This window comes from Littorina saxatilis, linkage group LG6, assembly GCF_037325665.1.
Source record: "Littorina saxatilis isolate snail1 linkage group LG6, US_GU_Lsax_2.0, whole genome shotgun sequence".
NCBI lineage: Eukaryota > Metazoa > Mollusca > Gastropoda > Littorinimorpha > Littorinidae > Littorina > Littorina saxatilis.
In genome coordinates, this window is record NC_090250.1 from 17,470,378 (window position 1) to 17,542,466 (window position 72,089).

Here is a 72,089-nt window from a genome sequence, read left to right on the forward strand (position 1 = left end):
GGATCTGTGGTGACTGTGTTTGTTTCTGCACGTGCCGGTAATGTGAAAGGACATTTAGTGGAACGTATCGACGGCCAATGGTGAGTGGAATTTTTAAATATCTTCCACAGAGGAACAGTGGCTGATGCGGAACAGGCGTCCTGATACCGTGTACGTTCTGTATATCTGCTTTATCATGTCTTGCTACTGACCCGGTAGTGACATTTTGTTGAATTCGTGGACTTGTGGGTCTAGTGAGCATTACTGCATATTTGCCTCATTTGTGTGCTGTGTTTATGTTCAAGCATTTTGTATACATTTGAGCAGAATAGTGTCACTTGTGTGATAATGTTGTTTTATTGTTCACCATGAGCGACGGTGAGATGGAAGATGCAGTGGGGGGTAGTTCCATGAGCAACCCCACAGTGTCTTCTCACCGGGATCGCCCTGAGCGACGGTGAGATGGAAGATGCAGTGGGGGGTAGTCCCATGAGCAACCCCACAGTGTCTTCTCACCGGGATCGCCCTGAAACGTTAACCATGCGAAGTCTGGGGCTTGGGTTATGCGTTGCTAGTTAATTTGTTTTAAGCAAACATGGTGAGCAACATTTAATTGTTGAAATACCAAATATTGAACATATTGGGAGGGAAGGATATATCTACATATTATTACATTTTATATACTAACTTGTACAAGGAACCCCGCACAGTGCATTCGCGTGCAGTTGACGTACTTCCTCGGTTCCTTCGGATCATGGAAACATTATTGGATTCTTAGGGAGTGGGTTCAAGTAAAGTTGGGAAGCAGCTGTTCTGTGTTGCCTATTGTTTAGAGCAGGTTAGGCATGTAAATATGTTCTAAGGTTACTTTGTTGTGGAAAAAAAATTTGGCGTCCTTGACAGTACGTTGTTCTCTGTCCTCGGGATCATTTTCTTTTATTATTCAATGAGAATCCCCCCCCCTCCCACCTCCTGATCTGTATCATCAGCATGTCGAAGTCTTTGTTAGCAATAATTTCGGTACAGTCAATGCATCTTTAAATAGTGGTTGACATGTAGGTTCGAAATGTGTTAATAGTTTCGGTACAGTCAATGCATCTTTAAATAGTGGTTGACGTGTAGGTTCGAAATGTGTTAATAGTTTCGGTACAGTCAATGCATCTTTAAATAGTGGTTGACGTGTAGGTTCGAAATGTGTTAATAGTTTCGGTACAGTCAATGCATCTTTAAATAGTGGTTGACATGTAGGTTCGAAATGTGTTAATAGTTTCGGTACAGTCAATGCATCTTTAAATAGTGGTTGACATGTAGGTTCGAAATGTGGTAATAGTTTCGGTACAGTCAATGCATCTTTAAATAGTGGTTGACGTGTAGGTTCGAAATGTGTTACTCAGGATTAGCTTTTGTGACTGAGACTTGCGACGGCTGAGGATATAGGTTAGCACAATTTTAGTTTTGATTGGTTGTTGAAACTTCTTCGGTGGTTAGGGTTTAACATCATGTTTTTGTTTCCAAGACATGCCTTCAGGAGAAGTCATGCTAAGTTGGGGAGAATGTGGTGAGTGAGAGAAATCTGTATTGACATTGTGTGACTGTGTCAATAGAATTATAATTTCTAGCGCCTGTATTTCGTCGTAGGCTGTTATCGTAGGTATGACGTAGGTTTCAGGGTTTCGTCATTTCACAGACAGGGGTGTCAGCTTGTGTATATTGGTTATGTCTGCGTGTTCGGTTTGAATGAAAACACATAGACTATGCATTTGTTTGAATATTCCTGAATGGGGAATGCTTAGTTTTGTTCTTAATAAGTTAAATTAGTTTAGATCGTATTGATAAAAGAATGTTTGGGGTGGCGACGCATAATCAAGCAGCGTCATATAGGACCCTCTTCCCCCTTCCCCTTTTCCCGACTAAAATGAGTAAAAGTTGTAATGAACTCGGCCAAAGTTGAAACAAACGCGCACTTGTGGCCTGGACTGGCAGAGAAAGAACATGTCAAGCCTTGCCGGCCTTTGGATGAATTATGCATTTGTGATGCATTTGTGAAGTGAAAAAGTGTGTGTTGGTGTGTACCAATTGGAGTGATGGAGTGTGTGTTGGCTGTATGTCCTGGAACCGAATGCTGTTGTGAACCAGGGAGTGTTTCGTGTCCAGAGATGATGTAGACCAGGTGAGAATAGACCTTTTGTTATCAGTACATCTTCTTTGGAATTGGCACAATAATTTGATTGTTCTTTAGTCATGTGAATGTGTGGAATTAGATCTCAGCAAGCACAGAAAGTTGGTCCCCTCTCGGACCAATATTGGATTTGGCTAAATGGTCTGTTGTTTTGTCTGGAAATTGACAGCTGTAATAAAATGATGTGTAACTAACAACAGAAGAGAAGGCCAACGATAAGATTGAGAAAACCAAACATGCATGATGTAATACTGGAACTTGAATGATTGTAATTGTGGTGTTGATGACTGTGTGAGATGATACTTTGATATGAATTGTCGCTTCGGTAATTACTGACTTTGCTTTTACTTTTTGTTTTCCCAGCCGAGCGGACTCTTGGTGGGATAGCGTGTTAGTTCTAGGTAGTGTTTTACTACCGTGTTTAATAGCGTGTTTTAGAGCACACGTTACACCAGTGACTTTATAGTGTTGTGGCAACAGAACTTTTTTCGTAGTAGAAATTTGCCTCAAGCTACTTCTGAGTTGAGTGCGAGTATGTGTTTCCACCTTTTTCAGACTAAGTGTTGAAAATGTTTATTGAAAAGTAGCATTAGTCTGACGAACCTTATGTTTAACTTTTATTTTAAATGCTTGGTGATTGTGTGCGTGAGTGTTATGCAATAAAGAGGACAGAGAACATCATTCAATGTATTCAAACTTTTTATTGTTTGTGTACTCTCTCCCTCTCGCTTTTTTGTAATTGCAACACCCGCATGCGCTCCACCACAAAGAGTTCAGTGATTCTGTCACTTCCAATTGAAAATATTGATTTGGAGTTGTTCAGTTCAGTGTATAGTTCAGCTTTTGTAGAACCCGGTTTTGAGACGCACCTGGCGGCGTTTCACTCCCACATTCTTCGTCATTCTTCTTTCCCGAAAAACGTCACGTCTGTCAGAGGCGTTCTTTTCTCTTCCAGCGTCAAACTGATGAGTTTTTGTGTTGTCGCTGGTAATAGGAATGACTGAATATTAGAATTATTTCACACACATAAACACCAACGAAGCTTAAGAATGTTAGAATTATGTGGTATTTGGCCCCACAATGTTTTTAACAGGAGCGTTCCAGGCCCAGTTTCAGACTCAAGTGACCGCAAATCAAACAGGAAGAGGTAGGTTCCATATTGTCAAACTTAGTGATTTCAGCCACTGAGTGTTTATTGCTAGAATGGCAAGAATCGCTGCGCTCTTCAATCACATATGCTTATACAATAACTTTTCTGACGGGATACGAGTGGTTTTGTTGCAGATGGATTTGGAACAGTCCGGGAAGAAGAAGAAGAAGAAGAAGAAGAAGAAATACTACAGTTTGATTTGTCAACTCATTGTGCCTTTAAATCCTTTGCATAGGCAAGATCACGCCAAGCCCCTGAGTTTAAAACTTGCAGCACTAAAGTTAAAATGCTCCTATCAATTGCTGTCAGTTTTGTGACAAAAATAAAGGTTTAAATGCCTCCACGATGTTGATGCGTTTGAAAATAACAATTTGCGTAGTGCGGTGACGAATAACAAAAAATGCGGTGGCGAGTTACATCTAACATTGAATTGATGCGGTGGCGAATTACAGAGAGTTGTTGACACTCTGTTTTTAACTGCTTCTTGCAAAGTATATATGGAACTATATACAGAGAAACTACACGTGGAGATTCATAAAACATTAAAGTTATCAGTGAACATGTCCAAGAATAACCAGTAATCTCCGTTTTGTTGCATTTGACGCAGAAACTGATAATATGCCCAAAACATGGGGAAACGAGAAGAAAAACAGATCGTCACGATCACCAGGGCCATCAAAGCATAAAAAAATATATACAGAAATATAGCTAAGGATATAAGTATGTGAAATGCAACACTTGAGAACATGCTGAGTGCCTAGCATTCTAACAATTTAATTTATCATTCGAGAGACCTACCTCGCAGCTTGCCTCTTCGTCGGCGTGAAGCGATAAAAAGTTGCGGTGGCGCAAATGCAGAGTTACACGATCCACGGCGTGAGTAGGTTCGCGGGAAAAGGGCGCATCAGAAACCGTCTGTTACACAATAATGTACTCTGCGGCATCTGGGCGCATTCAAGCATGCACAGGAAGCGCGCGCTCATACCAACACAGGAGATGCCGTGTGTAGTACCAGAGACATAGATAGAAATTCAATGTATGTCTCTGGTAGTACCAAAGAAACTACAGTGTTTGGTAGTACAAAGTCAGTAGAGCGTACGGCGTTATCTATAGTACTACTATTTTGTGCATTGTGCATGTTGGCCCGGATCGAGTGGAAGAAAAATAAAGATTGTCTTCTTAATCTTGAATCGCTCTCTACTGAAAAGGTAAATGGGATTACAATTGCATTGAGTGGTATCTGCAGAAATCGATCTAGTCATGTGTCAAACTTCAAGAAAAAAATGCAACAAACGGCTCAGCTATCATTAAATAAAGTTGTAACTAAGAGTATTACAGCTCGGGTGGGTTGCATCTGGGCGGAAATGTGCTCAAAGTTGAGATGGTTGACTTTACGCCGAAAGCGCGAAAACCCGGGTGCATGAGCGGTCTTACGTTCGTTGAGCACAGCGTTTCTTGCTTAACTTTGAGCCTGCTCCCCCCCCCCCCCCCCCCCCCCCACCCACCCAGCGCTGAGCTTGGCCATAGACCAAATAAATGGTCTATGGCTTGGCAGAGATAACAGACTTAACCATGCAGCCAGTTGCCGCTTGCAAGATGATTTTTTAAACCTTTTATCATTTGGTGCTATAATAGGTCGCACAATCATCTTTTGTTACCTAATGCTGTCTCTAACAGTTATAAGTGTTTTATTATTTATTTTCTAATCTCACATTATATGACTTTGGTTTCTTTTCCTTCTATTTTGTTTTTACTTCATTTTTACATTTAGTCAAGTTTTGACTAAATGTTTTTACATAGAGGGGGAATCGAGACGAGGGTCGTGGTGTGTGTGTGTGTGTGTGTGTGTGTGTGTATGTGTGTGTGTGTCTGTGTCTCTCTGTGTGTCTGTCTGTGCGTGTGTGGGTGTGTAGAGCGATTCAGACCAAACTACTGGACCGATCTTTATGAAATTGTACATGAGAGTTCCTGGGAATGATATCCCCGGACTTTTTTTTCTTTTTTTATATAAATACCTTTGATGACGTCATATCCGGCTTTTTGTAAAGGTTGAGGCGGCACTGTCACACCCTCATTTTTCAATCAAATTGATTGAAATTTTGGCCAAGCAATCTTCGACGAAGGCCGGACTTCGGTATTGTATTTCAGCTTGGTGGCTTAAAAATTTGACTTTGGTCATTAAAAATCTGAAAATTGTAAAAAAAATTTTTTTTATAAAACGATCCAAATTTACGTTCATCTTATTCTTCATCATTTTCTGATTCCAAAAACATATAAATATGTTATATTTGGATTAAAAACAAGCTCTGAAAATTAAAAATATAAAAATTATGATCAAAATAAAATTTTCGAAATCAATTTAATAACACTTTCATCTTATTCCTTGTCGGTTCCTGATTCCAAAAACATATAGATATGATATGTTTGGATTAAAAACACGCTCAGAAAGTTAAAACGAAGAGAGGTACAGAAAAGCGGCGTGCTATCCTTCTCAGCGCAACTACTACCCCGCTCTTCTTGTCAATTTCACTGCCTTTGCCACGAGCGGTAGACTTACGATGCTACGAGTATACGGTCTTGCTGAAAAATGGCATTGCGTTCAGTTTCATTCTGTGAGTTGGACAGCTTGACTAAATGTTGTATTTTCGCCTTACGCGACTTGTTTATTTTGATACAATTCGTGTTTTTTATATTTAGTCAAGTTTTGACTAAATATTTTAACATCGAGGGGGAATCGAAACGAGGGTCGTGGTGTATGTGTGTGTGTGTGTGTGTGTGTGCGTGCGTGCGTGCGTGCGTGCGTGTAGAGCGATTCAGACCAAACTACTGGGCCGATCTTTATGAAATTTGACATGAGAGTTCCTGGGATTGATATCCCCGAACGTTTTTCTCCTTTTTTCGATAAATGTCTTTGATGACGTCATATCCGGCTTTTCGTGAAAGTTGAGGCGGCACTGTCACGCTCTCATTTTTCAACCAAATTGGTTGAAATTTTGGTCAAGTAATGTTCGACGAAGCCCGGACTTCGGTATTGCATTTCAGCGTGATGGCTTAAAAATTAATTAATGACTTTGGTCATTAAAAATCTGAAAATTGTAAAAAAATTTTTTTTATAAAACGATCCAAATTTACGTTTATCTTATTCTTCATCATTTTCTGATTCCAAAAACATATAAATATGTTATATTTGGATTAAAAACAAGCTCTGAAAATTAAAAATATAAAAATTATGATCAAAATAAAATTTTCGAAATCAATTTAATAACACTTTCATCTTATTCCTTATCGGTTCCTGATTCCAAAAACATATAGATATGATATGTTTGGATTAAAAACACGCTCAGAAAGTTAAAACGAAGAGAGGTACAGAAAAGCGGCGTGCTATCCTTCTCAGCGCAACTACTACCCCGCTCTTCTTGTCAATTTCACTGCCTTTGCCACGAGCGGTAGACTTACGATGCTACGAGTATACGGTCTTGCTGAAAAATGGCATTGCGTTCAGTTTCATTCTGTGAGTTGGACAGCTTGACTAAATGTTGTATTTTCGCTTTTCGCGACTTGTTTATTTTGATACAATTCGTGGTTTTTTTGTAATTACTGTATTTTTATCTTCTTTTTGTATTTACTTTTTTAAAAATTTTTGGTCGATGACACACAGCAAGCTAATTGCCTGGCTGATAGACTGGTGAAAGATAGTGGGGCATTAGAATGAAGGGAATATGTTGTAAATCTCCCAGAAACAGCACTCGCCAGAGATAGTGAGATTCTGCTGGCCGCGGGCCATTTTGGATTTCCATTGCCCTGGTAACCAGTCAGTGCGGGCGCACTGGCAGGAACAACTGGGTCAGCTTGGCCACGAACCGAATTCTGACCTGCACAGCGCGGCTGAGAAAGTGTATTATTGAGGAACTTCCAGGGAGCAATCTTGAGAGCTGTGAACGTTGGTGTAGTTTTGCCCCGGGGGAACAAAGGGAAGTTGGATTAAATCAACCCTACACTAGGCGGGGTTTCCTTCAGTGCTACCATCCCCAAACTGAACAACAAAAGAAGAAAAAAATGCAAAGACTACAAAAGAAGAAAGAATAAAATTAATGAAAAAGAAAGAAAGAAGCGGAAACTTGACTTGAAGAACTTGAACTGACTTCATGGCTTTTCATCAGTTCTTCACAACTTGGCAACTGCCGAGTGTAACAACGATCAGCTGCACTTAGGGGGTGTTTGTATGGGAAAATACTGTAAAGAGGCTGTGTATTAAATATGGCATTCAAACGTACGAGATGTCTATAGCATACGTGTAGTATAACTCTTCTTGTGGCAGATACGGGGCGCGGCTGTGAGCCATCGAGGACCCAGAAGTAAACCGCCAAGGAAAGTAACTCTCGTTGACTGTGCTGCGGTCAGCAAACAACATGGAAGGCGAACAGAAAGTTGACGCCGGTAAACGGCCAGAATCCAACGAAGAAAAGGATTCGTCCACAACATCAGACTTGGGGAAACCAGATTTTGATGCAGTGTTTGCAACTCGTGTGTTGATAAAAGATACCATCAATGGTGCGTTTCTGTTTGATTCCCTCAGTTTGTCTGAAATTGTTGAAAACTAACGATACTTTGTGCAATGTGTGTGCGCCATTTAGTATTTACTGCACTGTCAGTTATACGCTTTTACTGCACTATGTAGCCAATCGTTTCCGTGTTAGAAAGATGTTGCAATCTACAGCAGTACAACTAGAGAGGTTTCGCATTTACAGAAGTTTCTCTTTGATCTTATACACTAATACAGGGCAATGTCAAACTGATTCATTGATTCATCCATTAAACCGGCACGGTTGGCCTAGTGGTAAGGCGTCCGCCCCGTGATTGGGAGGTCGTGGGTTCGAACCCTGGCGTCTGGCATTACGGGGTTAGTGCTAGGACTGGTTGGTCCGGTGTCAGAATAATGTGACTGGGTGAGACATGAAGCCTGTGCTGCGACTTCTGTCTTGTGTGTGGCGCACGTTATATGTCAAAGCAGCACCGCCCTGATATGGCCCTTCGTGGTCGGCTGGGCGTTAAGCAAAAAAAAACCAAAAACAATTCATCCATTATTATTTTTAGTTTCACTTACCGTTGGCACATGTGTGAGTATAGTTGTATTTTTCATTGTAAGAAAAGATTACATCATTTAATACTTTGCATTCTCGCAGCGCTATAAGTATAATTGATTAAAGTAATCAACAGTGTGTAAACTGGATAAAAAAATAAAACAAACACTGAAACAGTGCAAAAACAAATAGAAATCTGAACTGAACCATGCATGGTGAAATTTTAAGGCTTGCAGTTGCACGATTCTCTTCCAAAGAGAGGACAATTTGAAACAAAAGGAATGTCTTCATTCTTTAGACTAGCAGCTGCCAAAATGAATCCAGAAGTACTGCATTAATCCATTAAAAAAAAAAAAGCTACTGCAGTTTCCTTTTAAAGTTTTATCCTATTTTTCAACAGGTTTTATCTTCTGGAGCATCTTTCAAGCCCTGGCGCCAGCGATATGGTTCTATCCTCTCAACGAACTGGAAATCTCAGGCTATGAAGCCTTTGCTGTTTTCTGGCTTTCTCCAATCCTCTGCTGTATCCCAAGAGTTCTTCCGATGATTCGCAACCGCTGGTGTCTTGGGGTTCTGCGCCTTGCTTGCGTTGCATGTCTGGCGTCATTTCAAGCACCAACAACCCTGTCACGTCTTGTGATTTTGGCAGTTGGCGCCGGACTGTCTTCTTTGGTGCTGGCAGCAACACTGTTTAGTCCCAGTAAAAGAATCAGGTGATTTTTGTCTGTCTCTTGGGTTGTTTTTAATTTGATTTTAATGTCTTCCAAAATCTAAAGAGTTTCACAGATGTCTGGTAAAACTTTGAAAGTCAGTACAGATCTAGTAAAAAAAATACAAGAATAGTAAGTTCAATTGACAAAACGAAACATTCGCTAGATCCTCGATTTAGCAATCTTCGTAGTAAATGACCAAATCAAACACAACAGACAAAGAATAATGCGCATATGAAACTTAGGCCTAAAAAAAAAATAGGTGTGGTTACGGTAACCCGACCTACCCTAATTTTAGGGGCCGATCCTATAACTTTTTATTACATTTGTCCAAAAAAAAAAAAAAAAAAAAAAAAAAAACCGAGTGCAAAAAACGCAATGAAAGCGAAAGCGCCCGAGTCGCACACTTATTTCCCTGTCAAGTAGGTTTAATTTGTACACATTAGAAAAAAAAGTAAAAAAAAAAAAAAGTGATTGCCTACCTACCTACCCTATTTTTTTTGGCTATGTTACCGTAACCACACCTATTTTTTTTTTTGGCCTTATCTTTCGTTGTTGTTGTTGCTAATTCCAAAATGACAGGAAGCAAATGAAATTTTAAAAGTAATGATGCAGAAAAATAGTAAAGTCGGTGTCAAAAGCACGTTCGCATGATTGAAACTTGCTGGAGCAATAAATGCATATATAGCTCTGTTTTGCTGTATTCTCTTGAAGTTGAACTCTCCTTAAATGCACTGAAAGTACGTGTAACCCTTGTTGTGAGACTTAGAGTTCAGAGAAGAGAATGAATAGTGGGTAAAACAAATTGCATATATACAGTGGAACCCCCTTTTCAGACCCCCAATTTAACACTATTGTGACTAGCACTGCCACGGCGTTAACGTCCTGCCTGCCCAAGCTTGCCACCAAGAAACTTCCCAAAAATCAGTAACTGTAAAGAAATCTGTCTGGCAAGCTTGAATTAAGTCCAATCACCACCAAATTTTGTGTACTAATTCAAAAATGGATGCCCAGTTCAGTCGTGCTATTTATAAGTTTGTCACGCGATTTGTTTTAGCAAAGGGGGGTGAAAGGGGGATAATTTGTGTTTTTTAACGTTTTTTTGTGTGTGTTTTATTTTCCACTGCTTTTTTTAAAAGTTATTTTTTAACAGAAAGTATTATAAATAATGTTATAACCAAACAAGGTGTAAAACCTATGAATTAGCTGAAATATTGTTAACATTGTACACAGAAATAAGGAGACAGTACAAAGAAAAAAACAAGCAAATCACGCATTCACTCACAGCATCCTGACTCAAATGAAACAAAACTGTAACACTCACCAAATGATGTCTAGGTAATCCATATTGAATATGTCACATTTTCACAACAAAGTACCAACTGTACACCTATGAACATTTCCAAAAGGATTAGATTAAGAAGGCTCCAGCCATCCATTGTTATCAGTGCTGCCACGCCCCCATAGCTCCTGCACGATTCCGAGATACATGTTCGTCTAGCAGTATCACCCCCTACCACGTGTAGTTTGCCGACTCGTACTAGCAACAACGGGACTGTTTCTTCCTCAATATCACCAGGGCCGGACCAAATGAGTTGTAAGGGGGGGGTTCCTCCTTTTTTGGGGGGGAAAATCAGCGAAGTGGCTAAGCCACAAGCGCGCGCCTGCTGCGAACTAGGGGGTCCGGGGGCATGCTCCCCCGGAAAATGTTTGAAAAACGGTTAAAATCTGGTGCATTCTGGGCCTTGTTTTGAGGGTTAAGGCCTGTCAGTGTGAGTTGGTGTGTGGGGGGGGGGGGGGGTACCTTTTTCTCATCGGATTTCACATTGAATAAAATTTGTTAGAGACACACACAAAATTTATTTAAAAAAAACAACAACAAAAAACACTCAAAGCAAGGTACATGCTTTTTCCAGGGGTGGGGTTCCGGAACCCCTGGAACCCCCCCCCCCCCCCCCCCCCCCTGGGTCCGGCCCTGATCACTGCTATTATCGCTTTCTTGAGGCTAAAACGACACGATGAATCATGATCTAGGAGATCCTCAAGATCCAACATCCGGAGAATCTCCTCCCGTGACAAGGCTCGCCTTCGATTCATTTTTTTTGTTCGAAAACACCACGCAAATCTGCACTAATTTGATCAAGCCGGAAGAGAAAACCACGTGTATCAAGGGAAACAACTCAATTTATTGCAATCTTCAAAAACCGGGAAGCAATCACGAGTCTTGTACCTTGTATGACTGATACTGAAAAATGCGCGTCCCGTCCATGGGCGTGTCAGCGCGGTTACTGATTTATCAGCGTCCCGTCGCGAAAGTGTTAAAGTGTAACTAAACAAGCAAAAAGGAAAAACATCGTTCAGCAACCTTTACACTTTGATATGAAGAAGGGCCTCATATACTGTCGAACTGCGAAAAAAAAATTTTTTTCTCTCACTCGGACACTGTTTGACGGACATGTGAAGTGCGCGCCAGGAACGACAATCTTCTTAGTTTACCTGATTAATGCCCTTAATTTTTGGTTCTGGTACTTTCAGTTCCGGCTGTTGTCATCAATCTACCAAAATAAAAGATCAAACGGAGTTTTCGATTTTTATTTCATGGTTCAGAAAAATATTGCTTATTTTCTGAAGTCAACCGTTTTAGCGAATCTTTCTTTGATTCTTAAAAGTCATTTCAGATTTTTGAAAAATAGTTAACGGTTAGTAATTACCAATATATCGTAAACAAACATATCGATAGGTTTTGGTAAGAAGACACAAGTGCGATGAATGTGGTACCAGTATTTTTGTGGTAAGTAAGGATGCATTTCTTTGCTGTAAGCACATTTACAATGCACATTTAATCTGTTTAGCAACATAAACGAAAGCATGGTACAGTGCCGCTTGTTTGTGGTCTATCTTTTCGCGGCAGATGCGTAACAATTAGGGTCTCAGTTGGAAAAAGCTGCTCGGAACCAGAGCAGATTTGGCTTGGGTTCTTTGAGTGTGAATGATCGACGAGTGGCTTGACATTGTTAACGAATCATTACTGTAGCCTACTTGAAACAATCATCTGTTTCTGAATTTGTCATCAGTTATGATTGAGCAGTCTCATAGGAATCGTCCATAAAATGTTAAACCGAAAAAGGGCAGACGATTCTGAATCACACAGGCTGCTGTACAAAATCAGATCTAAAACGATATTTTGAACTGCGACGTCTGCGTAAATGCCCTGTAACAAAATACCTTGTCCTGGTCATGTGTATACACATCAGCTTCTATTGGGAAGATCAGTATTTTATATTAATCACAAATACAAGATTAGAAATAGTTCTGAAGATCGCCTTTGATTTCAGTTTCAGCGGCAAACTAGCAGATCTGTCCAAACCGGCATCGTTTCATGGTTGAAACTTGAATAATCCCAAATAGATCTGAGTGGGGGTAAGTTTTATAGTATTTCAATTTTTTACGGCAGTTTTATTTAAAGATAGTGTAGTGGATGTCTCTGGTGAAGACTACAGTTATATGAATTTTTTGTTGTAATATTAAAATGATTGTTCTTTATTTACACAATTGAATAATTTGTATTTATTTGTTTGCAGATGACGGCATACTGAGTGCTCCAAGAACATACGCCTGCTGGCATTTTGTGTCTTTTCTGAAGACGTCGAGGCAAGCAGAAGTCACGGTCCTGGCCACACACACACAATGACATGAACAAAAAATGATATTTTTTCATGGGCATATCCAGTATTAAAACTTTATTACCATGCAAACGCAACGATTAGAATTTAGAGAAGGTCATCGGTCACACACACACACACACACACACACACAAACTGGGCGGATCCGGAGGGGGGGGGGGGGGTTCCGGGGTTTCCGGACCACTTAGGAGCCGGCCTTTGTATTCTAAGTGACGATTTTGGAAAGAAGTTGGCTAATTAGTTTGCTCAGGTTGCGCCAGATCGATCAATTGTCCTTGTTGTGATTCAAATTTTTCTTCTTAATATATTTACTTTTTTGGAAGGTGTATTAGGGGATGTTTCTTGGCTCAGATTGATCCATTTTCCTTGTTTTTATCAACATTTGTCGGAACCCCCCCCCCCCCCCCCCCCCCCCCCCCCCCCCCAAGGAGGTTGAACGCTTCGCGTCTTCAACTAAACGCTTCGCGTCGTCAAATTGTCCCTGAAAGAAATTTGGAAACTCCCCCTTAAAAATGATGTGATCCGCCCCTGCACACACACAAACACACACAAATAGAGAAGTAATAAATGGATACAGTTTTTCTTTATTTAAATTACAATCAGATGTGGTCGTAGAACAGGCACTGTAGAACAGGCACTGTAAACAAAACCTAGCATGATATACCACTTGTGTGATGTTTCGGTCAATATCTTTATTTTCCTTTCAGAAATACATTGGCGTTTTGAATGTCAAGGGAAGTGATACAAATGCTGCAGCGGGCTATCAAGAACGCGAAGGCAAACAAGGTAAATACCTACTTCTGACATTAGTTTACTTATTAACTCTTTCTATACTGGCCATTATCTCCCCAGTCTCTCCCCAGAAACTGGCCATTTGGATGGGTTTGCAAAAAAATTCTCAAAAATAAACAAAACAAGATGCAGCCTTCAAACTCATAGGTTTTATTGTGAATATATTGCTAAAACATATGCCAAAGTTTGGTTTCATTGTTGTGAAAAAAAATAAAAATATGATGTCCAGAATTTATGGGTATATTTTACGCAATACGAAAAAGGGGTATGTATTTTGACTTAGAAGCATTTTTTCTTGCAACAAAACTGTTTCTGTTTACTTGTATGAAGATTGTGCTTACACAAAAACATAACAAATACCAACTGATTTTCCATTTGGTGGTCATGTAAGCATTGTGAACATGTCCGAAAAATCTGATCACACACCATGTGGTCGACATGCAGACCTGAACGGCCAGTGTATGGTGGCAGAGTTGGAAAATAGGAAAAGTCTTGATGCCAATCCTTCATCAAAAACCGAAGAAAATCGTCATTGTAATAAGTTTGCTTTATTCTAAATCAAACGACTAGGATAGATGACAGACACAACGACAAACACATTCAATTCTATGTAAAACATACACAATGCTCACGTTAACAAGCTGGCCATAACAATGTGCCCATCGTGCATGAAGTGTGGCTTTGGTCGGATCAGTAGCCGTGCTTTGTCTGCGATACTAAACATGAAATTTTGTTAAAGCGACGATTTAGCAATGTTGTTGTTGCTGCTGCTGCTGTCTGTTCTTGTCACGACATCTCGTTTTTTCCCTCCTGATTCTGAGAAGAAGCTGTTTAATTGTGATATCAGGCCTAGGAACCCCTGATTTTCACTTGGAGCATTCTCAAAGAAACTTAGCGTATGTTAAGAAAAATGAGTGTACTCCACACTTTGTCTTTTGTTGTTCGTTGTCGTTGCATGTCTACCGTTCCACAGCCACCTACTATAGCTGATGGGGTCTATGTCGACCAAAAGAATGGGATTCACTGTAGGTCGAGTTCCTGTAGGTGGATTCTCTGTATACCTAAGACTTTAAAATTGGCAATCTTGTATACAGGGAATACCACAGGGTGTAGTTCCTGTAGCGTTTTGCTAATATCAATGAAAGTCACGTGATGCTTAGCGACATCGTTAGAATTTGATGTTTTTCGATCTTTTTTTGATATTTCTTAGAAATTCGAGTATGGTTTGCAAGTTTTATTGAAAAACTGCACCCTGTGGGATTCCCTGTATACTAGATTGCCAATTTTAAAGTCTTAGGTATACAGGGAATCCACCTACAGGAACTCGACCTACAGAGAATCCCACTCTTTTGGTCGACATAGACCCCATCAGCCCTACTATAAGTGCAAGTGTTAAATGACGTATTTCCACAAAAGACTGCTTGCAGAGAATCATGTGATGCCAATGACAGGTAAGGACATGTGGTAATACATACTACGTTTTGGAACCAGGGAAAATGCAGCACAAATTATTTATCAACCAAATTGATTGACTTGTGCACCACGACAAAAGTTTTCTTTGATCCATAAAAGGTCTTTTGCCAGAAAAATTGCTCTGAACATCAAGTACCCTGCAAGTTGTCACACATTTACATTATTGAAATAAAAAGAAAACACACCAGTAACCAGGTTAGGTACGTTAATATCTATAATCAATATCTCGGCACGTTACTGCCTTCTTCGGGATGGTAAGCTGAACATTATTGAACAAAATAATCGGTTTAGATTATATACTTTGATTCCTGAACGAAGAAGCAGAGGTACTGCATACAACTAGGACTGTAATATCAGCTTTTGCCTGAAACACACACACATACACTTATAAAATTAATGCAATGTCATTGTATGAAGCCAGAACATTCACTAACTTACATAGTTGGTCACACAATTACCCATCACTGAACAATAAATCGAAGTCGGGTGGATTCAATGACTAAAGCAGTAAAGGCTTTGAAAAAACCCTCATCACAAAACATCCCCCCCCCCCCAAAAAAAAAATAAATAAAATAAAATAAAAAATAAAACAGGTTGTGTATATAGCGCAGTAAACACCATGCAGGTACAAGCAAAGATTTGACAGTGATTATCCTTGTTTTATATAGCACACATTTTCTAGTTTTAATCTCTCTCTCTCTCTCTCTCTCTCTCTCTCTCTCTCTCTCTCTCTCTCTCTCTCTCTCTCTCTCTCTGGAAAGTAATTTATTGACCTGTGGGTTATTTGCGTTTGTATACACATTGGTGATTCGTAAACTATGTTGAAAGAGATTGTCAAACAATATTATATGGGGTGTCTTAAAAAAAATGTATATCAACAAAATCTGTCATTATTATCAGGCACACGGTTTTAACAAAGCTATGTCACGGAATGCAACATAAGTGGCTTAAAAAGTCGTGTTTTTGTGTGTGCAGGATATTCGCTAGGACAGGACCTCAAGCTGAACCAGCACAACAGCGATGCATTCTTCCATGGCTTCCACAAAAGTCTTTCACCTATAGCGGGCATTGCATACAGATAGTCCAAAGAGGGTTAGGGTTACCCTAACCCTCCTTTTTATATTTAGTCAAGTTTTGACTAAATATTTTAACATCGAGGGGGAATCGAAACGAGGGTCGTGGTGTATGTGCGTCTGTCTGTCTGTCTGTCTGTCTGTGTGTGTGTGTGTGTGTGTAGAGCGATTCAGACTAAACTACTGGACCGATCTTTATGAAATTTGACATGAGAGTTCCTGGGTATGAAATCCCCATACGTTTTTTTCATTTTTTTGATAAATGTCTTTGATGACGTCATATCCGGCTTTTCGTGAAAGTTGAGGCGGCACTGTCACGCCCTCATTTTTCAACCAAATTGGTTCAAATTTTGGTCAAGTAATCTTCGACGAAGCCCGGGGTTCGGTATTGCATTTCAGCTTGGTGGCTTAAAAATTAATTAATGACTTTGGTCATTAAAAATCGGAAAATTGTAAAAAAAAATAAAAATTTATAAAACGATCCAAATTTACGTTTATCTTATTCTCCATCATTTGCTGATTCCAAAAACATATAAATATGTTATATTCGGATTAAAAACAAGCTCTGAAAATTAAATATATAAAAATTATTATCAAAATTAAATTGTCCAAATTAATTTAAAAACACTTTCATCTTATTCCTTGTCGGTTCCTGATTCCAAAAACATATAGATATGATATGTTTGGATTAAAAACACGCTCAGAAAGTTAAAACAAAGAGAGGTACAGTAAAGCGTGCTATCCTTCTTAGCGCAACTACTACCCCGCTCTTCTTGTCAATTTCACTGCCTTTGCCATGAGCGGTGGACTGACGATGCTACGAGTATACGGTCTTGCTGAAAAATGGCATTGCGTTCAGTTTCATTTTGTGAGTTCGACAGCTACTTGACTAAATATTGTATTTTCGCCTTACGCGACTTGTTTTTATTTTATTTTTTTAATTATTTTACTTATCATTAAAACTTGTTTAGATTTCGATTCGTAAACCATTTACAGTAATCCTTTGTTTTTTTAACTTTGTTCATCTTACCACAGTCACTTCGTTGTTTAGATTTATCATTAAATTTGTTACCATTATGCAGGAAAAATGTAGAATAAAACCAGGAGAGCTTTCGGTAGAAGATATTTCCTGTGTCAAAAGTTAATGCTTATTCTGATTGATGGGTGCTCCAAACTAAGTTATTTTGACTGCCTTATTCGAATTCATTTCCAAGACAGGGCTGAGAAGTGGAGAAGCTTAGGAGAATATCGTAAAAATTGTCTGGGTGTTTATGCAAAACTTTCGAATATGTCAGATTTTACTTTAGAGATTTTAAATACTGTTAACTGACAGAAATGCTATAACTTCTACACCAATTGACTGGATCACTTCATATTCAGCATACTTAAACTTGATTTTATGCATGTGCAGTTCACAAAGTGGCAAATTTGTAGGTTAAATTATCTAACTTTTGCATCACCAATGACACCAACGCTTTCGTGTCTGAGGATTGCCCTGAACCTAGCTGTAACTGCATGCTTTCTTCAGGTCATCGATAGCCTGGGGGTTGAAGGGGATGTTTTTACATACTCAGACATTCAAAATAATCAAAAAGGTAAAAGCCTGAAGGGTTTAAATTAGGTAAAAATGGCTACCGCTCAATGTCAAAACTCGTTCTGTTTAGTCGACCCCCGAATTTGGAGAAAAAAATTAAAATTGCACAAAAGTCAGACCATTCAATTTACAAAATTGCCACTTACTGGAAAGGCAGAACATAAACTGAAGTTAATGAATACCATATATAAAATAATTGGTTCAACAGATGCAGAAGTAATTTGCATGGTTGTGGGTGTCCTTTTTAGGGGGGTCAACCCTGTAGAAGAGACGATTTTCTTTAATTATCAATCCGTAATATATTGTTTGTTATGCATACAAGATTAACATTGACAAATACTTCAAGACTCCTCATTGATCGTAAGAAATGTTGTGGTTTTTTTTGTTACTGACTGATTCACTTTCTATTCACTTTACTCTACATAAGTCACGACAAGAAAAGCAAGGGAGGTAATTTCTTCGGAAGAGGTAATTCTCTCCCCTCAGAACGATTGTTGTAGTTTGTTTGATTTTGTTCCCTTCTAATAAGTATGATTTAAAATAGATCTTTACATCTTGATGTGAAAGGCGCAGTACCCCCCTCCCCCCAGGATGTTAAATTCTAGGTTGTGTCCATGTAAAATCCTGATCCTAGTCAAGATCCGAGTTGGTTTTTCATGCAACTGTGCCTCTTTATGCCACTCAATTAGACATACTTTGCAATCCATAATTGCACGAAACTAAGTACAGGAAATACGTTGTTGTCGTGTTTTTAATATTACATAATGAAATAAAAAATGTCACAACTGGTTTCGTGTTGGGCTTTCTCTCTCTGTCTGAATCTCATAATTACTTCCTTCTGAGGCCTGAAATGTGTTGCAGGCATTGTTCAGCTTACATTTATTGTTACAATTTTTGTGGATATGTTATTAAGTGTGTCTGTGTTTCTATCATTCGTTATCAGTGTGGTTAAAAAAAAAAAGCACACGTCAAAGTAATTTACCCTTCATCATTATCAAAACATGCAGATACAGGTAATAAATATTTGTGATACTTTAAACAAATACAATGTTTGTTTGTTGCGTTTTTTCTTTTTTTCAGAGCAAACACACATCGTATTTGTTCAAACGTGTATATTCTGCACTTTCTAATACCCTGCATGGATCTCCAAATCAAGAATAATGAAAAGTCGTCTAATAGCCCTGCAGCACTCACACGAACATGATAGAAGCTTGCATGCATGCAGCCAGGCTCGCTGTCTTCGGCTAAAAGAGCTTACCGTTGGATCTTCGCTCAGACAAATGTAGCTGTCTTGTCCACTTGCTCCTGTCGCATAGATCTGCAATGTGCAACATCATCTTTGATTAATAAGTCTGAGGCACAGACAAACACACACGCGCGCACATTTGCGAGAGAATGCACGTCAGTCTATTCAATCAAACAGTATAAAAACATACCACAGACGTGGTGGTGGAAACTGGACATTCGCCGTATAACAAAATCAAGAGATTCATTTGTGTGTGTATGTTTAATCAAAAGTTCATCTTGCGCACATTCAGTCTGTATTGTAACAGGACCCATCCCGTAAAAACTTCGAACAGATCTATTAAATTCTGAAATCCTTGACAAGTTTTTTTTCCAATCATCTGTATCTGACCGAAGTAAAAATATAAAAAATTCAGCCAGTACACGCATCTACCCCCTTACACGACAATACATATGTGGCGAAAAAAGGAATCGAGAGGGGGGGGAACAAGGAATAAATTAGATCCAGAAATAATTCCACTTCATCATTCCAAAATTCAAGTGTGAAGTGATCAGATACTGTGGTAAAGATACGTGCTTAGTATCACAACTGAAAATACAAGCCCTAGGGTTTTAAATCAAGGAAACAATTAAAGTTAAGGAAAGATCAACAGAAATGTCGAGAACATGTAAAATATTGTACTTACAATCCGTTTCAGCATGCTCTTCGAATAATAATCTCCCAGTCAGCCTCGTGCTTACGACTTCGACAGGATGTTGCCTCTCACGCTGAGCCAGTACATTTGGAGTGAATTCAAAGGCCAGAGATGCAGTACAAGCACATTAGTTAGATCCAATTCATTTACATTGCTACCTTGCCCAATGTATGGCTATTTCTGTTGGTAACATCACACATGTGGCAAGCAGTGCTTGTTGCCGACTCTGCTGGGACAGGCAGCAGACGATTTTATTTAGGAACCAAATTCTGATTGGTTAAAACATAAAACCGGAACTCAAAGTACCACTTGTTCTTTGGAAGTATCAAATCAAGAACAGATAAGCAGGTAAATCTGAAATGGGTTCAACACTTTTAAAAAATCGTAGTAAATCAGAAAACACAGTAAACGTTGGAAAAATCGTCCAGTATCGCTTCTACAGGTCTATACTTGGACAAAACATAAAGCAATTCAGTAAAGCTGACACTTCAAAATGTCTGTTTAGTTACACTTTAAGACCTCCCCCTTTTTAAAACTTTGCATTTTCAGACTTTCTCTTCATAATCTCTGTAAATTTACCCCTGTTTTGAGACCCATGGGTGTTACTCTTCCGGCTTTTGCCGGATTTCCGGTTTTTGAAAAAATCTGAAGCCGGAAATTCCGGTTTTCCGGGTTTTCACAAAAAAAAGAAGAAAAAAAAGCTTTGTTTCGCTAAGTTGAAATAACGAGCAGCGGTTCCGATCCGACTTTTGACACCGGTTCGCGTGCTTTCTCGGTTCGCTCCCTTGGATTTGCCGCCATCTTGCTTATTATGATTTGGTTTCGTTGGTGTCCAGAAACTTTCTTTCAAACTTGAGCATTTTGGACCCCTGCCTTTCAGGTTTTTTGATTTTTCCCAGTAACACCCATGGAGACCCCCTCTTTTTACATTTAGTCAAGTTTTGACTAAATGTTTTAACATAGAGGGGGGAATCGAGACGAGGGTCGTGGTGTATGTGTGTCTGTGTCTGTGTGTAGAGCGATTTAGAGTAAACTACTGGACCGATCTTTATGAAATTTTTCATGACAGTTTCTGGATATGATATCCCCAGACGTTTTTGACTCACATGCGAAGCAAAAGTGAGTCTATGTACTCACCCGAGTCGTCCGTCCGTCCGTCCGGACGTCCGTCCGTCCGTCCGTCCGTCCGTCCGTCCGTCCGGAAAACTTTAACGTTGGATATTTCTTGGACGCTATTCAGTCTATCAGTACCAAATTTGGCAAGATGGTGTATGATGACAAGGCCCCCAAAAACATACATAGCATCTTGACCTTGCTTCAAGGTCAAGGTCGCAGGGGCCATAAATGTTGCCTAAAAAACAGCTATTTTTCACATTTTTCCCATTTTCTCTGAAGTTTTTGAGATTCAATACCTCACCTATATATGATATATAGGGCAAAGTAAGCCCCATCTTTTGATACCAGTTTGGTTTACCTTGCTTCAAGGTCAAGGTCACAGGAGCTCTTCAAAGTTGGATTGTATACATATTTTGAAGTGACCTTGACCCTGAACTATGGAAGATAACTGTTTCAAACTTAAAAATTATGTGGGGCACATGTTATGCTTTCATCATGAGACACATTTGGTCACATATGATCAAGGTCAAGGTCACTTTGACCCTTATGAAATGTGACCAAAATAAGGTAGTGAACCACTAAAAGTGACCATATCTCATGGTAGAAAGAGCCAATAAGCACCATTGTACTTCCTATGTCTTGAATTAACAGCTTTGTGTTGCATGACCTTGGATGACCTTGACCTTGGGTCAAGGTCACATGTATTTTGGTAGGAAAAATGTGTAAAGCAGTTCTTAGTGTATGATGTCATTGCTATGTAAGCATGTGAGTCGTATGGGCTTTGCCCTTCTTGTTTTCATTTTTTTTGATAAACGTCTTTGATGACGTCATATCCGGCATTTTGTAAAAGTTGAGGCGGCACTGTCACACCCTCATTTTTCAATAAAATTGATTGAAATTTTGGCCAAGCAATCTTTGACAAAGGCCGGACTTTGGTATTGCATTTCAGCTTGGAGGCTTAAAAATTAATTAATGACTTCGGTCATTACAAATCTGAAAATTGTAATTAAAATTCTTTTTTTATAAAACGATCCAAAATTACGTTCATCTTATTCTTCATCATGTTCTGATTCCAAAAACATAAAAATATGTTATATTCGGATTAAAAACCAGCTCTGAAAATTAAAAATATAAAAATTATGATTAAAATTAAATGTCCGAAATCGATTTAAAAACAATTTCATCTTATTCCTTGTTCGTTTCTGATTCCAAAAACATATAGATATGATATGTTTGGATTAAAAACACGTTCTGAGAGTTAAAAAGAATAGAAATATAGAAAAGCGTGCTATTCTCCTCAGCGCAACCGCTACCGCGCTTTTCTGGATTGTTAATTTCACTGCCTTTGCCCCGAGCGGTGGACAGACGATGCTACGAGTGTACGGTCTTGCGGAAAAAATGCAATGCGTTCAGTTTCATTCTGTGAGTTCGACTGAGCTTGACTAAATGTTGTATTTTCGCCTTACGCGACTCGTTTGAGACCTGAAGTGATCAGATTTATGCAGGTCTTAAAAGGGGGTTCCACTGTATTTGTTAATAAGTATGACCAACACTCATGTTTTTCAGATGCCAGACCTTCTGGAGCTTGCTGTTGGGACTGTTTGCATTCCTGGCCAGTCGAGTGTGGCTTGTCTCCTTCGTTCCTACCTGGTGGACCAATGAAATCAATTCCGTCATCATCACCATGGGGCTCATAGTCAACCTCGACCACATCCACTCTGGTAATTAATTTTAAGTTTCTCGTTAAGGAGTAGCAGCTTTTCCCTTGATTTTCTCCGCTTAATGTTTTAAATTTAAGTTGATTTGTTCAAATACAAAGTGCAGTATGACTTTTTTGCGATTTTCATATTTTTTTTTTATCACTTATAGCAGAGAGAAGCAGACAAGACAGTCAGGACTCTGCAAGTAGATCATTGCAGTGGAAGATGTAGATGTAAAAAATGTGTGCACACTGTTTCCAGCTTTAAATAAAGACTACAAGACGCTGATGCAAGATTAACCATTCAGCGAATAGTATACACTGAAACACGTCCGCTTCACATTCACCTTCCCAACACATGTGCACACACACTCAAGCTGAAATGCAATCTCATAGTCCAGACCTGGTCGAAGATTGTGAGACGAAAAATTCACTCGAATTGACACAAAAAAAAGGGGCCGTTACACTTTCAGTGCCGTCTAAACTTTTGCAAACGGAAAAATGCGACGTCATGGGACACACACACAGACAGACACACATACCGGGAGACAAACCTCACCCTCTGCACTCGTCAAATCATGCAGTCAAGTAAAACACCACACACAAAAATCCAAGATAAAACAAATGATCAATCAGATCACCATTCATTTTCAAGTTTCTTTGTATTGTAGGTGAAGACATCATCGAGAAACCCCAGACGGTTGAGGGGGCTGAGACGGTTGAGGCAGCTGAGACGGTTGAGGCGGCTGATCAGCCACGCTGGGTGCTTGCGGGTCTGGGCTTCGGTAGTCTCCTCTTCCTGACCCACTGGTGTTTTGGAGAAGTTTCGCTCATCACCCGCTGGGTTGTCAGGGGTTACCCCAACCCTGGACCGCAGCCCGGCCTTTGGGGGTAAAGTTTATTGAGCTACAGTGGAACCTCCTTTTTAGGGCCCTTCCCTAATTAGAACTTGCATAATTTTAAGACTCTGCTCTCTCAGGTTTTCTGTTTATAGTACAGTGAAACCCCCCTTTTGAGACCTCCACAAATCTTAGAAAACCAGGTCTAAGAAAAGCTGGCGTGTTAAAATCAGGGTAATTTTAATGAGGTAAAGTACCGTATTTTCCGGGTTACAAGGCGCTACAGCCCATAAGGCGCACCCCCTTCTTTTAAAAAAAAAATTGTAATCCAGTCACCCATTGGGCGTGAAAAAGTATACGGTAACAAACGGTCGAAGAATGAAAATAAGCCGCACATCAAAGGAAGAATACAGAGTGGAAATATGTGTGCTCTGTGTGTGCAGCGAGATCAAAGGCAGGTCCATTGTGATAGCTGGGTTGCCTTGTTTATAGACACTGACCTTCTTCCCAGGGGTCAATGACCCAGTTTTAGCTATGAGAGGTGGTTCCCCTGTCATATCTGAGAGAGGAAGCACTTCCTGCACCGGGGTCAGTGACCGAGTTTAACCTATGGGGCGGTCTCTTTGATGTCTTGAGAGGAAACTTGGCCAGGGTAGTACCTAGTAGCTGAAACATACATTATCACAAGCTGTTTGACTGGTACTCAGGCGGTCTTTTTAATGCTCACGGAATTTAAAAAAAACGACTACCCGTATTGGAGATGGAGGTGAGTTCTTGTCACGTTTTGTTCCCCATGGTTTTTTCCCAATTTTTTTTTTTTTTCGTATTTCATACAGGATTAGGCGCTTTGTTATACAAGGCGCAGGGGTCAAACTTGAGGGAAAAAGTCGCGCCTTATGACCCGGAAAATACGGTACAGAAAGTCTGAGAAAACAAGGTCTTAGAAAGAAGGGAGTCTTAAATTGGGGGGGGGGGGGGGGGGGGGGTCTTAAAAAGGGTTCCACTGGATCTGTAAATGTACTTGCATTTTAGACTTCAGCCTTTTAAGGTCTGAATTTCTCAGTCTCTTGGCAGTCTAAAAATAGGCGTTGGGTGGGGAGAGTGTTTCCACTGTATATCTACTGTGTGTGTTGTCATGCTTGTTTGATTGCTTCTTTACATGGGTCAGTTGCCTTTCTGTAACATAATATAGAGTGGTTGGAGTCCTCAAAAAGACGACTCAGACTGAAGTGCAGGGTAACAAATACAATCCAAAATCAGACGGTCAAACCAAACTGAGAATGCAGGTCATTATTGGCAACCACCCTGAATTTCTTTCTGCAGTGTATCTTGCACAGATAAAGTAATATAAATGATACTGACTCTTAGCATAGACCTTGTTGTGAGATCTTCAGTTGATCTTCGGTTGATATTTAAGACAGCAACAACCTAAAACACATAGTATATCTCTTACAGTCACTAATAAAATCATTAATGTATCGATTGAACATTGGATTTTCCTTCTTTGAGTCATGTGACGCCAGAGCTTGACAAAAACTCATATTTAGTCAGATAGCTGAGACTACAAAAGAGTGCGTGCTTATGTGCGTCCAGTCTTAAAAGATTAAACGATATCTAACTAAAGTTGATCGATACATAAAAATTAAATGTTATTTGTATTTTTGACCAAAATATGACATTTTACACAGATCTCAAAAGTCATTATTCACCTCAACATAGTCTCAGGGGTACACTGACTGTCTCGATCTGTGTAAAATTAAAATGTCATATTTTGGTCAAAAATACCAATAACGTATACTGTTGAATTTTAGTGCGCCAGTGTTGATTTGCCTGATGCTGGGAGTGTTTGCGTCAGAGGTTCGCGGCATTGGGCGCAGTCCTTTGTGGACCCTGTTTGGAACGGCCGCCCTTGGCATTCTCTACTACCTGCCTCGTTGGGAGGGTTACTCAGGTAAATTGCGTGTACAGTTGTACCCCATTTTCTTCTTCTTCTTCTTCTTGCAGCTATACATTGCTTTCAGGGGGAAGCATGATGGGTATTTTCGTGTTTCCATATTACCTACTGAACTCTGACATGAATTACAGGATCTTTTCCATGCGCACTTGGTCTTGTGCTTGCATGTATACATGAAGGAGGGATAAGGCACGAGCAGATCTGCACATAAGTTGACCTTGGACTTCAGAAAAATCTCCACCCTTAACCCACCAGTCACGACCAAGATTCAAACCCATGACCTTCCGCATGGGAGGCTGGTGTCTTATGCACTAGGCCACTCCGCCCCCTTTAAGTCCACTGAATTTAAGACTACTCTCCCTTTCTAATACTTTGATTTTTCATATTTTCTGTTCATAACGTCTGTAAATATACCTACATTTTTAAGGCCTGATTTTTTCAGATTTTAAGATGTCTTTAAAGGAGGTTTCCCTGTATGTGTCTTGAATAAATTGTAGCTTCAGAATGGGACAGTTTTTGACTAACTTGAGTAATCGAAATTTGGAAAGGAGAGGGAGTCTACACTGTTGAGTGGGCCTTAAAGGGGGCGTTTCCACAGTAATGAGACATGACGAAGGCGAGTCGTGTAAGCCTTTGCTTTTCTTGTTTTATTGGGTTTCAAATACTGTCATGCTATCTCTTAGTCTTACAATTTCCTTGCTTGTTTGTAGGCGGCCTGGTGCTGGCTGTCTACACAATGTCGGTGTGGCCGAGGATGGTCAACCAGGTGTCGGCGTGTCCTGCTGGACGCACCCTGGCTCTGGCCAACCTGACTTACATCGCAGAGGTGCTCTTCCTCGTCTGGACCGTGGCCTACAACTTCGTGCCTGGCGGTGTCTACACCCGCGAGCACACCGATTTGCTAATCGTTGCTGTCATGGGGCTCATTTTGCTGGGACTCAAGTCAGGTATGCTTAAAAATTGTAGAAAAAAGTAAGAGAGAACAATTACTTAAATTGGGTGGGGTTCTGCTGTGTTTGAACAAAAAAAAGAGGAACGGCCCATATTTCTGGTGAGTACATTTACCTTGTTATCTTGTTCTTGTTCTTCTCACCTACAGTCTCTTGTTCCTAATAAGTGGGGTTAATTAATTTATGGAAAACATTTGATAAATTACGATACGAAAATGTTTATTCGTCAGTCTTTAACCTTTAGCATGCCAATGGCGCCTAACAAAAGATTCCATGTGTGTAGTGGCATAATGTATAGTTGTGGGGGATTTCTGGCTGCATCTACACCCAAGAGCACACTGGCTGATCGTCACTGTCATGGCGCTAATAATTTCCAAGGTCGGTATGGAGGAGTAGAGGTTGTAGATTTTAGTCAGGGATAAATTCAACCCTCAATCTAAATGTAGTTGGTACCCCTTCACCAATACAAGGCAGAGAACCTGAATGCGAAATCATCTGGTGGTTGATGAGATGTGTGTGGGTCTCAGAAAACTGGAGGTCGTTGTTCCATCCACATCTTTGGCAGGAGGTATGAATCAACTTTGCTTTTCTCACCAAGCAGTGTGTAGGCTCTCTCTATTTTTTTTGAGTCACTTGAGAAAAAGTGACTATGTAATCGGTCAGTGTTAGTCTGTCCGGCCGGCCGTCCGGCCGGCCGGCTGTCCGGCCGGCCGTAGACACCACCTTAACGTTGGACTTTTCTCGGAAACTATCAAAGCGATCGGGCTCATATTTTGTTTAGTCGTGACCTCCAATGACCTCTACACTTTAACGATGGTTTCGTTGACCTTTGACCTTTTTCAAGGTCACAGGTCAGCGTCAAAGGAAAAATTAGACATTTTATATCTTTGACAAAGTTCATCGGATGTGATTGAAACTTTGTAGGATTATTCTTTACATCAAAGTATTTACATCTGTAGCCTTTTACGAACGTTATCAGAAAAACAAGGGAGATAACTAGCCTTTTCTGTTCGGCAACACACAACTTAACGTTGGGCTTTTCTCGGAAACTATAAAAGTGACCGGGCTCAAATTTTATGTGAACGTGACTCATTGTGTTGTGAATAGCAATTTCTTCCTGTCCATCTGATGCCTCATATAATATTCAGAACTGCGAAAGTGACTCGATCGAGCGTTTGCTCTTCTTGTTAAGACTGCGGAACACGGACTTAAAAGTTAAAACTTTTGCTCATTCCAGGTGGCAAAATACCCAGAGACTACACAGCGTTTGCTGAAATCAAGGGAATCAGCGTTCCAACAGGGCTTCACAGGGCTTGTAAGTATCGCACTACTGTCTACAGTCTGCTTTCTCCTTGTTTACAGGTAGCAGTAATGAATATGTGAAAATGTACAAGGAAACCCACTATACTGAATTTGTCCTTTTTGACTCACCTGAGCAGTGTCCGTAAGCCCCTGGAGCAATTTTTTGATTAGTGCTTTTGTGAACAAGAAACAATTAACAAGTGGCTCTATCCCATCTCCCCCCCCCTTCCCCGTCGCGATATAACCTTCGTGGTTGAAAACGATGTTAAACACCAAATAAAGAAAGAAACCAGTGTCCGTCCATATGGAAGGCCAGCCGTTTGGGGCGGTAAGAAGGGAGGGTGTCTTTGATCAGGTGGGTGGGTGTGTGTGTGTGTGTGTGTGTGTGTGTGTGTGTGTGTGTGTGTGTGTGGTGCGTGCGTTAAAGGAAAGGGAGTCTTCTATTGGGGTGTCTGAAAACGGGGGGTTCCACTGTAATGAGAAATGACAAAGCGTTTGCTTTTCTTGTTTATTTTGAAATAATTTTGTTAAAGTGGTACGAGAACGAAGAATGCTGCTAACAGCATCCAAAACTCAAATTCATTGCATCTTTCTGAAACTGGACATTTCATGCTGCTTAATACATGGGGGCCTGATAGCCAGTTTTCTTGAAATTTAAATCGAAATGTCAGGAATAAAAATGGGAAATTGTTGAATTGGGGGTTCATAAAAGGTGGGGTTGTGGGAGGAGTAGCTGTTTTGCTGAGAAATAATTATGGTTGTAAACAGGAGATGTACATGATCAGAGTTGCATTGTGTTGTTTCACACACTTTACACTGTTCCAGTGCTGGTGCTCATCGTGGTTATAGGACTGCTGGGGTTTGGATACAGATACAACCCTCACAGACACGATTTGCCCAAAAAGGTTCGAACCTTGAAACGCAAAACAACGAAAGTTTAATTTGTGGAATGTTTACTGTAGCTTGTGTATTTCAAGGCGGTACCAATTACCTGAGTTTGGGAACAAAAATGAATGTGTCCATACATTAAATGTAACGGTTTATTAACGTACAATTTGTAATGTCCAATTTTGGTTGGCTATTTCAGGTGTGATTTAGAAAGGTTTTGGACGGTTAGGGCCAGTGATGGATGGAGCATGGAAAAACAGTTTGGTCACAAATTAGATGTAACAAACTTTTAAATACCAACTGATCAGAATCGAGGAATTTCTTTTCAATGATAATTGCCTTATATTTAGAAAATTATGGGAATTCAAAAATTGATAGAAACCATTCATGAATCTTGGACTTCAGCAGTCTTTAAAGCTAACAAACAACAGATACATACAGAAACAGTAATTATAGGATGCAAAACTGTTAACCTAGCTTCAGGTGTTCAGTTTGTTCCAGAACGACATCAAGAATTGCAACTTAGTCTTGCTTAACTTTGGTTTGAAGACGTCATGCATTGTACTGCAACATTTTAAAAATCTTTTGCGAATGGGCAACATCTTTTTTTCTGTAAACAATTATACACCAACCATGGGAATTGTCCGCCGAACGGCGGATTTCCGCCGAATTTTTTTTTTTGTTCCGCCGAAAATGCAAAAGTGTCCGCCGAAAAAATAAAGGGGGGAGGCACACAAAAAAAGCATCGGTTACTTTGGCCTTTGCGCAAAAGCCCGCGAAAACTTTCCGTACTTTGTTCACGCACTGCTACCGCCCGCCTCAGTTATTGAACTTTTATGGTTGAAAGTAAACCAGATTGCACAGATTGTGTTACAAGTTACATTTTCCTGTTTGTCTCAACAGATCAATTTTTTTACAAATTTAAACCATATAATACATGTATATATTTTTTTTCTTCAAAAAAGCAAAAATTGGTACATTTTTGTACTAAAAACTCTGATTCTAAAAACAGAATTTAATGGCAAACTTGGAGCTCAGATGACACCAGATTGCACCATCTGGGTTCTTTGGATGCCCCCGGACCCCCTAGTAAGGCTAGGCGCTTCGCGCCGTCGACTTGACGCTTCGCGCCGTCGACTTGACGCTTCGCGTCTTCAGTTATAAATTTTCTGCCTTTTTTACAATTTTCAATTCCCATGCCTGATACACTAATCCAAAAACAGACAGACTGCTAACATTAATTTTGATTAATTAACTAATTATACATTAATTTTGATTGATTAACTAATTATACATTAAATAAGATGAGCAAATCCAATTTTTTAATTATAATTAAATATAATTAAATTAATTATACATTAATTTTGCTTGTTGCTTAGGACAACCCACGCCAGTTCACTGCAGGAATCTGGACGTACCACTTCGGTTACGACAACAAGGGCTGGCCCAGTCTGGAGAGATCAGCATGGCTTCTCAACAACACTGGTTTGTCACAAATTCTGCATTAAAAATGAAAAAGAAATCTGACAAATAATTATGCTTGCAAAACTGAGCCTGATGTAAACTGACTGTTCAAGGGAGGTAATTGAAGTCTGCTCACCTATTTAGATTACTTTTGTGAAGCTTGCAAGATTTCATTACAGTGGGAGAATACACTTTTTGCTCTCTTTTGATTCGACACATTGGTCTAACACCTGGCCTGTCTGTTGACTGTCCGATAGTTTTGACATGTGGGTCTTCTGACCATCCATTTTTTGTCTCCAAGTGACATTTTGACCATACATTTTTATACCAGGCTCAACTGACCTCTTGTCCTCTGAGGCAGGGAACAAGACTGTACAGTGAAACCCCCTTTTAAGACTCCCTCTCTTTTAAGACCTTGTTTTCTCAGACTTTCTGTTCATAACCTCTGTAAAATTACCCCCATTTTAAGACTCCCTCCTTTTTAAGACCTTGTTTTCTCAGACTTTCTGTTCATAACCTCTGTAAAATTACCCCCATTTTAAGACTCCCTCCTTTTTAAGACCTGTTTTTGTCAGATTTTATGGAGGTCTTAAAAGGGGGGTTCCACTGTAGTCAGTGTTGAGACTTAGCGTAGCATCTACGTCTTTTGTGCCTCACATTTCCTGCTTTTTTTTCAGGCGCTGACGTGATCACGCTGCTGGAAAGCGACGCCTCCAAGCCCTTTCTGGGAAACAACGACCTGGGTATGTGGCTTGGAGAACGTCTTGGGATGTACGTCGACTTTGGACCGTCCACTAAGGATCACACTTGGGGGTATGCTGTTTCTTCTCTGGCGTGCGTGCTTGTGCGTGTATGTGTGTGTCTGTGTTCGTGAGTGAAATTTTGACCGGTTAGTAAATAAGATGTTTTTTTGTTGCTGTTTTGTTTTGTATTATTTTATATTTATTTATTTGCCAATGTTAACTTTTGAGCTACTATTTTGAGACCAATTTCATTTAAATATGGTCCTATATTCAAAACAACCTAACTTGATTCTATGATCTTTAAAAGTTTTGCGCTGTTGGATATGCAAATGTTCAGATTGTGCGTTTTTGCACCGCTTTGCCTCATTTGTGTGTGTGATTTTCTCTATTTTTTAATACTGAAAATGTTGACAATTTAACTTGATGTTTGTTATTTATTAATTGCGGTTCCATCCTTTCAGAAACCTGATTCTGTCCAAGTACCCCATCATCAAGTCAACCCATCATCTCCTACCATCACCTCATGGTGAGTACACTTATTCTTATCTGTCTTATTACTATCACATCTATTTCAAGAGAGAAATTCAAGTTTTACGCCCTCACGGCAAAGCCATTAGGGGCATGTTCCCGGGTTTTAACCTGACTTTAGATGAGATACACAAATGTATGCGTGTTTAGGTGGTATCAGCCATCTGCACTTATGGCAGAATGACCGAGGTCTTTTACGTGCCACTGTGGTGACACGGGGGTGGGAGATGGATACCGTCTCTGGGTCTGCACATAATGTTGACCTGTGTCTGTCCCGGCCCGGATTCGAACCAGCGACCTTTCGATCACAAGTCCAGTGCTCTACCACCTGAGCTACCCGAGCCCCTAATCTATTTTTTAAAAAAATCTGTGTTATTTCCATTTATCCCATGGCATGGGAAGTAACTCCGTCAATTTCAAACTTGAAAAAATTGTAGCAAAATAACTCCAGCAAGTGTTACGAAATAATAAATGCTCAAGGAAGAGAAGTCTAAGGGATAATCCCCTGGTATCACATGCAGTCTGTCTGAAGCTTTTACTTGTGCTTTAAAGTTCTAAAATGATATTGTTTTCAGACTACCAATGTTATAGGTGTGTGAATGTTTGTGTTTGTTTGTTTGATTGTGGTGTGTGTGCGTGTGTGTGTGTGTGTGTGTGGTTTGTGTGTGCCTGCATGCATGCATATGCATGCATTCATTCGTTTGTGTGTGTTATCTTTAGGATATTATATTTCTAGCATTGGAATTGTTCAGCCCTTAAAGTTGAAGATGGCAACTAGACTTTGATATGAAAAGTGATTTTTCGATTGTTATTAATTATCATTATCTCTGATGATTGTCTTGAACAGGTGAGCTGGCCCCAGCCATCACGGCCACCATCAACATCTCGGGGGAAGCGGTTGACTTCGTAGTGACCCACATGGGCAATGACCGCGACTTTCGCGACCGCAAGCTCCAGGCGGAGTTCCTCTCTGACGAACTCAGGAAAAGGTGAACGCTCAAAACAACACATATACAACAACAACAACAACAAAAATACAAAAAAAAACCCAGATATACTGCTAATGTTCCAAAATTAAGAATAAAAAAAACAAGAATTGTAGTTATAAGAACGTTTAATCATTGACCAAACAAAAGGTTACATTTACCGTACGTTGACCCAGTGGTCTTTTAACTAGACAGACGGACAAACAGTTGTGATACAAATAATGAACTTGTCTCAAAATCGTTGATGAATTTTGAGGTAATGCATACATTACAATAACACACATACAATATAGTTACAGTGGAAGTTAACCCCCATGTTAGCAGCTAAATCAGAGAAAAGCAAGTCTTAGATAGGAAGGAGTTTAAGATGGAGGTAAACTTAGTTTTCATGAAGAAAAAACACACCATGAAAAACCAGGATTTTAAAAGCGGGTAGGTCTTGAAACAGGAGGTCTTTGAAAGGGGTTTCACTGTACCTATTCCAGCTAGTCTTGGAGGAGCAAACCCCATTGGTTACAGCTAAGACTGACTATTAGGGTTTAACGTCCTCTTAGACCAACTGGTCTATATTGGGACAGGTATTGGTAATACGCTGAAGATATGGTGTGATACTTTGATTCGAACAAGCCCGCTGTGGCTGTCTTCTTCGACACACCAGCATTGGGTTTGTCTCGTCAAAGTATCGAAATACGATCATGATAATCAGAGATGGTGCATGCGTGTCTTCATGTTTTCCAAGCCCTGAGACTTTCGCTGTGAACGTGGGATCTTTTTCGTGCGCATGTGTGCACACGGGGGTGTTCGGACACCGAAGAGAGTCTGCACAAAGTTGACTCCGAGAAATAAATCTCTCGCCGAACGTGGGGATCGAACCCACACTGATAGCGACCAACTGGCTACAAAGCCAGCGCGCTACCAACTGAGCTACGTCCCCGCCCCGGTTACAGCTACAGTGGAACAACTTAGTGTTTGCGTGTGTGTGTGTGTGTGTGTGTGAAGAGTGTTTCTATGCAGTGGGAGGTTTGCGTGTGTGTGTTCGTGTGCCTGACGTGTGAGATACGTGCCAGTGTTTTGGGGCAGTTGGATGTTTCCCAAATGGCGACCCTTTCCATAACAATCACCTGCCTATAAAGACCGCTTTCGCTCAGTCCCCTTGGGCGGTCGTTATAGTCAGGTTTGAGTGGTTCAGTGAACCGTTGACTTTATTTGCAGCGAAAACCCAGCAGTGTTTCTGGGTTACGTGACCTCTGCCCCTGGTAGCCGAGACTACCAGCAGCTCATCATCGGAGGCGGGGTCAAGGACATTGATGAGACAGATCAAGGTCGCTGGTGTGAATACATCATGTACAAAAATCTGATCAAGTGAGTGAACCTCTTGTCTGTTGTGGGTTAAGTGTGTTGTGGTTTCAATGTAAAGTTTGATTGGTATTTTCCTTTGTACCGGTACCCATTTCAGTTACTTGCTGTTCAGTAAGAGGAGGGTTTCCTTGTAGCGATATATGCGGTTGTGCTTCCAGACTGGGTTAAGCCCGTCTTTAATTGAGACCGAAATCGACTTTGTGAAGCTTCTTGTAGTCTTTAGACGGAAAACCCACGGCTACAGCGAAGTACTTCCTACCCTAGTGCGCTTTGCAAGTTTTGACATGCGAAGCTATGCCGTAGCTCTGCAACAAAGTTGCTCTTTTTGTCAGAAGAGTGCTGTTCGATTCAAGATAGACGAGGAAATAAGACTTGATTCCGAAAGGAAGAATGTGTTGATCGTCTTGAGAGGAGGGTTTCATTGCAGCCATAACTTTTTGTGCTCGCAGATTGGGGTACGCTCGCATTACTCACGCTGGACTGAGCGACACAGAGGTACAGCTTGGACGCTTTGAGGTCCCCGTGGACAAGAAATATTTCTATGACAACACTCGCGTCACTACCGACCCCGCCAAAGTGGATAGCTCCTTTCACTTCAACCCCGTGTGAGTATAATATCTCAGACATGAGTTTTTGTTAAGTGCACTTATGATTTCTATGAATTTTGAAGATCGATCCATGTTTTTTGCATGGATATAGTTTTCTGTTGGGAGAAACAGACACATAGACGCAGAAAGACACACACACGCACGGACACACACTGACATGGATTGGTGTGCACACAGAAACAGACGTGCAAGCATGTGCACATACACTCATGCACGCATGCACGCACGCACGCACACACACACTCACACACACACACACACACACACACACACACACACACACATACACACACACACACAAAACACAAAACACACCAGTTATTCATGACACCCATTGCTGTGTTTGCAGGTTTGGCAAGTATCATGTAGGCCACGGCTCTTTCAAGCAGCATGGCTTCCACATGAGTACGCCCAAGTACTTCTGGTAACGGTCTACTTCCTGCAGCCACACCTGACCACCCATCTATGCAAATGCTCAACCAAAAAAAAAAATATTTTAACTTTATTATGTTACAGGTACCATTGTAGGTACAGTGGAAACCACCTTTTAAGGACTTCAAAAGTCAGAGAAAAACAGAGCTTAAAAAGGAGGGAATCTTAAAGCGGGGAAAGTATTTTTAAAAGTGATTTCAATTAGATGCCACACTAATTGACACTGGATTATGGACTGAGTTTACGACGCTGAATTTTAGGATTAACCCTGACACTGGTGCAATTCTGTAACACGTTACATTGCCACTGGTGAATTAACAGAGAGAAAAATAGAGTAAAACGGTCATAGGTTTTCGCATCCAAGGGAGGTAATCGGAACCGATCAAACAGACTGAGCCAGTAGCGCGACATATGTTGTGACAACCAGGTGACAGTATACGTAAAGTCACATATGTTGCGACAACCAGCCTAAGGGTTAACGTACTTTCGGGACTATAATACGAATTTTGTTCCCTCAACTTTGACCCCTGCGCCCTGTTGAGCGGTATCTCCTTGTGTATGGCTGAAGAAGAGTACAGGTGTACCAGCAACGCAATGCAAATAAAAATAACAGTACCTCTGTAGTGATATGCATGCTTTGACCATGGCACAGTTTCCTCTCAGACATCAAAAGCGTCCGTCTCATAGATTAAAACTTGGTCTTCACCCATGGTCAGTGTCGGTCAGAAAGGGCAAGCAGTTTATTTCTCAGCTGAATATGTCAGTCAAAAGTCCAATCACCTATTATAATGCAGTGGCTTTAATTTCATCTTGGGGGAACAAACATATTTCCACTAAATGGGGGTAAACTTACGGAGGTTATGAACAGAAAGTCTGAGAAAACATGTTGTTGAAAGGGAGGGAGTCTTACATTGGGGTCTCCACTGTACCGTCATTATCAACACCTCATTTTGTCTGCTGTTGCTTTCATGCAGCTTTGGAGGATAATATGAATCATAAGTATTTTCAAACTTTGTTCACCTTTTTATTTGTTCCAAAACCAGTCATGATACTGAACATTGTGTCAGTTTTGGACTCCACAGTCATCAGAATTGAACCTGACAGGTGATCTTCAACATTCCAGTTTCTGTTCCCCTTCCCCAAATTAACATACACAATGAAGATCAGATCCATAGCAGCATGCAAGGACTTTGTCAAGAAAAAGAAGATAATTTGCAAGCCTCAAGTGTTTGACAGAAAAGACTGTTGATCATGTTGGATTGACGGGATGGTTTGAATCATAAAGAGATGCTGAATTTGAATGTGACCTCTTCCACCCGGAATGGATGACCCCGCAATAAGAGCCCCCCATAATGGGAGAAGCTGCACAACTCCCATTCATAACAAACGATGCTGACTTCATGCAGCGGTGACTCGCCTGGCACTAATTTCTGACCGCATACAAAGCAGCACATTTTCTTTTGTAATGATTTGCATTATACAAAGCTCCTTGTCTCTAAATGTGTTAAAGTCACAAGTAATTGCCAACACTAGCCTCGTCCATTGAGTATGACAGATGCTGAGCATTGCCAATTATGGGGTTTGCTCATTGCGGGGTTGACCATTATGAGTATAGAAGCAGTTGAATTTGACCCTGTAGCCAAAAGGAAGGCTGACCCATTATGCTGTCCTGGCAGTTTCTAAGTAAGCTGACCAATTCATTTAAAAACCCAGTTTTCTTTCAATATGTTCACTATTATTTTGATAATGATAATATTTGCTTACTAGTCATATGTTTAGATCTGAAGACCAAGTTTTTTGAAAATCAAAACAAAAACAAACACACAAATATTCAGATTTTCCCAACAGAAAAGCCTTAGTAGCCTTCAGTAAATCAGTGTCAGTTATCAAAAGTTGCAGATATCTTCATGTTAATATTTTTAAAACCAGATGACCTCAATGAAATGTTCATGCCATCCTGTTGGCTGCTCTGTATCAGAGATATTTTGCATTACAACAACTATCCTTGAAGCAAGGGAGTGTTGCTGCTCTTTCTGAGGCTTATGGAACAAAGTCAAGAACAAACTTGGTTGTCTGTGTTTTTCTTTTTTCTTAATTTTTGGCTCACGTAAGTGTAGCCTATGCGATGCTAACTTGTGTCCGTCTGTGCGTGTGTATGTGTGTGTGTATGTGATAGAAACTTTAACATTTGACTGAACACCGAAATACTAATTTTACCTGGTTATTATCCAAGCAACAGCTTCAAAGTATTGAAGCAATGATCAACATTTCGTCGGCACGTATGTAGTTAAAGTGTGTATCCAAAGAAAACGGGTGGTAGGGGGTTTTGGGGGGGTACAAACAGCTGACTGGTTTGTGTCGTGTATGGTATGTAGACCAGGTCAGGGGTCAAGGTTAGGTCAGATCGCGTGAAGGATTGTGGTATAGATACAGTTATCACCGAGCTGCAGTTCGCCGATTCGGAGAACACGCTTTCACATTGTTCGGTTTCGTAGCTCCAGAAAAATAGATAAAGAAGATACCAAAGGAGATTTCCTACAGGTTAATCTGCACAGCGTGTTTCCAGTGTCTGCGCGAGGAAGCGCTGTCGAAAGCGCTGTCGAAAGCGCAGTGTCGATCTGGCCATCTGGCAGTCGTGTCCCCGTAAGTACTAAAAAGTAGGCTACAGACAGACAGATCTAGATCTAGTGTCTCGCACTCTTGCACCGTATCACTTATGCTTACTGTTTCTTTCTTTCTTTATTTGGTGTTTAACGTCGTTTTCAACCGTTCAAGGTTATATCGCGACGGTATGCTTACTGTGTGTGTGTATGTGTGACGGAGTGATTGAGTTTGTGTTACTGTTTGTCGATTTCTTACGTGAGCCGTGAAGGCTTCGCCTCTTGTTGTGTGTGTTTTGTTTTTGTTGTTGGGATAGTGGTAGTGGTATATGATGGTAACATTTTGTTTTTGACAAACTTGCTGTGGTGCTGTTTGCAGGGAAAACCTGCTTGCATATGACAGAACAAAACAAAAACAGACAATATGAAAAATGTGTACTTTGGAAGGGGATAAGTGATCAATTTCTCTGCTGTGTCTTCACATTTTTTATTGAGTTTTTTGCTCCGGTTGGGATTTACAGTTACAGTATTAACAGGCTTTCCCACCGTGGTTCAGTACATGTACTTTTTCATGCCATGCATACCTGAAGGTCTCTGGTTCGAATCCGGGACGTGACGGACACGGGTCAACTTTATGTGCAGACCCAGAGACGGTATCCATCTCACACCCCTGTGTCACCACAGTGGCATGTAAAAGACCTCAGTCATTCTGCCATAAGTGTAGATGGCTGATACCACCTAAACACGCATACACTTGTGTATCTCATCTAAAGTCGGGTTAAAACCCAGGAACATGCCCCTAATGGCTTTGCCGTGAGGGCGTAAAACTTGAATTTCTCTCACCTGAAGCAGCGATGATTAAAATGTAAACGTTATTTCTCTACCCCCTCCCCCCTCCCACTTTTTCATTCTCCTCTCCCTTCCTACCCAGTCCTGCCTTCCTTTCCAACTCCTCAGCTATATAATGATGAAAAACCTCTCAATTGTCCCTCAAAACTGACACTTCAAATTCTTTTGTGCTCATTTATTTTTTTAGATATAATTGTTGTTGTTGTTGCTTTACCTACACAAGTCTACTGATGCAATTTGTAAAGTGCCCTTATGCTTGAAATTCTTCCCCCTGATGAATTGCAAAACTTGAGCTTTGCCCCTGAATTTGCTTTAGGATTGCATAATGCTTCATCCTATTTTTTGCTGATTTTATTGTTACCTTTTGTTTCTTTGTGAAACACTAAAAGAGACCAACACAGTTACAGATTCTCATGTCCACCAACACACACACTCACACAATACATGCACGCACGCATACACTTACGCACTCACACACACACATATTCACACACGTACACACACACACACACTCACACACACACATATTCACACACGTACACACACACACTCTCTCTCTCTCTCTCTGTGTAATACATTGTTTTGCTGAGCTAATGTATTGTTGCAAAGTATGCTTACTTTGCGTTTATCTTCATTGCTTTACACCCAATTTTGAACACTACCTTATGATCTACAATCCTTCTACATAATGCGCTTCATGTACATAAACTTATATGTTCTACCATTAATGTTTTTATGTAACCTTTTTTTTTCTTTTTTTTTCCTAGTCATAGTTATAGTAAAATAGTTTAGTCCCTCTTTAGGGCGAGGGCCAGATGCAAAAAAGCATATCTATGCTTATTCTTGTCACCCTCGAAAAATAAAGATTTGTCATTGTCATTGTCTCTCTCTCTCTCTCTCACACAAATGTTTACTATATACACAGAGATTTACTGACCTGCATGTGCCTTTACAATCATTTTTTATGTTGTTTGTAAGCATACTTACAACCATTTTCAAATAAAAGCAAAAACTCGGTCCCAGAAAATCAACAATTTTGTAGCTGAATTGGTTGAAACTACACAAACCATAGACGTTTTTAGCACGTGTGCCATATTGATATCACTTACACTGTTGCTCTGTGAGTGAGTAATATAAATAAAATACACTGTTTCTCTGTGAGTGAGTAATATAAATAGAATCTGCCTGTGTTACGGTCTTTCTTCTCATTCTTATCTGTTTCCTCTCAGTCTGTTGGTGGATGGTTGCTGAGACTTCTTGATTCAGATTTGTTGTTTTTGTTTTATTGCAAAGATTGCTTTGCATGTTAAGAGTTAATATTTTATTGAATTTGTGAGTTTGGAAAGAAGCGAATTTAGTATTTCTGTTTACACATTATATAATGACACATATAATGTGTTTGGGGTTGGAATATACATCACTCTCTTTGTTTTGCTTGAAATTGCATATTTTCTTGAAACTTTTGCACAAAAGTTTGAGCTGATTGAGTTTTAATTTTGACTTCAAAACTAAATACGTTTCAAGAAAATAAAACAAATGTGTGTGTGATGCAATTTGGTGATTTCCTTGGTTATTACAATGGTAGCCTCGTTTTAAGACTGTCAATAATCTGAAAAAATCAGGTCTTAATTAATAAGGAGAGAGTTTTAAGGACATATTAGTGTATTCAAATCCCCGGTCAGATTCATTTCAAAATTTGTGCATAGGTTCCTTCAAGCAATACGCAGACATCCATGGAAAGAAAAGGGGAGGTCACCTTATTAACATTTTTTCATGATTTTTGTCACGGAGTGGTCAGATATGACTTTCTGTAAAAAAAACCTTTGATTTAGAATGTAATCGTCATTGCAGACCTGGGAACCCATACGATTTTGCCTTATTTTGTACGCTTGATTGTGTAAAATACGATCAGTATGGTCGGTTGAAAAAAAATGCGACGAGAACAATTCTCAAGACTGGTTTTTTTCTGTCTCTTTTAATGATGAAAATAACTATAGAACTCTGCATTTAATCAATGATTACAGCCTTTGTCATTACATATTGAAAGAAGCATTATTTTAAAGGTATTGGTAAACTGTACACTTATTTTTTTGAAAACACACAAAGTTTGTTTGAGAATACTCCAAATGCAAAACAGGGGTTCCCAGGTCTGTCATTGACTTTTTTGGCCTTCCATATGATAAATGATGCATTTTATTGAGTAGACAAATGGATGGAAAGTATCAATATATTATAATCTGTCAAACCGTTTTAAAAATGCAGGAAGCGAGAAATAAGTTGGTCTAAAAGGGGGTGCTCCATTGTAGAACCTTTTGTGATTTTGAAGTTGATTTAATTTGAAAATATTGATGTTTACATTTTTATATGCGTTTCTGCTTTGAAATTGTTATCAAACTAAAAGCTTGTTAATTTGTGATGCATTAAAGAAAAATGAATGTTTTGTGGCCTTAAGTAATCTGTTTGATACGCCTGTCAGTGACAAGGTGTTTGTGTGTGTGTGTTTATGTGTATGTGTATCATATGTGTGCCGGTGAGTGTGTATGTACATGTGTTTATACGTGAGTGTGTGCGTGGGTGTGTGTGTGTCTGTCGTGTGAGCCTGTGAGTATGTGTTAGTATGTGAGTGTTTACGTGTGTATGAGTGTGTGTGTTCATGCATGCGTGTGCCTATGCATGTGAGGGTGTGTTCGTGTTAGTGTGAAGTGTGTGTGAGTGTGTTAATCTGAGAGTGTCAGATAGTGTGAATACCTGGGGTAGGCCAGTTACTAACCTCAACATCTCCAGCGTTGATTGTTGAACAGTGGAACCCCCAATGCAACCCCCCTTGATTTGACACTCACCTTAGACCTTGCTCGTTCAGACCTACTGCTCACACAATCTAAAAAGTCACCTCCAGTTTAAGAATCCTTCTCTTTTAAGATTTTTAAAGATTGTTCGCGGTCTTAAAGAAAAAATATGATGTACACTACATTGGGGTATGCACGTTAAAGATCCCACGATTGACAAAAGGGTCTTTCCTGGCAAAATTGTATAGGCGTAGATAAAAATGTCCACCAAAATACCCGTGTGACCTGGAATAATAGGCCGTGAAAGGTGGATGCAGCGCCTATAGGCTGTTGATCTACTGGCCGATGTGAATGCGTGATATATTGTGTAAAAAATTCCATCTCACACGGCATTAATAGGTAACATGCGCCTTGAGTCGCCTTGTGTGGTGAGATACGTGCACAATATAAATCCTCGTAAATAAAAAAAATAAAAGAAGAAAAGAACATGTTGTGTTTCTGTTGAAGAACTTCCCTATACAGTGGACCCCCCTCCATGGTTTTAAGAACCTCAAGAAGTTTGAGAAAACCTAGCCTTCCAAATGAGGGCCGGAGTCTTAAAACGGAGGTAATTATTTTTTTTACAAATGTTGAAAAACAAAATCTGAAAAAGTCAGATTTTAAAAAGAAAGAAATCTTATGTTGGGGGTTGTTTTAGGGAGGTTTCACTATGTCTGTCTAAGGCAGTGTGAATGCGTGTGACAGACCTGTTAGCCCCTGCATAGTTAGTGCTGATTTATTGATTGGATCAGTTTGTTGGCCGTCACGGTTCAAGCTTCGTTGGTCACACTCCATTGGCCACAGTAACTAGCCCGCATCTTTTATTTATTTGTCTGTTGGCATGGCTGAAGCTGGTACTGATGATGGGAGGTGGGGGAGTATTGGTTGCAATCCTCTGTGTGTGTGTGTGTGTGTGCGTATTTTTTTAAAACTCATTTATATAAAACCTATTTTGTTTGCTGAAAAAACAACCCACGCTTCATCGGCAAAAACTATTCAAAATATTGTTTGAAAATAAATACTTCATGGTATCCAAGAGATTAGTGGGGAAAAAAGATTCTTTTGTCTTGTTTTTGTTTCTCCAACCTTTTAATCTGTGACCATACTACGTAAAAGCGTTGTTACGCCGGTAGAGTGTGATTTTTTTTTAAAGCATGGGACATATACGTAGAATCCTTTCAACATTTAACTGTAGGACATGTCGAGTTGCCACTTGCCACAAAGCGTCATGAAGTGTTTTAAAATTGTTGTTTCGGCGTGCGTTCACATGTAATGTTTGTCAGGTTGTGAAAATGTGTTTTGAATGCTTTCTTGCTTGTGTGCTTTAACATTTTTTTTTTTTTTTAGCTCACTTTCATTGCGTACAGTGGCTTCAATAACAGCTTTATTTGTGTTATTCTGTTTTCATTAATAAGAAAAAGGACATACGTCAGTATTCTAGGCACCCCCCGCGGGTTAGGGGGAAGAATTTACCCGATGCTCCCCAGCATGTTGTAAGAGGCGACCAACGGATTTTGTTTCTCCTTTTACCCTTGACATTGTTAAGTGTTTCTTGTATAGAATATAGTCAATTTTTGTAAAGATTTTAGTCAAGCAGTACTGATGTAAGAAATGTTAAGTCCTTTGTACTGGAAACTTGCATTCTCCCAGTAAGGTAATATATTGTACTGCGTTGCAAGCCCCTGGAGCAAATATTTGATTAGTGCTTTTGTGAACAAGAAACAATTGACAAGTGGCTCTATCCCATCTTCCCCCTTTCCCCGTCGCGATATAACCCTTCGTGGTTGAAAACGACGTAAGACACCAAATAAAGAAAGAAATTATTCTAGGCCCTTCACTTTTTTAGGTCAATCCATTTCCACTCCTTTTTTACTTTCATCAATTGTTTGGGATATGCTTCTCTTTTTATCGTGTGATTTATTGTCACGGTCTTCTGCTTTAGGCTATATTCGTCGCAGCGCTGGAAAAAAACACACCCACCCCAATGTCTCATACGTACGACAAAAAGTCCAAAAAGATAAAGATCTGTGTGTGGAACTTATCACACGTTTCTGAATTCTTTGGGTAACTCATGGATAACCACCTTGAACATTTTTATCTCTCGGTTCTATATTTCGTTTCTTATTTTTTTTTTCTCTTTTGGAATTAACAACGCTTCTTCTTCTTCTTCTTCTTCTTCTTCTTCTTCTTCTTCTTCTTCTTCGGCGTTCCAGAATTTTCTGGTTACGTGTGAGCTCGTTTGCCCATTTGGGTTCCCCACACTATATACTCTGAGAGCATAGTCAGCTTCACTCCGCTTTTGTTGAGTAGTCATGCTGGGTATTTTCGTATTTCCATAACCTACCGAACTCCGACATGGATTACAGGATCTTTTCCGTGCGCACTGGCTTGGTCTTGTGCTTGCGTGTACACACGAAGGGGGTTAAGTCACTAGCAGGTCTGCACATAAGTTGACCTGGGAGATCGGAAAAATCTCCACTCTGAACCCACCAGGCGGCAACGACCGGGATTCGAACTCACGACCTCCCGATTAGGAGGCCGACGTCTTACCACCACGCCACTGCGCCCGTCTTTTTACATTTAGTCAAGTTTTGACTAAATGTTTTAACATAGAGGGGGAATCGAGACGAGGGTCGTGGTGTATGTGTGTGTGTGTGTGTGTGTGTGTGTGTGTGTGTGTGTGTGTGTGTGCAGTGTGTGTGTGTCTGTCTGTCTGTCTGTCTGTCTGTCTGTCTGTCTGTGTGTGTAGAGCGATTCAGACCAAACTACTGGACTGATCTTTATGAAATTTGACATGAGAGTTCCTGGGTATGATATCCCCGGACGTGTTTTTCTTTTTTTCGATAAATACTTTTGATGACGTCATATCCGGCTTTTTGTAAAAGTTGAGGCGGCACTGTCACACCCTCATTTTTCAATTAAATTGATTGAAATTTTGGCAAAACAATCTTCGACGAAGGCCGGGGTTTGGTATTGCATTTCAGCTTGGTGGCTTAAAAACTAATGAGTGAGTTTGGTCATTAAAAATCGGAAACTTGTAATTAAAATTATTTTTTTATTAAACGATCTTATTCTTCGTCATTTTCTGATTCCAAAAACATATACATATGTTATATTTGGATTAAAAACAAGCTCTGAAAATTAAAAATATAAAAATTATGCTTAAAATCAAATTTTCGAAATCGATTTAAAAACACTTTCATCTTATTCCTTGTCGGTTCCTGATTCCAAAAACATATAGATATGATATGTTTGGATTAAAAACACGCTCAGAAAGTTAAAACGAAGAGAGGTACAGTAAAGCGTGCTATGAAGCACAGCGCAACCGCTGCCGCGCCAAACAGGCTCGTCACTTTCACTGCCTTTTGCGCTAGCGGCGGACTACGTTCAGTTTCATTCTGTGAGTTCCACAGCTTCACTAAATGTAGTAATTTCGCCTTACGCGACTTGTTTTATTTTGATTCACAGCAAACATCCACATTCAAACATACACCAAATCTATCCCCTAAACAAGACAAAGAGCGCACAGAGCAACCAACATTTCCCAAATAACAATAGCCAATTATGGTTCAGCATGACTGACCACAAACAAGCATGAAAAGGTCTGAAGTCTTCGTGGTGCCAGAGCGTTGCTACCAGCAACATCGATCCATCGGAGGAAGAGGATACCGAATAAAAAGTCACTGACGTGAGAAAAACAAAACAAAAACATCAGCAAAAAAAAAAATGTAAGCGTCATTTGTTCGTGATCTGCACAGGAAGCTGGGTGTTGGTGTACGCTTTTGACAGAAAGCAGACAAATCTTCTAGAACATCATACCGGGTGATATTTAGTTTGACTATGACTTCGTAATGGTTTGAACTTTGATTTATTTTAACTTCTGTGTTCGTTGGAGTCATTGAGTTTTGTTGTTGTTGTTGTTTTGTTTTTGTTTTTTTGCGTGGAAAAGAAGAGACCGTGAAACAGTTGTGGCCAAGAAAGAATAGTAACTTTTATCAATTCTTTCTTTCTATCTTTTCTGTTTTTCTATTCTTTCGTTTTCTGTCGATCTCTCTCTGTCAAATCTGTTCATGTTGTTGTTGATATCTTTTTATTTGTCTGTCTATAGACAGACAAACTAACAGACAGACAGGCAGACAGACAGACGGACGGACAGACAGTTAGGCAGGCAGGCGACAAACAGACAGTTAGGCAGACAGACAAACAAACAGACAGACAGACAGACAGACAGACAGACAGGCAGACAGACAGTTAGGCAGACAGACAAACTGACAGACACACAAATAAAAAGACAGACAGACAGACACACTTACAGACAAATAGACAAACAAAACAGACCGACAGACAGACTGTCAGAGTGCGTGTGGGCGCGAAACCAACACTAAAAAAAATTGTCATAAAGTCCGTGACGCAAGCTGCAAGCTGCGAAGCTGATAAAGACAAGCCGAGACCAAACTCGATCATGGCCGGTACTTACAATAAAAATTCCCCCCGTGCAAAGGAAGGCCGGGCTTTCCTCCAATTTGCTCCCCCGGGACTTCTAAGTGATTGATTGACCGCCTTCTGTGTGGAGAGGTGATCGATATACTGCATGCAGTGCATGGATCGAATCGATATCCCCCCTCCACCCCTTCGATTCCTGTCCTCCTTCTCTCTTTTTGCGTAAGCACGTGCGTACGTACGTACGTACGCGCACACACTCACTTATTCCCATACCACCTCTCTTTTTCACCATGTCTATCAGCCTCCCCTATTAAACACTCCCCCAGCTTTCATCCTCTACATCAAAACACACACACTCTCTCACGCACTACACACACACACACACACATACACACACACACACACACACACACACTCATACACACACACACACGCACATACACTCATACACACACTCACACTCACACACACACACACACACACATACACACACACACGATGGAATAAGATACCGCCCACCACCACCGCTCTGTTGCCCCTGTCTATCACACCCCCCCCACACACACACACACACACCCCACCCCATACCTCTTTACCCCACGATCGAATACTCCCCCACCCCCACCCAGCTCTCTTTTTCCTCCTCTCTTCCAGGCCCCTGGAACAGAGAGTCCTCGACTGAGAAGGTATATTAATCACAAGCCCCTTTTCGACCCACTGGGTGTGTAATGCCGTATTTAGTGGAATTAAATCTCTAGGTGAAAAAATAAAGAACGTGAAGGAATCCATCTGAAACTGAGAGAGAAAACAATACTTGAAGTAAAATAAAAGTAAAACCCGCCAGAAAAAAACAGCACTGCTTTAAGTCTTCCCTGTAGACCCACACCTGGGGAGGGGTGTGTGTGTGTGTCTGGTAGAGCACTGTACTTGTGACCCTCGGGTCCCTGGTTCCAATCCACGTCGGGACGGACAAGGGTCAGCTATATGTGATGACTCAGAGATTGTATCCATGTCCCACCCCATGTCACCGCTGTGGTTCAGTCTGCCAGAAATATAATACAGGTGGCAGATTTCACCTAAGCATGCACAATCCTGGGTAGTTTGAATCTTGTTGCTGCTCGCTTGCCACCGTGATGAAGCTACCAATGGCATATTTGCCAACAATGGGATGTTGACTTGTGAAATGAAATTAAATGAAAGCAAACCCAATGATTGCTGCCCTTGATGGTTGACCAGCAACGATAGTGTATTGTTTTTGCGGGCATTTGTGCGTACATGCATGGGTACCGTTGCGTGCGTGCGTGTTTGCGTGTGTGCGTGCAGTACTATGTATCTGCGCACATTTTTCTTCACGAATGCGTTAGTGTGAATGCGCGCGCGCGTACTTCGTGTGGACATAAGACAAAGATAAGACACAATATTTTATAACCGGCAACCACGTGCAATACACTGGAAAGTTGCTCGGCTTGAGTACATTCAAATACAACAAAATACAGAGTGCTCACTGAATTGCTTTCACTCACACACTCACAAACACACACACACACACACACACACACACACACACACACACACACACACACTCACACACACACACACACACACACACACTCTCTCACACACACACACACACACACACACTCTCTCACACACACACACACACACACACACACACACACACACACACACACACACACACACACTCCACATTATTCCGCGTAGCGCCGCTTCGTGTCTCCGTGCTCCCAAATACACAAGACGGTAAAACACACACTTCAAGCACCCGGTAGACTGACACCAGATTACGTTGCCAGGAAAGCAACTAGTCACCATCCGGTCTATCTATCCCCCCCCCCTCTACCCCGCCACTTGCTGCCGGGTATCTGCTCGGGTGGTTCCACCCGGCAAAACAGGCTTACACTTATAGCTGTAGGGCTCAGTTTCTTGTGCTGGTATTTGCACAGTTTCTTGTGATACATTAACTATTTATTAGCAGTGTTTTTTTTCTTCAGTGGTTTTGCTTTTGTGGACTGCGTTTTTACTGGGAAAATGAAAAATTGTGCTGTGGTGAAAAGGACTTGAGAATAAATTGTTAAAGAAAATACAAATGAGCCAGGAAAGAATTCAGATTTGACTCGCCTTAGTCGATTAATCGGCTTTTTGTTTGAAGACGACATCAATGTGAAGATACTGGACACAACCAACGCAACAATTCATTCTGAGGACTGATTTCCTTGCTCGGGACAGGAGGAAATATTGATTACTCTGAGGGCTCATTTCATGTCATGACATGTACGTGTCACAACTGTGAATTATGGTGAAAATACCTCATTCTACAACAAAACCGTCATTGCAAATGTATAAAGCAATTCCATTGATAATGATACGAAGTAGATAAATATCATCGATGAATATATACAAAACGTGAAACAAATGCAACTTTTGTAAAACATCAAAATCGTTGATTCATCATCGAACCTGAACAATCATTCAAAGCGCACCACGGAAAATCAATTGGAATTGGACATGCAGCCAGTACTAAATGATTCGATTTGTAAGCGCAGAAAAGGGAAGCTGCTTTATAACAACTGACATAGAACCCACACACACTCATCAAGAATCACTCGGAATTGTTGTTGTGCGAGACAAATTGACACTACAAGCGGTGGTATACGAGTGTGCGTTTCTGGGAAACGCAGAGCTTCGGTTTTCAGTGTTTTATTGTTGTTATTTGTTTGAGCTTGTGGAGGTGTTTCACGGTTTTCAACACGATTCGACAATGCCTGCGTATTCTCACTATCCCGGAGCTTTGGTAAGGTTAATGCAGACACGCACGCACGCACGCACACACGCACAATCACGCACGCACGCACACACGCACTCACGAACGCACCCACGCAAGCAAGCAAGCAAGCACGCACGCACGCACGTACGCACGCAAGGTCTATCTATCTGGTCGGCAAATATATTTACAGCTTGTCCATCAATATTATGGAAATAATGTAAATGTTCATTACAGAGTCAACACTGGTGTTTATCATTGCTATCTCGTACAGTAATGGAAATTAAAGAACACATACAGTCAGTATCGCGGAATAATCTCTCTCTGTGTCTCTGTCTCTGTCTCTCTCTCTCTGCCTCTCCAGATCTCTCTCTTTCTCAGTCTCTTATTCAGGTTCTATCTCTTTCAGTCTCTCCCCTTCTCTCCCCCTCTCTAACTCTCTCTCCGTCCTCATTAAATAAAGTTCGTTCTATGTTTCTCTGTGTCTCTCTCTCTCTCTCTCTCTCTCTCTCTCGCTCTCTCTCTCGCTCGCTCTCTCTCTCTCTCTCTCTCTCTCTCTCTCTCTCTCTCTCTTTCTCGCGCGCTCTCTCAGTCTCTCTCTCTCTCTCTCGTTCTCGCTCTCTCTGTCTCCCTGTCTCTCTTCTTCTGCTTTAATATTATGCACTGCTTAGTTAATTCCCTCTTGGGCGAGGGCTGGATGAAAAAAGATCTTTGCTGTATCTACTCCATTACCCTCGAAAAATAAAGTTGGTTCGTTCGTTAGTTCGTTCGTTCGTTCTCTCTTTCTCGCTCTCTCTCTCTCTCTCTCTCTCTCTCTCTCTCTCTCTCTCTCTCTCTCTCTCGTTCTCGCTCTCTCTGTCTGTCTGTCTGTCTGTCTGTCTGTCTCTTTACCCCCCCTCCCGCCCCTATAGCCGACATTAATGATTTATAAAAAAAAAGTCAGTCCTGTTGTTTATCTTCAATATCACGATTATGTAAAGATCACATTCAGTCAGTGACGGTGGATAATCGAGCAAGACTCTCTGGTCAGCTAATAGCACTTGGTATTTTGCCCTTGGACTGGGTGGCCGAGTGGTAACGCACTTGCGCTCGGAAGCGAGAGGTTGCGAGTTCGACCCTGGGTCAGGGCGTTAGCAATTTTCTCCTCCCTTTCCCAACCTAGGTGGTGGGTTCAAGTGCTAGTCTTTCGGATGAGACGAAAAACCGAGGTCCCTTCGTGTACACTACATTGGGGTGTGCACGTTAAAGATCCCACGATTGACAAAAGGGTCTTTCCTGGCAAAATTGTATAGGCATAGATAAAAAATGTCCACCAAAATACCCGTGTGACTTGGAATAATAGGCCGTGAAAAGTAGGATATGCGCCGAAATGGCTGCGATCTGCTGGTCGATGTGAATGCGTGAGGTATTGTGTAAAAAATTCCATCTCACACGGCATAAATAGATCCCTGCGCCTTGAGTCCGAGTCTGGAGATACGCGCGCGTTATAAGACTTCATGATACAAGACTAAAAGCTTTGCTGTGAAGTGGCTCGCTCACCGGCCCGATGAGACTGACTGGGTCGAATTCCACCACTTCTACCCAGTATGTGCGTCACCACACTGAGTGTCCACACAATTGGCGATGCGTAGCGTCTCTCTCTCTCTCTCGCTCTCTCTCTCTCTCGCTCTCTCTCTCGCTCTCTCTCTCTCTCTCTCGCGCTCTCTTCCTCCCCACCCCCTTTCTCTCTCTCACACACACACACACACACACACACACACACACACACACACACACACACACACACACACACACACACACACACACATAGAGTCTATCTATGATTTTCGAAATCGTCCCAGTCAGAACTGTTAAACTCTAATATTTGTCCGGTAGCAGATTTACTACCCAACCGTGGAAGGAAATGATTGGTTTGTATTGACCTAACACGGCGTATGGTAAGCTTAGCATACCCCCATTCTGGGACCATTAATTGTGGGGTCGCCCAAAGTGGGTACTGACTACTAGTAGTCGAAATCGAGCCTGTCACCCATTGTTTAGTCACTAATCTGTACGGCAGCAGATTTTCTGGCCATGTGTTGAGCGCAGTGATTGATAATGGATTTGTACAAACCCCACACGGTCGTGCACGGTTTATCCTAGCCGCCTCCGGGTTACCATCAAAACATTATACTTATTGCCACTGTGCTGCTTTACGTGGGTTGACAGGTTAAGATTAAGAATGGTCTATGGATTAAGTAATCCTTGTTTGTTGTTGGTGGTGCAAGGGGTTTATAAGGCTTGACTCAGGTGGGGTGTGGATAAACTGAGGGGAGAAAAAAAGAGAGAAATTGACTCAAACACTTGTTTAATTAACATGGGTGATTATACTTTTAGATCCATGTTTTTCTATCTTGCGGAGACTGAGAGAAAGAGAGAGGGAGGGAGGGAGGGAGAGAGGGAGGGAGAGAGCGAGAGAGAGAGAGAGAGAGAGAAAGAGAGAGAGAGAAGTAAAAAAAAAAAAGGGGGGGGGGGAGCTGGTTTCTTTCGAAAACAATGGCATTAAAAAGAGTAAGCCTAAGGATACACTCACAACTACTACTTATAATGGAAGGGCGCTGGTTCTGCCGACGTTTAGTTTTCGAGATACTGTGTGACTGACGAAGAGCAGGACGTCACATTCCAAATAAGCACGACTATGTTGCAGGTGGAAGCCGCTGAGATTGCATTTCTTCGGGAGGTTTCCGCAAAAATAGATATTACACGATTTGCGCGAAACAGTTGAGAAGCAGACGATCTCTGAGATCTCTGTTCGTCTTGTGATAACCGTTATTTTGTATGATAACGATTCATTTGCAAACTAAAGTATACAATTTGGTGTGTCAGTGGTAAATGTAAATAGAAATGTGTAATACAGACAAAGCAAACAAATAAACTGACGTGTTCAGTTTCTCGTGAAAATGTTGCGTTGTGCGGGTGTTTGGGTGGCGGCCACGTGATGCAGTACACAAAGCAAAGTGCGGGACGGACTCTGCTCTGTGCTGTAACACTGGCAAGTTCAAAACACGACTGAGGGACATAACTTAAGTGGGGATGCGTTAACAGATACAAACAATGATTATAGTGAGTTGGAGTTGACTTGAGTTTCAACAGTTAGCATTTAAAAATTGGTAACAAAAAGTGTCTCTCTAATGGAGTAGTCTAGTGGAACTGATTCTCATGATTGCCCACTTGAAACCCTTTTCACTGATTTTTCAAAGACTGCTCGAACATACACACTGACTGCTAGAAAGAAGGGTTGTAGAACCGGGAGTCCCAGAGAGGATAATATTATAAAGAAAGAACAGTGACTCAGAGCTCGTACACAGGCAGTGGAAGAAAAGAAATGAAAGGAACTGGAAACCTTTCCACACTGACTGTGTTGACGGCTACACACACAGCCCCCCTTTCGATCGCTGATCACTAAACTCTCAAACTATGTGACGGCCGCGCGCGTGTCGCGTGTCCCCTCAAGACAACACAGGTCGCAGCGTCGTCACACGACGCCGCCGTTGCCGTGCAAGTCATGTGACAACCGAACTTCAGCCAATCAGCGAGCGTTCTGGGGTCAGGGCACAAAATGGCGACGCTCGTTCACAGCCCTGGGCAGACGACAAATTTCAATATGGGGCTCGGCAAGTTCGAAACTCGGGTAAAGTTTCCCTTTTGTGCCGAATTGAGTTAGATTTACTTTCTGTGAGTTTAACTCCTTCATTTCTAACCTCGATTTGTGTGTGTGCTTTCAGCTCGGCGACGATGTACTGACGAGTGGCTTCGCTCGGGAGTTAGAGCATTACCAAAATAAAGCGAACCCACACGATCAACAAAAGTGCGCACAGTTGCTCGCATCCCTTCACTTGGGAGGAGAACTGCACAGACAGGATGCACTCGCACGACGCCCTAAGACAGCCATGGCAGCTCTGGGCAATCTAGGTAACTACATCTCCTTTCTTTTTCTTTCCCTCGACTAACTCTCGCGAGCTCCGTACTTTTAACTCGGTATGCAAATGAGGCGCCCGAAATAGGTGGTAGCCACGGAAGGTAGATTACGCGTGTAGATATAATCGGGGCTCGAAAATCTTCTAATCATGTATGGGTAAAGTTGTGTCAGAGCCGCAGTTCTAAGCTCCGTATGTCGCTTGAGAGTTTTAAGCCGTGTCGGTTGAGCGATTTCGTGGGCGCAGTCAGGGTGTTCGGAACGCATTAGCAGAATGCACTTATGTATGTGTCGCGTACATGATCACTAAACGTTGACTGTGCACTTAAAGTGGCTGATCCGGGGCGCAGGATGCAGAATAACATAATGATTAGGCCAACAAAAAAAAATAGTCTGTTTACGGTAACCCGACCGACACTATTTTTTTCGCGCGACCCAAGACTTTTTTTTGACATTTGGGAGAAAAATAAAAAATCTTTTGTTTTTTTTGCAAAATAACGTAAAAATATGGTTTTTTGGAGAAAAAAAAATCCCGACCTACCGACCCTATTTTTGGGGCCTATGTTACCGTAAACAGACCTTTTTTTTTGGCCTTAGGCCTAAAAAAAAAATAGGTGTGGTTACGGTAACCCGACCTACCCTTTTTTTAGGGGCCGACCCTATAACTTTTTATTACATTTGTCAAAAAAAAAAAAAAGAGTGCAAAAAAACGCAATGAAAGCGAAAGCGCCCGTGTCGCACACTTATTTCCCTGTCAAGTAGGTTTAATTTGTACACATTAGAAAAAAAAGTGTAAAAAAAAAAGTGATTGCCTACCTACCTACCCTATTTTTGGGGCCTATGTTACCGTAAACAGACCTTTTTTTTTGGCCTTAGAGTCCTGGGAATGGGAGGTAAGGTCACAAACACAAACAAATACATAGACACACGGAATAATGGCCGGATGTTCAGACACACAGGCAGTAAGATCGACATAATTATATGTATGGGTTATTCTTCAGAGCTGTGTATCGATGTAAACCATGTTAACGAAAAGGATATTTCTTTAATTAACTGAGACATTTTTACCATACAAATTGATTTCATGATTAAATCATGATTCCATATACATATCCTTGGCCTGCAGAGAAAGAATTAGAATTAATACTTGCACATGTTTTTGGTCAACGTTCAGTAAATTATAAGCATTTAAAAGTTCATATTTTTTTCGTAACATGAAAACCAGAGGATGTGACATGGATTTGAACACTAACAATTTAAAAAAAAAAAAAAAAAATGTATACTATCGTTTTTGTTGAATGTCTATTATCATCTTACTGGTAGATCAATAAACAAATTAAAGAGAATACAATCTAGTTGCCATTTAATACACGTTATAATCATTTAAAGGCCGGGGAATGCATGTCACCAAAAGATACCCAGCTCTTTTACCCATATACCAATAGACGGCAGGGGCGGATCTGGGTTTTGAAAGGGGGGGGTGCAAAGTTCTTTTTTTTTTGTTTTGTATCTTATCAGCGAAGGCGCGAAGCGCCGAACCGATGGCGCGAAGCGCCGAGCATGCTAGGGGGGTCCGGGGGCATGCCCCCCCGCAATTTTTTTTTAAAAAGGAAGCAAAATTGTGCAATCTGGTGTAATCTGAGCGTGTAAAGTGCTATTTTCAGGTGATACATTTTTCTTCTTTTTTTTTTCTTCTTTTTTTTTTTTTTTTTTTTTGTCCCGCTGGGGGGGGGGGGGGGTGCAATTGCACCCATTGCACCCCCCCCCCCAGATCCGCCCCTGGACGGGACGATAAAAAAGACAGGTAGGCAAACAAATAGTTTAGACGGACAGAGAAAACAGCTAGACGGACAGAGAAAACAGCTAAACAGCTAGACGGACAGAGAAAACAGCTAGACAGACAGAGAAAACAGCTGGACGGACAGAGAAAACAGCTAGACGGACGTACAGTTAGACAGAAAAACACATCAAATCGTTTTCATAACTTTGTTTTATTAATCAAAAATAATATATATGTTTCATGAAGATTGGTCAAGTAGTTTTCTCGAAATCGCTTTACACGCACACACACAGACACACGCACAGACACACGCACACACATACACACATACACATACACACACACACACACACACACACACACATACACACACACACACGCACACACACACATACACACTGACACCACTATCCGGCCGCATCTTTGATTCCCGGTCTATGTTAAAACAATTAGTCAGAACTTGACGACGGTTGAAAAGTACTCGCGATGATAGGAAGGGCAGTCATAGCGTAATCGAACTTTGAATAAGTCATACCTGTTAAATGCTAGAACACAGCTAGCTCTGCAACAATTAAAACTGTTCTATTCAGTTATCCACTCAGCCGCGATCGTTAAGTTTACAACAGGGTTGATAGCCCTGTCAATGCAAAACCAGAGAGGTAGAGGAAGAATGGGTTGAGGTGGTGTGTGTGTGTGTGTGTGTGTGTGTGTGTGTGTGTGTGGGGGGGGTGGTGGTGGAGACGGCTCCAATGGAGTAAATGATAATTTTAGTGTAATCAAAAATGTGAAGTATGATAAATACGCTGTATGCAAAATTTTTGATGTTCGTGGTGTTTTTTTGTTTTTGTTTCTTTGTTTTTTGTTTTTTAATAAATGGAATTTCATGCTATGGTCGGTTTTAGCGAGGACTTAGACTTTGGGCTTAGTCAGGAATGTAGAATCAGGTGGTCAAGTGGTTTAAGTGGATGGATGGTGGTGTGTGTGTAAGAACTAGATTTTAGCATTCACACGAGTAGGACAAATAACAGGAACACCATGTGGCCATTACAATAATATAGTACACAAACCAAATAACACTACATCTCCCCTAATTAAGAATGGACAAAACTCAGCACAAAAACGCTTTGACTAGAATAAAACTCGAATCGAATATAAAACTAAATAGACGACGCGGAACCGAAAACGAACGCGGAACCGAAAACGAACGCGAAACCAAAATCGAACAGTTTGCACTTCACGGAAGTCCATGTGCATATCTGTTTTCAAAGATCGAGTCTTTCTCGTGGCTTCACAATGCGTCCGGATCTTGTTCGGGCAGCGTCTCCTCCAAAGGCTGGTGTGAGGTCCAGTGGCTCTTGGTCTGGGATGCGTTCCTCGGTAGCAGGGAGAGTGGCAGATGACCTTGGGACGTCACTCTGGTGTTGTTGCTGGCGACTACGGCGACGAAGCTGGTGGCGGTTCCGTCTGGTCATTGTACCGGCACTTGTCTTCACAGGGTAAGAACGGGTTGGTGTTGAAGGTGTTGTCACTTCAGCTGGACAAGGCCTTGGGTGTTTGATCCAGACTTGCTGACCCGGTGGTAGTGGCGACAGGGACCTTGCACGATGACGTCTGTCAAAGTTGGCCTTCTGCTGCATTTTCTGGTGATAGTCAGCTTCACGGAACTTCGTTTGATCCAGGGGTTTCGGTATGTACCGAGAAGGATGTGTTGAGATCCTAGTCCTAAGTTGCCTGCCGTTTAATAGTTCAGCCGGACTTAAGCCTTGTGCCAACGGTGTCGTTCTGTAGTTCATCAGGGCAATGTACGGATCTTTAGCTTTCTTCAGAAGGTTTTTGACAGTCTGTACAGCTCTCTCTGCTTCTCCATTCCCCTCAGGGCGGTAGGGACTGCTCGTCAGATGGGTGAAGCCGTACTCCTGGGAGAAGAGTCTGAACTCCCTGGAGTCATACTGAGGGCCATTGTCGGAAACAACGCACTCAGGGATCCCTTGACGAGCAAAGATGGATTTCATATGCTCTATTGTGGCTTGTGATGATGTCTTCTTCAGATGAGCGATTTCGACCCATCTTGAGAAATAGTCCACAATGGCAAGGTACTGGTGTCCGTTCAGTTCAAACAGGTCTGTTCCAATACGTTGCCATGGGTAGTCAGGTGTTGGTGTTGGTTTTAGAGGTTCAGGGTGAAGTGTTCTCCCCTTTTCACATGTTGCACAGTTTTTCACCATGCTTTCAATTGACTTCGAAAGTCCAGGCCACCAGACACTGATCTTGGCGAGAGCCCGGCACTTGACTATTCCTTGATGACCTTGATGAAGTCGCTGCAGGATGTCTGACTGGAGCTTTTTAGGTATGACCACTCTACTCTGGAACATCAGCAAACCCTGTTGGACGGTGATGTCATGCCGAGCTGTCCAGTATGCTCTCAGTTGTTGATCTTTCCTTGCTGACTCTGGCCATTTGTCGGTCTTGCAGCAGGTCTCATCTTTGTTTTGCTCCGCCCTTATCTCCTCCATTCTCTTATCTGTAGCAGGAATCGACTCAATGACTGACTGGACGAACATTATTGTCTCGACCTCCATTTGACGATCCTGTTCAGCAGGAACACCACCAGGAGCCCGAGACAGTGCGTCCGCAGTCACCAGGTTCTTTCCCGCTGTGTAGATAATGTCGTATGAGAAACACATTGTTCTCATACGAAAGCGTTGGAGGCGAGGAGTGAGCTCATCAAGTCTTTTTGTCTTCATGATAGCCAGGAGGGGTTTGTGGTCTGTTTCAATCGTGAAACGTGGGAGTCCCCGAAGAAAATCAGTGAACTTCTCACAGCACCAAGTCATGGCAAGAGCTTCCTTTTCAACCTGAGCATATCTTTGCTCTGTGCTTGTGAGTGACCTTGAGGCATAGAAAACAGGCTTCCAATTCTCTCCTTCCTTCTGTAGGAGCACACCTCCCAGGCCGAACGATGAAGCATCTGCAGAGATCTTCAGTGGCTTCTTTGGGTTGTAGTGTGTGAGTACTGGCGCGGAGCTCAGCGACACTTTGAGATCTTGGAAGGCTTTCTCTTGAGGTGCTCCCCATATCCAGTCATTCTCCGACTTGAGAAGTTCTCGTAGTGGCTTTGTGTTTTCTGCAAGGTTGGAGGTGAACTTGCCAACATGATTAATCATTCCCAAAAATCGACGTAACTCAGGAACGTTCTCTGGTCTTGGGAAGTTGTTGATGGCGTCAACCTTGTCAGGGTCAATCCTGATTCCTTCAACTGAGACAATGTGTCCAAGGAACTTCATCTCTTTTGTTGAAAAGACACATTTGTCGTTGAGGGTGACACCGGCTTTCTGAAGTTTTTCCAGGACTGTGTGGAGTCGACTGTCGTGCTCCAGCTTGTCTTTCCCGCTGATGAGTACATCATCGATGTCCACTATGATCCCTGGAATCCCTGCTAGGATGTGTGTCATCTCACGGTGGAATATTTCAGGTCCGGAGTTGATTCCGAATGGCAGTCGTTTGTAACAGTACCTCCCGAATGGGGTAATAAACGTGGTCAGCTCTTGGGACTCATCTGCCAGTGGTATTTGATGGAAACCACTGTTGCAGTCCAGCTTGCTGAATAACGTGGCTCCTGCCAGCTGTGCGAGGAGTTCATCTGTGGTGGGAAGAGGAAAGTTTTCCCGTCGCACTGACTCATTGAGTTTGGTAAGGTCAACGCAAACTCGTACTTTCTCATTGGCCTTTGGTACGACCACAATGGGTGCACACCATTCTGTTGGTGTAGTGACAGGCCTTATTACGTCCAGTTCCTCCAGTCGCTTCAGCTCATCTTTGACCTTCTGTTGCATTGGCAGGGGGATGCGTCTGGGTGCAGAGACTGCAAAAGGTATAGCGTTTTCCTTCATTGCGATCTTGTATGTGTGCCCAAGTTTTCCAAGACCCTCAAACAGCTTTGGGAAGTCATCTTTAATGGATGTCTTGGGTGTTTCCACAGTGTTGATTCTCTCAAGGAGTTGAAGAGCTTCAATCGCTGGTCTCCCCAGTAAAGGTTCCTTGAGGTTTTCAATGACGTACATATCTTGTACTGTGTTGGTCTTCTTTGTTGACAGAGTAGCCGTGAACTGTCCAACAACGTTTATCTTTGTCTGTCCTGGGCCGAAAAGTTTCTTGCTTGTTTTGGACACAGCTGTAGAATCTTTTCTGAAGTAGCGCTCTGGGACGACTGATACATCTGCTCCTGTATCGACACGGAACTTGACACGTTGTCCATTGACTTCAATGTCGGCATGCCAAAGATCTTCCTTCAAACTGTTGACTGTGGCTGTCTCATTGGATGTTATGGATCCAAGAATGACGTCATCATCGTCCTCTTCCACCTGTCGAACAGAGTTTTTCGAACGGCATACAACGGCATAATGTCCTCGTTTTGAACATACTCTACATTCTGCTTCTCGTGCGGGGCAGTCTTTCCGGTTGTGCTTTGGTGACTTTCCACATCTGTCACACTTGTTCCCGTTCGACTGCGGTTTGCTGCTGTTGCTTTGATATGGTTGGTGACTACGACTCTGACCCTGCTGGCCTTTGTCCTTTTTGGGGAATCTTCTTCCTCCTTGTAGTCTCTGGACTTGCGCAGAATCAGCACCTGACATGGACTGCATCTGTTGTTGCGATGTCTCATGTGCCCTGCCGATCTCCAAGCAGTCACTCAGTGAGAGTTTCTTTCTTTCAAGTAGCTTCTCTCTGAGTTTGTCTTCTCTGACACCAACGACGATCTGATCTCGAATCATTCTGTCTGTTTGTGCCTCGAAATTGCAACTCTTGGCAAGCTGGCGTAAGCAGGCAATGTAGGCTTCAATAGTCTCCCCTTGCTCTTGCTTTCGTGAATGGAATTTGTATGACTCATACGCCTCATGAGCTTCCCCCACGCAGAAATCTTCAAACTTCTTCAAGACAACTGCGAGGTCCTGTCTGTGGCCTTCTTCCTCAAAGTGGAGTCCATCAAAAATGTCCATAGCATCTTCACCGATAGTGGCGAGAAAGACAGCACACTGGAACGCGTTTTCCTCCTTAGACAGACGACTGGCAATAGCATAATTTTCCCACTGCCGTCTAAACTTCTTCCAGTTGTGTGACAAATTTGATCCAACTTCCAGCTTGGTAGGGGCTGGTACACTAGCTGTGAACTGTTTCACTGGTGCTTGTTCCTGTGGCATGTTGCTTCAGTGTTTGTTACAACTTAGTCAGTCAATTACTTCTCATGCCAAAACGAAAACTCTACTCACGCAAATCTTCTTGTTTTTTACTGTCTGACACCATGTAGAATCAGGTGGTCAAGTGGTTTGAGTGGATGGATGGTGGTGTGTGTATAAGAACTAGATTTTAGCATTCACACGAGTAGGACAAATAACAGGAACACCATGTGGCCATTACAGGAAGTGTCTATTTACCCAAAACTCCATAGTCTTAATATAGTACACAAACCAAATAACACTACAAGGAAAAGACTAGATGTGAAGACAGGACGAAAGAAACAGTGATCGAGCATCAACCGCGAAGAGCTTTCTGTACTAAAAATCCGACTTCGGTGTCCTGATGGTATGAGTCAATACAAGGTTGCATAGAAGTCGCATATGGTGCTGTGGCGTTACGAACGTTCACAATATTTTAACGGAAAACCGTTACAACGTCCATTCTAAGGTTCTCTTTGCTCTAAATGATTGTACAAATTCAGAAGAGGGCCTTTGTCATCTTCCTGCGAACACATACATACATACATACACCACCACCCTCGTCTCGATTCCCCGTCTATGTTAACACATTAAGTCAAAACTTGACTAAATATAAAAAGCAATACTAGCGCTTAGAGTCTTATTTCAGCCTGTACCTCGAAGTCGCATTTAACTCTAATCTAGTTATCTTCTTCAAGACATTAATGGCACGTAAAGAGTATGTAATTTGTCAAATGAGTTCTGTTTAGTTCTTGGTAGTCGCACAAATCGTCAGAATCTTACCCACACCCCTCTTCCTCCAGACACACTCACCCCCCCCTCCCCCCTCCCCGCTCCATTTTCTCGCCAGCGACTTTTGTTTTTTATGTTAACCCCAACGATGTACCCACTTTTACAGAAATTATCGAGTATACATTTCATCAATGTCGTCTGGAAAATATCGAGTACATGGCGATCTTAAAGAACGCTATGATCGAGTGTCTTTGCTTGCAGGAAATGTTTTGAGACCTTTTAAGTTTTTACCTCTTCAACATTTAACTGTCGATGCGTTTCAAACAAAGTAATATTATTTATGTTGACAAACTAAAACGTTTTTCCCAGACGTTTCCTGTTTTTACTCGATAAAGACTCTTTTATATATCGATGTGTGTCTAATGGAGAGATAATGCATTTGATATTGAGCAACACAAATCCTTTGCAAATTTCAGTACCGTTTACAGAGTAAACAAGTGAATCTCGATAAAAACTCACTATACATGTACATCTCTCGTTGAACGCTCAAGCAAAGCCTTTCTTTAGCCCCGTCCCCCTTTTTTTTGCACGAGAGTTATGTTTCCATTCCCCTTTTGTTCCGCTCACGTAGCCGGTCTGTAACGTTCGTGACTATGACCCCCTAAAATGTGCGGCACGATTGGGGCGAAGCAACAATGGAATTATTGCAATTTTATCGAGTCGACGCGCTGGGTCGGTTAATGGTTATAGATCCGAGGCCTGTCAGTGGCGGAATTTATAAAAAGTACAAGTGTTTCGTTGTGAGGTCGTGGTGCATTTTATTGTTAGGTTTTGTGCCTTCTCTCTTGAATTCACAAAGCTTTTACATTGAGCGTACAGTTACACGTTGAACTATTGATTTATTTGTAGTGGTTTTTTGTTCTCTCTCCGTATTTCTTAATTCTCACACGTTCTTTTACCCTAAAGTACATTATAATTATCTTTTTATTTGCCTTAGTTGGATTATTATAGTTGTCATTTTGTGTGAGTGTATTTGTTTTTTGGGTGTGATTTGGATTAAACGAAAAGCCTCGTCACGACTTCAATTTTAACATCAGCAGACAACAACCTGAAAAATACGCGGTGCCATTAAGGGGGGGGGGGGGGGGGGGGGGTGGGATTGGGCAGCCACTGTACCCTTGTCTCATTTTGGAAGTCCCTTCGTCTCATAAAGCGTTCTTTAATTGAACCCGAAGCTAACATTCCGAAGATTCAGTGCCAAAGCTTCGCGCAGCAAGCATCGTGAAGTGGACTTCGTGAATTGGACTTCACCTAATTAGTACATGTATCATGCTTTACACTTGGTCCATCTTACTTATTTTTGTGTGCATGTTGATGTTACACAGGTGTGCCAGATATCAAGCACGTGACACGGCCGTACGAGACGACCCACCAGAGGGAGTATGTGCCTCGCCCTGATGCCGACGTCAGGGCTGTCCGGTAAGCAACCCGTAGCAAAGGTGGGCCAATGATTTAAAGGCCCACTCCGTCTCGTGAAGGCAATTTACCTCATTGTTTCAGAGCTGGCGAGGCTATAACATGGAATAAGACCATTCCTCCACTTGGCCATTTATAAAAAAAAGAAGAACAGCCTGGGTGGTCTCTGTGCACAGTGGTATGTAAAAAAAAAAAAAGAAAAAGAAAGAAATAATGTCTCAAATTCATTTATTAATAATCACAGCAACGAGCCAGGGTGTTGATTTTTGGTATGTTTGTTTGTTTGTTTGTTTGTTTGCTTAACGCCCAGCCGACCACAAAGGGCCATATCAGGGCGGTGCTGCTTTGACATATAACGTGCGCCACACACAAGACGGAAGTCGCAGCACAGGCTTCATGTCTCACCCAGTCACATTATTCTGACACCGGACCAACCAGTCCTAGCACTAACCCCATAATGCCAGACGCCAGGCGGAGCAGCCACTAGATTGCCAATTTTAAAGTCTTAGGTATGACCCGGCCGGGGTTCGAACCCACGACCTCCTGCTCACTGGGCGGACGCCTTACCACTAGGCCACCGTGTTGCGGTTTGATTTTTGGTATGTGACCAAGTTGAGTGAAGGACTTATCCCATGTTAATTAAAGTCCATATCTGAGACAGTGAGGCGAAATGTTTTCAGGAGGCGGAGTGGGCTTTTAAATCTTTTCAAGGATAATTATTAATTTGCATAGGCTATACATGTACGGGAAGGGCTCCTAATATGGACCGCTTTTTGTTTCATGCTGATAACTAGCTTGTTTTCTTGCGAAGAAGTTTCATTTTGTGTTTGGTAGTCCTGCTCTCGTAGGTTAACCGTTAGGTCTAATTAGAGTAAAATAGCTTTGATAGACATTCAGAAAAAATCAAATACAGAAAAAATCACAAATGGTACATATTAGGAACCTGGGCGCCTAATATGGACCAGTGGAGAGGCCTTCACGAATCGCTGTAAAAAGCCCCCTATACTTCAAAATAACATGATACAACTTAGTGTGCAGGTCAGACTAATTAAAATATGCTTTAGATTTATCTGTTTTGGGTTGATGAGAGCATTATTTGAAGCACACCAGGAAACTAAAGAAGCTTATCAAAAACATAGTAAAAATAAGTGAAATTATCAACTTCCACGAAAAGAAGACTATTTGTTATATTTTTTTGAAATCTCGAGTGCTAGTTATAGGTTATTTTCAGCAAGCTTCTTAATGAATTAATGAAAATAGCATTTAGCTTTTATTTTCTTCGATTTGTTGAAGGTGGTCCATATTAGGGGACTCACACATACTTTGATATTTTGCTATTATGTTTTGTTTGCAGTAAAAACTCGGGATCAACACTGCTAAAATGTAACAAATATGGTCTTAGCTGTCATATATAGCAATTTTTGTGTGATAACATCTTTGGCTATGGACAGAAACGAGTCCGATTTAGGCGGCAAATTGAGAGTGAACGCTTCCAAAGGTGAAACAAAGAGAAAAAGTCTAAAGGTTTTGTGGTTTGTGTTTCTGCAACTGTTTTGACATGTGCAAGTTATCCAGAGAGGGTGAATAAAGCGAATGAAATTGTTTTGAGCGCTCTAGCGCCGTTAGTTTGTCAGAACCGGAGGTGGTCCATATTAGGAGCCGGTCCATATTAGGAGCCTTTCCCCTACGTAAGTTCAGGTGACACTCAGCGGGATTTTGAGACCGACACAGGTGTGTGTGTGTGTGTGTGTGTGTGTGTGTGTGTGTGTGAGAGAGATAGAAAGAAAGAGAGAGAGTGTATGTGTGTGGTGTTTAAATATGCGTGCGTGCATGGGCGGCGCTTATCGATGTATCCGTGCTTTTTGCACGCGTGTGTGAACACACTTTGTCGTCAAAGCCTACAGCTCTAAAACCCTAAAATCTCTTTCTTATACCTGACAAAAAAATATCCGCTCTAAGATTTTCTTTGTTTTTCCGTGACGTATCAGGCCAATGACGTCACAAGGGTTCACGGAGCCCGACACCGTACCGCAGGCGGTGCACAACACGCACTATGACGACGAGTTTTGTCACAAAAACCAGCGTCCCGCCAGTCCCTACCGCTCCGGTACTTCCTCGGGCAATCGTAACAACAAACCACACCCACCCAAGGTGAGGCTCAATACACGATTTTCGGAAATAACTCCGTCAGGGTTGTATGGGTTGTGAAAGAGTGAATACCCTTGCTTTTCCTCTGACAAATAACTTCACACGTACTCCTGTCCACGTGTTTCCGACACACCCCTCGCTAGTGTTTGGCCCCTCCAATGTTTGTCCGAGTAAAAAAGCTAGGGCATTCACTCTTTTACAACTCATACAAACCCGACAGAGTTATTTCCGGAATTAGTCTATTGTGCTGTGTTACTTCTTATCAATCTACTTTTTGTGTTTTTGGTAGTAAGCCAGGCTACAAAATCACATCCACTTGAAACGATACTTCATTCATTTCTTGTTGAAAAAGTCTCTGAACCAGAATTACATAAAATCACAGATCCTCCTCCTCGCCGTCGCCCTAATAATCACATCTCAAAGTGAAATAAACCACTCGAAATAAGACTTTATTCATCACGTCATGACATAAAAATCAAAGATAAGGATCATCATGAACGTCGACGTGGGTGTCGTCCTCCTTCTCGTCATCATCACCATCATCGTCGTCATTATCTTCTTCCTCGTCATCATCATCATCATCATTATCAGCAAAATCCACCACCACCACCACCAAGTAATAAAATGTTGTTCTCTTTCTCTGTGATACCCAGTCGTTCATGGTGTGGAAGTTCCCCAGCAAGCGACACCAGTACCCCGACTCCTCGCCTTGGTCAGAAGAAATGACCAACGAGAAACTCAACCAGGTTACCAAGAGACTCTCTCGGTCCACCTACCAGAACGATTACCTGGGCATTCCTCAAGGTACATGTGGGCTGGAGGGATGGATGGATGGATGGAGAGAGGAGAGAGGAGAGAGGAAGGAGAAAGGAGAGAGGAGAGAGAGAGAGAGAGACAGAGACAGAGACAGAGAGAGAAAGAGAGAGAGAGAGAGAGAGAGAGAGAGAGAGAGAGAGAGAGAGAGAGAGAGAGAGAGAGAGAGAGAGACAGAGTGTCTCCCTATCGACTCTCCATTTTACTTCAGTTTGTCATCATTTTTTTGCTGAGGAAGACTTCGGTCTCAACCGGTCCGATTTATTGTTTCCGTTTTCGTGTTTGTATTGTTATCTTGTTCTAGTCCTTCTCACCTGCAGTCTCTTTTTATTTTTTATTTTTATTTTTTATTTTTTATATTGTTTGTCTGTGACAGGGTTTCAAGTGAAGAGTGCCTACGCGCACCTGCCGCCGGACTGGAGGGAGCGCGTGCCTTACACCGTCAACACCTTTCAGCGCTCCAGCTTCCGGAACCCGCACCAGCAGCCCGAGCACGTGCTGCCCGTCAACCGCTACGGCAGCAACCAAAAGAAACACCTCTCCTCCGTCGGCGTCAGTAAGTAAAAAAAAAAAAAAAAAATAGAAAGAGAGAATGCTTTATGTCCTACAGGCTAAATATTTCGCCTCTTAAGGATCGGATGTGGGTTATATGATAATTCAAGTTTTGCGCCCTCACGGCTTTTGATGAGATACACAAGTGTATGCGTGTTTAAGTAGTATCAGCCATCTGCACTTATGGCAGAATGACCGAGGTCTTTTATGCGCCATTGTGGTGACACGGGGGTAGGACATGGCTCTCGTCTCTGGGTCTGCACATAAAGTTGACCCGTGTCCGTCCCGGCCCGATTTCGAACCTGCTAAGTTAGGATCAAAAGTCCAGTGATCTACCAACTGAGCTACCGGGCCCCCGTCACTAAATCACAGCGTAGGGGAAGGGCTCCTAATATGGACCACTTTTTGTTTCATGCTGATAACTAGCTTGTTTTCTTGCGAAGAAGTTTCATTATGTGTTTGGTAGTCCTTCTCTCTTAGGTTAACCGCTAGGCCTAATTAGAGTGATATAGCTTTGATATATATTCAGCAAAAATTAAATACAGAAAAAAAAACATATGGTCCATATTAGGAGCCTGGGCGCCTAATATGGACCACTAAAGCGGCCTTCTCGAATCACTGTAAAAAGCCCCCTATCCTTCAGAATAACATGATACAACTTAGTGTGCAACGCAAAATATGCTTTAGATTTATCTGTTTCGGGTTGATGAGAGCATTATTTGAAGCACACCAGGAAACTAAAGAAACTCATCAAAAACAGAGTGAAAATAAGTGAAATTATCAACTTCTACAAAAAGAAGACTATTTGTGATATATTTTTTAAATCTCGAAGGCTAGTTATAGGTTATTTCCAGCAAGCTTCTGAATTAATTAATGAAAATAGCATTTAGCTTTTATTTTCTTCGATTTGTTGAAGGTGGTCCATATTAGGGGACTCACACATACTTTGATATTTTGCTATTATTTTTTGTTTGCAGTAGAAACTCGGGGTCAACACTGCTAAAATGTAACAAATACGGTCTTAGCTGTCATATATAGCAATTTTTGTGTGATAAAAACTTTGGCTGTGGACAGAAACGAGTCCGTTTTAGGCGGCAAATTTAGAGTGAACCCTGCCAAAAGTGAAAAAAAAGAGAAAAAGCCAACGGTTTTCAGGTTTGTGTTTCTGCAACTGTTTTGACATGGGAAAGTTATCCAGAGAGGGTGAATACAGCCAATGAAATTGTTTTAAGCGCTCTAGCGCCGTTAGTTTGTCAGAACAGGAGGTGGTCCATATTAGGAGCCGGTCCACATTAGAAGCCCTTCCCCTACTTTCTTTTTTAAAGCCGCTACGGCAACAACCACAGTACACACCTCTCCTCCGTCGGCGTCAGTAAGTCTTCTTCTTCTTCTCGTTCGCTCCTTCAAGACATCCACTCATGTGGCACGCACGAATGCCGCCCTCTTCTTTACGGTCACCAGGTTGCCAAACAGCTTCTCCTGCAGGCCAAGCTTTTCATTCTTTGTTCTCCTGCAGCGGGTAATCTTGTAGAAGGTGTGCTGTTTTCATTGGCGTCAGTAAGTCACAGCGTCCATTCTCTCAAAGACATCCGACACCGATTAAACAACCGTTAAAAATCGCCAATATTTTGCCTGATGTATGTTTAAAGTCTGACAAAACAAATGTGTTAAAATCAGAGAAATCGATCGTTGCGTTTTTAAGATACAGCCTCATGAATATGTTGACATTTCACGTTTTTTTTTAAATCAGGGTAGACTATTGGATATGGGATCTAACTAATTAATTAAAATCACAAATACTTGTTTTTGTATGTGGGGTAAATACCGACTTTGTGCACATAAAAATGATGGGTTTTGTTACGAATAAGTGTTTCCATTCTTTCTGAAATGGCTAATATTCGTTAATTTACATGACGTTTTACGTGCTAAAAATAGACCACCTGCTCACTTCAACTGAATATATCTGCTAATAGAACCGTTAAATTTTCATAAAAGTTTGACATAATGCACACCTGGGTCTACACAATTAGATACACACACACAAAACATTCGATCGTTACATTTTTGCATAAGTTTACAAAACGTAACCCTAACCCAATTTATAATTTTAGTACAAAAGAAGGTTGACATTATGACACTCGTTGCGTATGGAAAATACGCTTGAATCTAATGATTTTGTTGTTGTTACATATTCGTTGTGTGTTACATCAAATCGATATTGTTAGGCATCTGTCCGTGTTTCCATCCGTCCGTCCGTTCGTCCGTCCGTCCGTATGTCCGTCCGTCACACTTTTGATCGCTAATAACTCCTGGGTTTGTAGGCCCGTTATCGTGAAATTTGTAATGACATATACCATTGTTATGGTATATATGTGGTTAACATTTCTACCCAATGGCAAGTACCGAGGTTGCACACGGTTTAGCGCTCACACGTCATTTCCTTTGCCTATACCTCCAGCGTTTCTTGACCGATTCACCACAAATTTCGTGTCGATGTGGATATGCTGATGCTTAAACCTGGCGCAACACTTCAAAAACATTGCTTAAAAATCGTTGGAGTTGTAACTGAAACAAAGCATGGGCGACCGCTCAATCGCTGAGCGCAGCTAGAGGTGTTCGACCCAAGCGTACGGATAGGCATAGAAATTAAAGCGCTTACCTCTCACGCTAGCATAAGGCGTTTGGCTGCCAGTCGGGGCGACATTATATTAATATTATATTATTATTATTATCATTATTACCATTATTATCATTGTTGTTGTTTTTGTTGTTGTACTTGCTGTTGTTGTTGTTGTTGTTGTTGTTGTTGTTGCCTGTGTAATTGTAATGTGCTTGTATTATTATTATTTTTTTTATACATGAGAAATGATTGCGTGTTGTTTTTATGTAGTTTTCATTTATATGGTTTATATCTATAAAAACGCTATAAAAGTTAAAGAAACCGGCGCATGAGAGATCTCCCCATAGCCCGTGAATGCATTACCCAAACTACAAACAGCTGTGTCAGATGTATTATGGACTAGTCAAACGCTAGTGACAAATGACGAAAACAATTTACCTGTAGGACTTTGTCGAATGTGAAATGCAATGAATCACGTGAAAGAAGCTGGATGGGGTTTCGCACCCATTGATTATAATCAGAGACGGGTAAGTATGTGTGTGTGTGTGTGTGTGTGTGTGTGTGTGTGTGTGTGTGTGTGTGTGTGTGTGTGTGTGTGTGTGTGTGTGTCTTTGTGTGTTTTGGGATAAATTGTTAGTTTGTCTTTTGAGCACTAACGCGTATTTATGTGTGAAGTGTTTTTACCGTGTGCTTTTCTGACATTGCTATTGTATAATAGCCAGCAAAAGTGACGGTCATGATGGTAAATTGAGATCAGTTGCATAATTTTCATAAATGCATGTCCACTTTTATCAATCAATCGAGCAGTTGTAATGATAAGATGCTCAAGATAGAAAAAACACAGACTGAATCAACCGCAATGCATCTATATATATATATATATATACGACTTGTGTGTGTGTGTGTGTGTGTGTGTGTGTGTGTCTGTCTGTCTGTTCGCGATGCACGGCCAAAGTTCTCGGTGGATCTTTTTCAAATTTGGACACCGTATTCAGCTACACCCCGGGCACAACCTCATCGATGAGATATTTTAAAACGTGCTCTCAGCGCGCAGCGCTGAACCGATTTTGGTTTTTCTGTTCATCTTCCCAAATCCATTCCCAGTAACTCTTCCTTATCTTCTCCAGTGTTTTGCGTTTATCTCCCTTCCTTCGTGTGGCGTCAATCCATATTCCCGTTACTATTTTTAGAAGGTCACTGTCCACAACGCTTTCATCCCGGCGAAGCCGGATATTCCCGTTACTATTTTTAGGAGGTCACTGTCCACAACGCTTTCATCCCGGCAAAGCCGGGTATTCCTCTACTTCGCCGGGTACCCGGCGTATTCCTGCTCTACTTCTTCCCGGCGAAGCTGGGTATCCCGGCGAAGCGGGTAATCATCTAGTATACAATAAACAAAACAAATCTAGCCAGGCAAAACTGATGCTACCCCAATATTGCACTGTTGCAGTGGAAGAAGAAAATCCAATTATCTATATGTTGTGTGGTAGGTAAAAGCAGTTGAACCAATTGTGTATATCTACCATTGAGTTGATATATCAACATGCCTTTAGAAAAACACGCACGTGCATCACACAGTCCCACACACATGCGTGCGCGCGCGCACACGCATTCACGCACAAACACACACACGCACAGATACACGCACGCACAAATACACATGCACGCATTGACGCACGTACGCACGCATACACAAACACACACGCACGCCCACACACATATACACACACACACACACACACACACACACACGTGCTGGCACACGCATTCACGCACAAACACACACACGCACAGATACACGCACGCACAAATACACATGCACGCATTGACGCACGTACGCACGCATACACAAACACACACACACACGCCCACACACATATACACACACACACATTCACACACACACACACACACACACACACGTTTCTGATAATAATCGTTGGGTGGGAAACCCAGTCCATTTATATCCGTTTTAAATTTGCATAATAAGTCGTACATAAAGAGTACACAAAGAGGTTATTTCATGTGAGAAGAAAAACAACAAACGAGATTGCGAATGATGCACCATATCCATCGCTAAATACATCAACGATAAAATCTCTCTCTCTCTCTCTCTCTCTCTCTCTCTCTCTCTCTCTCTCTCTCTCTCTCTCTCTCTCTCTCTCTCTCTCTCTCTCTCTCTCTTGTGACTCATACAATCTGAACTCAGAAACAAATACTCAGCACGTGGAGTTGGTTTTCGGTATGTGTCCAAGCGGAAGGAATGTATTATCCTATGCAACAGGCTACAACGACCCGTGGCTTGTTCACATGATCGTTTACGGTTTATCTTGATGGAACGAAGCTTTAAAATATGAGACGAACAAAGGGAGGGAAGCTTCACGGGGCACGAGGCAATTTTACAGTTAGCTGGGTTTACCGGGAACCAACCTTGCTAGCATTTTCATTAGAACCCCCTTTTTAGAATCTTTACAAATCTGAAAAACATCATGTCTTAAAAAGGGGGTATATTTACAGAGAATAAGTATGAACAGAACATCTGAGCATTCATGGTCTTGAAAAGGAGGGAATCTTTAAATTGTGGAGTCTTAAAAGGGGGGTTCCACAGTAAGTACTTCCGTATTTAAAATACACTGTAAGACTTTCTCGTTTTCTATTGCTTCAATCCAGTTCCCACAGCCAACACGCGGGCTCTAGACATCCGGGCACGCACGACCTATGACCGCATGTACAACGACACTGCGCCAGAGGTGGCGCTGCAGGCTCGTGACGTCAGCAGGTTCCTTGTAGCGGACTCCATCCGGCTGCAGCACGAGAAGCCATTCGCTCAAGGTACGCGGTACTCTGCGGTATTTCCTGTTTATTTATTTTGTATGGTGTTTTTTTTTTGTTAGCTTTTGTTGTAATGCTCCTTTTTGTTTTGCTATCAGATTTTAAAACAAGAAAATCCTTCATGTTGTCAGCCTCAAAAAGACAGCGAATGTTTCACGAGAGAACTCCTCCTAACAGAGAAACCATCTCAATTAGCCAGTCTCTTCGGCTCACACATCCATCCCCCCTCCCCCACACACACACAAGGACGCAACACCACACACACTGTGGCATACAAGGACGTATCCACACCCACATAAGGACGCAAAGCGACACACTGTGACACACAAGGACGCATCCACCAACAAACACAGCGCAACACACACATAAGGACACAAGGACGCACACATCAGTTAGTGTTTGGCTTAATTGGCAAAAAATATGGCTGCTTCCTTTAAGTTTTTCTTTAATTGCTGTTGATGTATATTTCTCTATGTTAAGTTAAAAAAATAGTTTTGATAAAACATTTTTGGACATAATTGATGTTGTGTTTACCTTTTACACTTGTCGAACACTTTTTTTTAATAGATTTTGAGAAATTTCCTGCTTTTCGAGTTTTACGAAATCGTTATTTACTGTTGTCAGTGTCGCATTTCCAGAACAGGTTTTAACCCCAATTATTGCTGTCTACTCTTTGTATTTTCACATTAAATGTTTTAGTTTCAGCATCGATGCCATGCAGAATATCAGTGTAACGATTTAGACACCCACATGAAGGTATTAATTTAGAACGTGATATTCTGGTTTGGCTTTTGATAAATCTCACAACTTTCTGGCCTGATTTTGAGCACCTGTCAATTGCTTGAGTGTTGGCGCACTGGCGAAACTTTGCAAGCTGATTTGAATATTGCTTGATAGTTGAGTGATTCTTCAACGGCAACAATATTCTCTGAAAAAAAACTAAGTTTTTGTTTGCACAGGAGTGCCTGTGTGGATTTGCATTTCCACTGAGTGGTGTGGTGTGAAAACCAGTTTTTGTGACAACTTATCCTTCTTTTCATGTAGAGTACAGCCCCTGCCCAAAGTCACAAACCCTACCCCCCCCCCCCCCCTCACCTCAAACCCCTCCCTGAATCTAAAGATGTTTGTGATTTCTTTTGAGGATGGAGCTAATCCAATAATAAAACAATAATTTGAAAATAATTTCTCGTTAGCATGCAGCATAACAACCGAAGGCGACAGGGAAAAAAATTGGAATTTATGAAAACCATTTAGATGGCATACTCTTCAACCACAATGAAGATATTGTCCAGATTGAATGAGGATTTTTGTTCGCATCACTGTACTGGAGAAAGGGTTGTAAACAATTTTTAGAAAACGAATATCTGTGCATTTAATGTGGAAGGAATATTGTCTTTGAGCAGAGTTTGTATATTGCTGCAGGAAGTGGTCCTCGCTTTATTTCACTGAAGGAATTGAAATTTTAGGTTTCTGTAGCAAGAATGTTTAAAAACTATACTGCACTGGAGATAGAATAATATTGGATTCCATTCGAAATAGTGCTTAAAAACTACTGTTCTGAAGAAAGTGAAATTCTAGATTCTAGTGGGAAGATTTCAAACTACAGTACTGCAGAAAGTGGAATGTAGATTACAGTATAAAGAGTACTTAAAAAACTTCTTCACTGAAGGATGTGGAATTGTAGATGCCAGTAGGAAGATTCCTTGAAAACTACTGTACTGAAGAAAATTGAACTGTAGATTCCATTAGGATGTGTGCTTGAAAACCACTGTACCGAAGGCAGTGAAATTGTAGATTCTAGTGGGAGATTTCTTGAAAACAACAGTACTGCAGGAAGTGAAATTGTAGATTACAGTAGGAAGGGCGCTTGAAAACCTGTGAAGGCAATGACATTGTAGATTCCATTTGGATGTGTGCTTGGAAAACACTGTACCGAGGGCAGTGAAA

General features: G+C 41.4%; 2 protein-coding genes across 3 annotated transcripts in view; both read left to right on the forward strand.

Annotated features, from left to right (window-relative positions):
- The first annotated feature begins 7,678 nt into the window (after positions 1-7,678).
- Positions 7,679-40,411, forward strand: LOC138968636 (PGAP2-interacting protein-like). The gene is made up of 15 exons (XM_070341232.1): positions 7,679-7,859; positions 8,790-9,102; positions 22,337-22,491; positions 23,141-23,360; positions 25,120-25,259; positions 25,973-26,209; positions 27,450-27,527; positions 28,340-28,419; positions 29,782-29,887; positions 30,544-30,679; positions 31,071-31,135; positions 31,985-32,126; positions 33,336-33,485; positions 33,932-34,087; positions 34,440-40,411. The coding sequence occupies exons 1-15, from the start codon at positions 7,718-7,720 to the stop codon at positions 34,516-34,518; spliced, it is 2,199 nt and encodes a 732-aa protein (XP_070197333.1). The 5' UTR covers positions 7,679-7,717; the 3' UTR covers positions 34,519-40,411.
- A 6,817-nt stretch (positions 40,412-47,228) lies between these two features.
- The window catches only part of LOC138968637 (uncharacterized), a 26,452-nt gene continuing 1,591 nt past the window's right edge, over positions 47,229-72,089 (forward strand). The window contains exons 1-7 of one of the 2 annotated variants that reach the window (XM_070341234.1): positions 47,229-48,051; positions 51,786-51,972; positions 61,087-61,180; positions 63,166-63,328; positions 63,979-64,129; positions 64,515-64,694; positions 69,981-70,142. In XM_070341234.1, coding sequence (XP_070197335.1) covers positions 47,782-48,051; positions 51,786-51,972; positions 61,087-61,180; positions 63,166-63,328; positions 63,979-64,129; positions 64,515-64,694; positions 69,981-70,142 — 1,207 coding nt within the window. In that variant the 5' untranslated portion in view covers positions 47,229-47,781. Of the gene's footprint in view, positions 48,052-51,590; positions 51,692-51,785; positions 51,973-61,086; positions 61,181-63,165; positions 63,329-63,978; positions 64,130-64,514; positions 64,695-69,980; positions 70,143-72,089 lie in introns of those variants that run through there. The other variant, XM_070341235.1, reaches the window with a different exon arrangement.

What these genes read in the sequence shown, in the direction of transcription:
- LOC138968636 (XM_070341232.1), top strand. Translation starts at nt 7,718, where the DNA reads ATGGAAGGCGAACAGAAAGTTGACGCCGGTAAACGGCCAGAATCCAAC. An exon ending in ATGTACAAAAATCTGATCAA is followed by an intron (nt 33,486 to 33,931) that starts GTGAGTGAACCT and finishes TTGTGCTCGCAG; the next exon opens with ATTGGGGTACGCTCGCATTA. An exon ending in TCCTTTCACTTCAACCCCGT is followed by an intron (nt 34,088 to 34,439) that starts GTGAGTATAATA and finishes CTGTGTTTGCAG; the next exon opens with GTTTGGCAAGTATCATGTAG.